The sequence below is a fragment of the Meleagris gallopavo genome, chromosome 3 (genome assembly GCF_905368555.1).
Source record: "Meleagris gallopavo chromosome 3, MGAL_WU_HG_1.1, whole genome shotgun sequence".
Lineage (NCBI taxonomy): Eukaryota > Metazoa > Chordata > Aves > Galliformes > Phasianidae > Meleagris > Meleagris gallopavo.
In genome coordinates, this window is record NC_139406.1 from 55,715,675 (window position 1) to 55,787,763 (window position 72,089).

Sequence of the window (72,089 nt, forward strand, 5' to 3'; positions counted from 1 at the left end):
TGAGCAGCTATAATCTGAAGGTGTCTTTGATGACAGAAATAAAAATATAGCAAAGGATTGGTAACCTGTGCTCTTGCTCTAAATAAACTTTAAATCACACTGGCGAAGTATTGCACAAAGCATGGATGGTAAAAGTTTGGCAGTAGGGGTTTTTTTGTGCCTTTTTTTTTTTTTTTTCCCCAAATAATCTTTATAGTGATGTATGTTTCTTCCATGGTTGTATTCACGTTAACCTACTCCACTTAAAATTCATATCACGAACCACCTTTCAAAATTTACATGCTGGATACATATTTAAATTTTCCATTAAATGCTTTTTGTTTTGTTTTTCTACTTAAAGGTAGAAACAAAGAGAGAGGAAACAGTAGACTAAAATAATTTGTTTGGATAAGCAGTTTCTTAGGCAGTTTATTCACTGTTGTTCCTCTATCTTCAGCATGATTAAATCAAGAAAAAGAGCCATATGTCATTCTTTCATTTCAAAAAACAGAATACATGCAAGCCAACCAGGTAGAGTGTGTATCTGCACCTTTTTCTGTCTTATTTGAAGATGACTACCAAAATCTTCCATCAAATCTCTGCCACCTCACAACTATTTCCAGAAAATCTTTAATATCTAAATGCCCTAGGTTGACTGTCAATTACAAGTTTTTACTTCAACTAATTCCATAGGAAAACCAAGCTTGAGAAGAACATAATTCAGGAAATAAAATTATGGAGCCTATTACATTAAAAGAGATTTCTTTCTCACAAATAATTTATCCACTTTCTTCTCTTATTTCAGTCAACCTTCAGAGAAAGGGAAGCACCAGGTTTAGAGCACCCATTCATATGAACAAATGATTTTTTTTAAAAAAGGAACAATAAAACATGAATACACGTGTTTCAGAAGGACTGGAACCCCAACAAATAACAAAGCACTTGAAATAATTATTATTGCTCTGTAATGGTTATCATAGGGGAAGACATTTCAATGAAGACCCATAGGAAACCTCTGGGTTTGGGTTTTTTTGTTTGTTTTTGTTTTTATAAAGGACCTAGATAAAAATAATTAAAACAACCCACTCCAGTTCCCTTGATATAAGCAGATTACATAGCTCAGTGTACATATATGTATATGGGAGCAAATGCAAATGAAGCCACCACTAAAAATATGGCAGAGGATTCAATTCCTCCTCTGACCTGAGCTCTTACATGCAATTGTCTGCTTTTGAATGGCTACTCCTCAGACCGTGAAAAACACCTGCTGTTTCCATAGATGTTAATCTTTCTATGGCCTAACAGCAGCTCTGTTCCAACAGCTCTTGCAGAAGATCGGAGGATTTAAGATGCTATACAGCCATCCATTTTCCTGGGCAGCCATAACTTCTTGTTTTTTGAAAGCCTATTGCAAATATACCCCAGAAGGATGGCTTAAACCAGGCATAGTAAAGCTGGCAGAAAAAAAAATTATATATTTTTTTCCTTATGTATGCAATTCAGCTCATGAAATGATAGAAATTCCTGAATCAGAAATACAACTAAGAAGCCAAGATAATGTAACCTACAGAGTCCGTTTATGGGCCCAAGACCTCCTCCTCTACAGAGGAGTAGCATTTGGCACCTCTGGCCTAGGGAGGAAGTTGCTGTTTCTTAACATAATATGTGAAAAGAGTTTGCAGATTTGCAAAGAGTGCTTGTCAAGGACATCTCATAGTGGATTATCATTTTGTAACCAGAAGGGCTGCAGAGCTGATGCCTCATCCCAGAAGGAGCTGTCAGCTACTCACAGGTAAATGTGTGCCATAAGCAAAAATTATCGTGTTTTTCCCTCCTGATACTGAGTTCTGTCCCTCGCCTACCAAATCCTTGCAAGAAATCCACATTTGTCACCACCCATAACTTCTGGCAATACTGTTTATGCTGTAATTTAAGTACCCAAAGAAGCAGGTTGTGTAATAAATGACTATCTTGGATGTAATCACATTTATTTTGTCTGCTTCCAAGAATAAGAAAACAATGCTGCACATACTCAAGATATAATTATACGTAAAAGTACTTAGCATTTAAACAACCAAGGCTCTGCACCTGATACAGCACATATGGGATGATGGGCCCTATTTCAGGCCAACAAGTGCAATGTTATTAGCATGCACACTGCATAGCAAAAAGGGCAACAGCCCTCATTGGGGCAGGAAGAAACTATTGTAATCTAAATAATTTGCAAAAGAAGATTGCATTTCATAGCTGAACTCAAAGTAGAGATAAAAATAGGCCACTGTGTCTAGAGCTGACAGATAGTGCTTAGGTTAAGATAAGTTTCACAATCCTCTTCATTTATTACTGCTACCCAAGAGTCAAATCCTTCTCTCCATCCAGTGGTCTCCAGTTCTTCCCCTAGTTATAAAGCTGTTTACGTTCCACAAGATATATAAGTGAAACATTTTGACTTATATAATTACAACAGCTCATCAAGCTCACTGATGGCATCAGTTAATTGCATAACTGCTGCCAATAACAACACAGAGAGGAACAAAACCCAGTTCTAAACAAAAAATTAAGTCAGATTAAAGAACAAAAAACTACCTATGGAATCATAATGTGCTCCTGGGCATTTTTATGAGCAAACTTCATCTCAAATTCAATAACTTCTGCATCTATCCACTGAATACCACTACTATTCAAGTGGATGAAATGTTACAGTAAAGTTCAGAGGGAAGCAATAAACCACAACATTAAAAATCAAGACAATATTATATTAGCTCTTCTGTGTGCAAAAGAGCTATCTCCTATCCAGGTGTTAAGTGGATTAACTTATATTGCTCTATAAGATGAAATCAGGTTTGCCTGGTGGGATTAAATTTCCATTCTATTTATTATATCTCAGAGTTCCCATTAACTCTGAAGCATTTAAGCTATTTAAGGAACTTAGGTCTAAATAGAAAAATCAGCAAGCCTTAAAATAGTGGTTTGATTGCTCAGGTTGTGAATGTTGATGTTCAAACATCTCAGCTGCTTAATTTGAAAGACCAGTTTGAAACCAGGTATCCATTTCCACAAAGGTACTGGGACCACCAGCCTGGCTTTCTTAGAAAGCTACTCCATCTCCTTTGCTACAGGAGCTTTATTTTGTAAAGATAATTCACTGAGATAGATATAACCTCCACTATCTGTTCCTCAAGCAAGTGTTCAGACTACTTCGTTCTAGTCTCTACCTCAATATTTAGTGTCCTGTATATGGTAGAGAGCAATGCATCAAAAGATGATGCGTTTCCAGTATCAGCTCCTCTGATCTAAAGGCTTTCAAACATGGTGACTATAATTTCTGACCAGGATCTCTTCAGCCTTCTGTTAATTCTCCTGGAGGGTCTCATGTTGGCATCGTTACTTCAACAGTTATCATTTTCTTTTAAGGTAAGCATACAGGAAAGTTGGTATCATGCTCAAAGTAGTTACCTATACCGTAATATCTAAGCAATTTAGTTAAGGTAAACAAATTAATCTCATGATCCAAACACATTCCAGTGAAAATATTTTATGCTACATTAACAGTCAACTTATTAAACTTCAGAAACATTTCAGGGCAGTTCAGCTCAGGAAGAGGACAGCAAAGCTTCTTGGTCAAGTCTTGCTACATAACTATGTGCATGCAAGAAAAATCCTTCATTTCAGGAAAACATATTGCTGTATTTTTAAGTCTTGCCAAGCACAAACAGGAATTAGCCTCTTAGCTCCTGTACCAGAAAAAAGCAGAAAAACTTCATTCTCTCTGCTAGCAAAACTAGCAATACAAACACATACAAAATATATCCTACTCTTGCATTCAGTAACCTTCTGAAGCATGACAAGCTTTTGCAGGATTATACCAGTTTTCCTCATCAGGCACACAGATGGTGCTCATTTACTGTAATCAAGAATTGAATTACAGAGGACTGTGTTCTGTGCTGTCAGCCTGCAAAGACCAAACAGAAGGAACAACTGAGATGGGGGAGGGCAAACAGGACCCACTGTTGCACAGCTGTTATACTTAACATAAAATGAGTCAGCATAGGAAAGGCAGTGACATCAAGGGCTGTATGATTAATAAGATAGCACAAAACTACCTCAAATTTAAGCCTACTTAGTGCTGTCCAGCTTCATCTTCCCTTTATATCTACAACTTTGTATGCATTAAATAAGTTATGAGACCACTGCAAAGGCATCAATGAAACAAGAATACCTGTGTGACGTTAGCAAAACATCATAGGAGTTGCACCAGAAACAAACTATTCAAAGAAGGAAAACAAATTTAGTAGGAAAAAAACTGAGACTGCAGACTTCTTCTCTTCAAGAAGAGAACATTACCATAGAAATAGAAATTTGCAATCATAAATAACCATTCTAAGTCACTTAGGTAAGAATGAAGTGAAAACTAACACATTTGAGCACATAATCCTTCAAATACAAGACAAGAACAAATTCACTTATCTACATACGGAAAGTGTATCGTCATACTACGGGACGGTTTGTTCTGTGTGAAAAACAAGTCCAAACACCAGACTCAGTCATAAGATAATGATGAAGTGCCACATTTACAAAAGCTATTTTGCTCCTGTACAAAAGAATGCAAGAAGTAGTTGTGTGTAACAGCCTAACACTTTCTTTTTTTCCTTTTTTTTTACTCTCCACTGCGGCACAATACAGCAGCCTTCCCAGAAAGCTACAAATCTGACCCAAAGACAAATGCAGCATACCAGTTTGGTAACTAAGGCTCTGGTTACTCACCCACTTAGTAGTTGCATGCATGCTTCTCAAGCACAGGATTATTATTTCTGTGGGGAGGTATCAGCTCCATTACAGATAACACATACAGCCTATGTCTCTTTAACAACTTCCCCATAATACACGAGTTTCATGCAAGCATTTTCTAAAATCTCTCATACATCAAATCTATGGTGCACTTAAGTGTTTTTTTCTTTTGGTTGTTTTTTTTGTTTGTTTGTTTTTTTCCTGTTCCATTGTGACTTGAGGAAGAAAACAGACTTGACAATACATTTAAGTCCCACTAGAAAGAGAGATTCTAGATTTCTAGATGATTTTGCTCGAAATGATCTTAAGTAGGAGCATTTACTGCTAAAGAAAGGTAAGCAGGTATATGAAAATGTCATCACAAAAATAAATTACAGTATCCTTGCTGCTACTATCTGCATGCACAACTTCAAAGACTCTTAGCTCTTCATGGAAACCCATTAAGCCCTGGGAAAAATACATGAGGAAACTAAGGAATGTCTTTCTCTCACAGAGCTGCATCATCATTGCAGACGCAAAGGTCTAGTCTTAATCCCACAGCTCAGGAGAGGTCACTACAAGGATCTACCTTTGGGAAAAAGATCATGGAAATATGCTTTATAAGGGATGAAAACAGGAGTAATTCTTATGCTGTGGGCAACCCAGCAGTGCAGCAATACACAGCTGGTCCCTCAGAGGCCCAAGGTGCACTGGCATAGTGCTCACTGTGGTGAGCCTGGGGATCCCTAGCAGTACCACACACTGCTCAGAGTGTCCTATCAAAGATCTGGGCCCTTCTGATGAGTGTTCTGCTGTTCAACAGAAAGCAGTGACTGCTTGATACCCTGTCCGAGAATGGCGGCTTCATGGCCTGCTAACTAGGAACCTGCCTCTGCTAACTGGATTAAAACCAGCTATTTTCATAACAATTTGCATCAGAACACAAATTAATTTTGTATGGCCTTTTTGGCTTATTTTAAATCCTATTCTGCAACAGCAGTTATTCCATAACTTTTCTAAGCATTGGATTAATTAAGAAGTGTCATTAAGTTACACTAGACAGGAGGTCCCAATAATACTGTAACCTTCATTTTTTCTTCCTTGTGCAAAAAAATCTATGCTGAGAAAAACACCATCTGTCCCCTTAGTATTTACCAGACACATCCCCGTTCTGCCATTTCAACATTTTTGGGAAAAGGACACATTTTTTCCATTGTAATGTTTACTGTAAGCAAATTCCCAAATGTCTAGAGAAGTTTAATAATGACAGCGAGGATGGTGAGGCACTGGAACAGGTTACCTAGCATTGTGTCTGATGCCCTGTCCCTAGAAACTTTCACGGCAAGGTTTGATAAGGCCCTGGGCAACCTGACCCAGCTGTTTATGTTCCTGTTCATTGCAGGGGAGCTAGATTAGATGGCCCTCAGAGGTCCCTTCCAACTCTAAGGATTCTATGATTCTATGACCCCACTGCAAATGCCTAAAACTTTATTTGGCAGTTACTGAATCCAAAATATCATAGTTAGGAGATACTGAAATACACAAATTGCTACACAGTTCGGCAGTGTAGTCCCCAAAATACCCAGAAGGAGAAAAGTCGGTGCAAAAGGGTTTAAACTTTGATCATCAGTAAGAAGTCTCTCTGAAAGCGAAACAGAAATTATTATACATGGTGTTTCAGGTGTATAAGGTGTTAGTTAAATTAGTTGAAGTCTGATACCAGGAATTCAACCAGCACATTAGGGCCTCAGAAAGATGGTTTTGTACCTACAGAGCCCATCTAGCACATCCTGCCCCACAGGATATGTATATGAGATGAGGTTCTCTCAGCCCAAAGGCAAAAAGACAGGAGTATTATTATCAAGTCATGAGCAAGTCTCAGAAGCAACATTTTACAAGGTCTGGTTCTATTTCACTCCTACCCCAGGCAACTCATATAGGAAATAACTTGCCTGTCACTTCATAAAATGACATGTTTCATCTGCAATTTTTAACAGCTTCTCAAAATAGAAAAAGATGAAAAATAGTTCTAAAGGAAGAAGAAACAACTCTCACCCCCAGAAAAGTTGTATGGAACTACTACAGGAAAAAACATGGCTTCTGGCTTGCCTGGTGTTTTTGCCCTGGGGAGGGAACAGGTTTCCCTGCAGTCAAGTGGAAAAAAAAAAAAAAAAGGAAGCTGCACATCTAAGTACAGAAGGAAGTAAATTGGCAGCAATTACGTATACTCAGAATGGGCCATGTAAATCCCTCTAGTTCTTTTCCAGCCTCCTAGAAAGCAAAAAGCCTAAGTGAGGACAGCAAGCAATTCTTCACCATCCTAGGAGTCAGCATTTGCCTCAAGACAGGGTATGGAACTATGGTGAAATGCCTTTAGAAGAACATGAGCACTACAGTGATGCCTCAGCACATATTCTCAAGGGAGTTTGTTGGTTATTCTCTTTCCAAAGGAAAGCAAGAATCAATTTTGTCTACAGAGGTGGGAAAAAAGTCACTGATACCAATTCTTTACAACTTATGCCAAACAATTTTTGAACAGTTGCAGTGCAGCTTCAGCAGTCATCCTCAATTTACTGATCTCTTCTGGAATCCACTAACCTGATGAATATTCCCAGTTCAGTTATTTCTGTAGGATTCAGGTCAGGCACAAAGCAGAAGCAAATAGCTTGAGATGGCACACCACAGGCATTTCAAATGAAATACAGCCTGAGATACTGAGCAAAATAGATGGCACAGAACAATTTATTTTAACTAAGATTTTTTTATTTTTTTTTTTTGCATACGTTATTAATAGCCGCTGCTATAAGTGGTGGCAGAGGCCATTTCAGAATGTTTCTTGAGAATTGGTTTACGTTTCACTGTTACCAACATATGGCCAAAATGGAACTGATGAGAAACAAAATACAAAGAGTATTTTTAATAACTTTATTTCATAATTTTCCTTTAATTTGAGGATACGTTGTATAATTCTACTCGGCTATGGAACCCAACGCACACCAATTAGTTTTCAAGTACCGCGCTGCTAATGCCATGGATTCTGCACCATGTGAGCCACAACCACTAAGAATACAAAATACTTCTTTTACAAGCACTGTATGAAAAAAGGTCTTCAAGAACACGGTCTTCAGAAACAAATGTCAGAAAATGATTATTATCATGCCATCTTGGGGTAGGAGAGAGAAATGTATTAAAAACCTACTGGTTTCATCTTATGTATTAACTCTATCTGGTGGTGTAGGATTAGACCATTGTACAAATCCGCTTTTTTAGCCCAAATCATGATTTGTCATATCTGCCTAGACTATAACACTTCAGCAATAAAAGAGCAAAAATTCAAGCTACTCTATTTCATTACTGTAGAAAAATCTTTATATCTTCAAAATGCACAAACCTCTGTGAGACAAAGAAACCTAAATCGCTTTGCTGTTTCCTATTAAGCAAGCCGCCAATTTTAAATGCTTTTGTTTTCTTGCCAGGTTAACAGGAAAAATGTTACTTTAGACAGAAAGAGTAACTTTCCAAGATGAGAAATGAGCAGGCCTCACACTTCAAAAATAAAGGGAGCGAGGGAAAGATAGTGATGGCATCTGAGGCTGCACTGAAGAAGATCCTGTAAAGATGACTGTAGACAGCAGGTCTGCCTAATTGTTTCAAACAGCCTCTCAATTAAGAGCTTTTTTGTACAAACAGCCTCTCAATTAAGAGCTTTTTTGTACAAAGCATTGGGTGGCTAGGAACTGAGGCTGCATTTGGAAATGGAATTCATACACAAATTTGATAGAACAGCCAACTCAGCATTTGCAAATTAAATAAAAGTAGGTGAGAAAAAAAAGGTCTTTATATGACCAAAAAGACATCAGACAAAGTAACAACCTTGCCACACTTCCAGAACAAGGAAGAAACAGGAAGAAAAGATAATAGCTAAAACAAAAATCCAAATGAAGAGTACGCAAGATAAAGGCAAGCCAGAAGATCAGCTCCATCCCATTCCAAGAGACTAGGATGCCTGTCATGCAACTGTATATGACTGATGTATGATTTCTCACGCAATGAACCAGGCAATAGAAAATTTAGACTGTGTGTTGACAACACGGACACAAGATGGAGAACAGAGTATGAAAAGGATCTCAGGGCTTTGATGGGTTAATCCACCACTTATCCTCGATACAGAGCTGCACCTCACAGCTCTCATCAAAACTGGCAACTACTATATCTGGCTAGGAAACGATAAAAAGGAAGATTCAAGCAATCTTCAGCCAAGCTCCTTTCATCTCCAGAAAGGGCACAGAGGCATAACAGGACCAACAGGCTGTTACCAACAAGTTACAACACCTAGTCCCCACAAAACCACCAAAGCTTGCTCCAGCTCAGCTTTGGCCCAAGCTAAAGGCTATTCAGATGGACTAATTAAGGTAGGGAAATGGAAATCTCCACAGAAACAGAATAAAAAGAATTTATCCTATAAAAGGAATTCATCAATTTAAGACACCCGTATTTCAGTTTCTTAATTATCAACTGATGTTGATTATGATGTAAAGCTTTATGATTAGACATCCTACTCATTCCTTTTTAACCTTCCTCACATGGCCTTTTGAAATGTCTCCAATCATTTTTTGGTAATTATTTAAAATATCGAAGAAAAAATTAAAAATAGTAAATTAACCAACCTACTCTGTAATTCTCCATCAAATCTTAAAGCTTGAATTGAATGCAGTTCAAAGAACAAACAGACCAAAAAAATCAAACAGCAGTGGTCTCATACATGTGTATCTGGATAGGAAATAAATATTCGATTCATGTGTGGTAGCTGGGGAAGTCAAATCCAAAGCAGCTGAGATTAAAGCATCCTATGAGCTCTTAGCCAAAAAACGTTGCAACACTGAAAAATCTTAAAAGTGAAAAGAACATTTTTAGAAAATTATTTTTTCCATTTGGTATTCGAGTCAAATATTTTTTATCTATCTAACCAATCACTAAAGTATCTTGCCCTGCATTTGTATACATCCACAATCAAACTATTAGCTGTGAACCCCATGCAGGCTGACTAACTAGCCATCTAAACAAAACAGAGATGTCATATTTTGCACCACTTTCTTTTCATTAAAGCTATCTAAAGCACACTGACCTTCAGTTCTGCATCTTTAGTACCTTCTCCTGCAACAAAAGATTCTAAAAATGTAACAGTTCTGTAATATCTGAATCAATATGCTATAACTTGCACTGCCACAACCACCAACCAGGCTTCTTCAACAATGTTACGGCTGAGCCAGATGTGTGAGGCTTTATTAAAACAGCGGATGACTGCATTCAAAAAGTTTCGTAATTTTTAAGCTTTGTCTCTACACAGAATCCAGCCAAAGCAAAGTGAAGAGCCTTTGAAAAAAAGATCACGCATTACAGAATGGCCAGGGTTGGAAGGGACCTCAAGGATCATGAAGCTCCAACCCCCTGCCACATGCAGGGCCGCCAACCTCCACATTTAATACCAGACCAGGCTGCCCAGGGCCCCATCCAGCCTGGCTTGAACACCTCCAGGGACAGGGTATCCACAGCCTCTCTGGGCAGCCTGTTCCAGCACCTCACCACTCTCTCTGTGAAGAATTTCCCCCGGCATCCAACCTAAATCTCCCCTCCCTCAACTTCCCATGTCCTGCAGTTATCAACCCTTTCAAAGAGACTCCCCTCCTGTTTGTAAAGGACACCAAGATGACTCATGAAAAATGGAATGGCTCTTTGTTGCAGATTTAGTTTTCCCTCAGAGAGACTAATTGTGCTCATCTAGGAAAATCTGTGATATTAGCAGGTTAGAAAAATGTGGTGCCAGTGCCAACATTTATATGAAGAGCTTTTAAAAGTTCTCTTCAATAAAGATTAAGTTCCCAGAGCACTGAAATTTTCTTGGATACAATCAAAGAAATGAAACAACTAACAGTTATTCTATTTCTGCTGTTGTGCTCCTTATCATAGAGTAACTTAACTTTCAAGCAACAGTAAGGCTAAGCAGAAGGTCACAAAAAACATCCTTAAATAAAGATACTAACTGCTTCTAGCATGCTACTCACATTCAGTACAGCTTTCCAGATGCAATACTCATACCTTAAGGAAAGAAGCTGTAGGAGATCTGTTAGATCACAACTCAAACTGGTGATTGAGCACCTGGTGAAGGTGAAGTGAGCACAGGCAAATTGTTTGCAACTGTGCTCTTCAGGTGACCAGAAAGGGTGAACCCAAGGTGGAGCCACCCTGGGCTCATATAGGTTCATATAAGAGACAGCCACTAGAAAGAGGACATTTCCTGGACCTAGGTTGCTTCCTGAGAAGGACTGCTGTGCAACCAGAGGGCCCCTTCACTGGTTGGGTGAGTTTGACACTTATTTCTGCAAATGACTATTGGCCTACCTGTAAATACTTTGTCAGGCATTGCCAATTCAGTGATTGAAGGTTTTTTGGTGTTTTTTTTTTTTTTTTTAATATTGATTTTGGAATTTAAGGGGAAGTGAAAATGATCAAGTTATACAATGTGTGATATCAACTGATCATCTGCTGTTCTGAACTTTGATACAACACCTGGTTCTAAGACCAGGCACAGTGACCCTGCAGAAGCTGGCAAAGGCTGCAGTGAAAGCCTCTGGACAAAGAAGAACCATCAGGATTCTTTCAGTCTCTTGTCATTTACCAGGCTAAAAGTAGCATAGCAAATTCACAGAAAACCAACACATTACCCAACATGTCAGAGTACTGTAAACTGTAAATCTTTATTTGTTCACAAAGATGCACAGAGACATTTTTGTAATTCTGATGAGCTGTTAAAGCAAGGTTCAGTGCAGCAGCAGGGTCCGTAGAGTGGCCAGGAAGCCAATCCTCCTGCTCAACACTTGTTTCTAGCCCAAAATCCAGCTGCTTCTTCATACAGACTACATATCTAATGGCTTGCAGGAGCAATAAACATGTACTAAGCATAGTAAGGCATTTTCCATGGCTCAGCCCCAGATGTCAGTACTGTTCTTCCACTTTTCCCTTCTCTCTTCTACTTTGAATGGTGCCAGGTTCAAGTTCTTTATATAGTTACAGTTGTTGCATACTGTAAATCTGGACCAGAAGTTTAGAGAGAATCTTCTGAGAAGACGTAACGTAAACAGCAGAAATTTTAACACCTTACTTTAGGAGTAAGCTAGCCATCTGGTCCATAAAAGCTCAATTTTGGTAATCTCTAAGCCTCCACTCACCAGAGCAAGAGAAGGAAGCTGCTGGCACATCATTCTCTTTCCAAAACCAAGCTGTACTCACACTGTCACCACAGAGCCCTGAAGCACTAAATCTGCCACCATGGCATCTACCTACAAATCATGTGCTAGATTTTGGGAGCAGACTGAATAAGTGAGCTGCTAATAGGTGAATAGTACTGAACAGTCTATCTAACAGCACTAAAAGCTAAAGCTAACCAGAACTTTTCAGACTAAAAACTGACACAGTATAAAGTTTTATAACTTAGTTGAAATTTAAAGGCTTCTAAAGTTTAAAAGCTACAGGACAACTCTGTCTTCTGACTGTGAATCCAAGGCCTTCCAGAGCCTACAGTTATAGGCCTGTCATAGGATGGAAGGTGGAGAGCCTTACGGATGGGTAGGTTCTGGTACCCACAAATTGCTGCTATGCCAAGGCTCTCCAGGACCTGCAAGATGCAGTAAGTGCTCTTGACTCCTGCAGAATTCCCAGCTCTGGCACAGGAATTTCACAGTCCTGGTCCAGATTAGCGAGCCAAGCTCCTAGGCTTCCTACCATACAATTGACACCACAGACTCAGTGAAATCACAACTCTTGGGCCACGCAAATCAGGGCTGGAAGTGTCAGAGATCACAGGTTTCACAGGTACTAGAGTATCCATGCTTCACCATGTAAGTGAAACTCCACTTTTTAAATTATTATCTCCCAACAACAAATTTCTCAGGAAAATGAGGAAAAGTGCCAAGCATTGCACAGCTTGGAAACTGAGAGAGAGTGCGTAATTAAGATAAAAATCATAGAATGGCTTCAGTCGGAGAGGATGTTAAAGATTGTCTACTTCCTGCCCCCTGCCACAGGTAGGGTTGCCAACCACTAGATCAGGGCTGCCCAGGATCCCATCCAACCTGGCCTTGAACACCGCCAGAGATAGGGCATCCACCTCCTCTCTGGGCAGCCTGTGCCACTGAGTAAAAAATTTCTTCCTAGTATCTAAACTATGCTGCAATGAGGTCTCCCAAGAACTCTCTCTTCTCCAAACTAAACAAGCCCAACTCCCTCAACCTTCCTTTATAGGAGAGGTGCTCCAGTCCTCTTATCTTTGTGGCCCTCCTCTGGACTTGTTCCAACAGCTCTGCATCCTCCCTGTACCTTGGGAGCATAATGTACTCCAGATGAGGCCTCATGAGGACAGAGTAGAGGGAGACAATCACCTCTCTCTCCTCGCTGGGCGCTATCTTTTGAAGTGGCCCAGGACACTGTTGGCCTTCCAGGCTGCAGGAGCGCACTGCTGGCTCATGTCCAGCTTTCCGTTCACCAGGACCCCCAAAGTCCTTCTCTGCAAGGCTGTTTTCAAGGTCTTTGGAGTTTGTACTTGCATCTGGGACTGTCTCAACCTACATGCAATACTTAGCACTCGGCCTTGTTAAACTTCATTAGAGTTTCACATGCTCACTTTCTGAGGGCATCCAGGTCCCTTTGGATGGCATCCCTCCCTTCTATTGTCTCAACTACTCCACTCATTTATATATACGTAGTAATATTAGCAAAGCAAAAGAGAATAGGTTTTTATAATAGACAAACAATAGTTAGTTGCTTGATGACAACCACACACTCCACAAACTTCTGCTTTTGCAAGCATGGATATATACCTTCCCCATCCACACTCCATCATTTTGTGCCCAACATTACAGCTGTAAACACAGAACTAACTTTTATAGCACCTTCAAAAGAAGTCTTGGGTTCTACTTATATCAGCAAGAAGTGTGACACAAGGATTTATTTATGGAGTGAGAGTTGGCACTAATAATCCAGTCCTTCACCCTGCATGCATACCAAGAGCCTCATTTCAAATTAACTCTTACCTGGTCCAGATGACTGAAAACTTGCCAAGTATTCAGTGCTCACACAACATACATCCTGCAGTTTAGCTTTATCAGAGAGCCACGTTCATGCCCCAAACACTCCTACTGTGTGGTGCCAACTGAAGTGTAAAACCAGGGAAGACTCTGATTTTCAAGAGCACTGACCCATACTCTTTCAGCAGCTTTCTGGACAACCAGTATTCCTCATCACTGTGGGAACATGCAGCACTGAAATAAGATCCACCCAGATAACCCTCAAACTGAAATCAGTTGAACTTTATTCAGACCTTATCTATCCTCATGATGCTAACTTCAGTTATCAATGCCTATTTCTTACATACATAAGCAATCATTAATCATAATCAGTAATCATTAATCTATATAACTCACTTTTAATCCAAGAAATCATTACAAATAGTCATCTCTCTCTCACCCTTGGTTGGTGGTCAAATTTTAGTTACCTGCAATGAAAATCCAGACTGAGAAAGAAATTTGTTTTCCACTTAAGTATCCTATGCTTCTTCAGAAACCTGTACCACGCAGATTTAAGACACATTCTCTTATTTCTTGCCATTTTAAAAGCAAATCATGAAACACTAAGCAGTTAATACTCACAAGCGCCTGCAGCCAAGTTCCTGCATAAGCAAAACTATTTTTGCATTCCAAATCAATAATCTTTAATTCACTGACGCTTCCATCATCTGCACTACGTGCTAGAAAATTTAAAAAAAAAAAAAAAAAACAAACAAAAAACTTGGCAGGCAAATAATTTTACTTAATGTCAAACGAAATACGATGGATTTTAGAATGACACCAAAAATCTAGTTATTGAAAATATTTGTATATGCTAACAAAAACACTCCCATGAGATTCCAAGTTCAACTGTTACTGAACATTTTTATTAAAGAGCAAAAATCACTTGATCTTCAATCTATACTTTTAACATCGATGTTATATGGCTCCACTAATAATTTTTACCGCATCAATTTTCATTAGATGAATTTCTTCCTCTCATCTCCCAGCTCATCTTGTACACTTTTGTCTCAGAAAAGGAAAAAAACTCCACTCAAAACTGCCCCCACATATTTGCATTTATTTACGATATTAACACTATTTTGAGATTCAGTATTTATTTTAGTACTGTTAATCATCAGTTTTCATGCTGTCACATTCCTTACAGAACACCAAATCAAAACTCTTAATTTCTCTGGAGATAATATAAAGGAATTCATATTCACTTTTCCCAGAAAGTCAAAACACTGGTAACCCACACAAAGAACAAAACATTTTTTCTAGGTTAATTGACATGGAATGAAAATAATATTCTTTATTATGAGAATAAATACATAAAACAAATGCAATATATTAGCCATATTTACTCAGATATATTCAGAATATAACAAGATAGACATATTCATCAGAACTAGTCGAACAAATTTTTACTAAGCCAACAACACTGGAGGAAAGCTGGAAAGCTTACACACTAGTAGAAGGCGAAGAACATGGATTTCACTATTTTCTTGATATAAAAAGACAAACACTTTAGATAGAAGCACGATCTGTAATGCACTGATGGAAGTGTTTAGCTCCGTGCAGTGGCCGTTTGAGGTTGTTCTGACTGCAATTGCTTCCCAAGGTACTCCCTGAAATAAAAATAAAAAAAAGTAGTTTGAGAAACATTCTGGAAAGAATGGAGTAATATGGTAGTGGGAATTACAAAGAGAAGAAGTTTTTACATTTAGTGTTATTTACATTTAGAGAGGCAGTTATTTACCCCTAAACTGCCCGAATTGCCCCCCGAGACAGCCCACGTACAAGCTCTAATACCACAAATAGCATACATTTCACACACTATATTTTGAGCTTCAAAACAAGTCTACTAATAGTAGCTTCAGTTAACTATTTAATATATGGGTACCTAAGCTTAAGATATCTATCATCTAACCCTCTGAAAATAAGGCATGAGGTGAACATCACCAGAACTCTCAAGAAAAAGACCTAATGTTCATGCTTAGGCCTGGCAACTGTTACAAAGCACCCACTAAGCCCACAGATTTTTCTTGCTAAATATGCACATTAAAGGTCATTGCAAAGTATTTCAAAAGGATCTCTTCGTGTAAACCAGCTGCGTAAGTGCAAGTAGTACTGGTAGAAATATTGACAGTTTAACCCATAGGTGAGCAAAATCTTCACAGTGGAGCTTCATTTTCCAGCTGGAAGAAAGAGAAGAGATCCAAGCCAGGCCTGCTGCACTCAAGCACTTCACCTTGTTTTGAAATCCATTAAATCAATTATTTTGTATTTGTAATCTCAACAATCGAACAAACTCCAACCACTCCTCTCAGCAACAATCTATAAATCCTATGGAAAACACTGAACAATTTCCTTTAAGTCTTCCCATCTTTCACTTTTAACCTACACAGGATAAGCAATAGAAGCAGTTCAGAGAACTGTTATTCAAAATCAAGTTCACAAAAAATTTAAATCCAGAAGAAAAAAAGATCAGTTCTTACTGAACATTCTAAAAACTACTTTCTAGTCTAATGTCTTCCTGAACTGCTATTCCCTACGCATAATAATTTCCACTGCAGAATAGAGTTTGGCAGTTTTAAGACTATATGGCTAGGAAAGCAAAATTCCAACGAAGTACAATCCTAGCTTCAAATTCAGCTAGTAATAAAAGAATAACAATTTGTATGCCTGAGTCATGAATTATGATTTAGCACCTTCCCTTCAAAGTTTTATCGGGTGTTTCTGCAGAATCACAGTATTTTAATATGACTTTTTATTGTACTATGTAGTTTTCCATCCTTGAAATAGAGACTCCTGATGGCAAAGAAGGAAATCATGATAGAATGGTTCAGGTTGGAAGGGATCACTGCACTCAAAACTGTAACACTGAAGTAATTGAAATTTGACAGCCAACAAAAACTACAACCAGCAACTATGGAAGGGCTTCAAAAATCAAATTTCCATCTGCTCTCTCCCCCCTCCCTGGTACATAACTATGTGCACATACAAGTTTTAGAACATCTTTGCTCACACTCAAACCCTGAAAACAATGATGCACAGCTCACCTCACAGCACAAGCCTGCCAAGTTACTTATTCTCAAAACACACATGCTGCACCACTTAGAACATGAATTTCCTATGAAATTATTCAGAAGCATAAAAAAAAAAAATCAAGCTAATAATCCTTCACAATACAAATGGCATGGTTTATACTGTCTCAAAATTATAGTTGATGCATACTAAAACCCACCCACAGTACACTGTATTCAGCAATAAAATCTCTGCTGAAAAGACAGAAGCATGGTTTAAGCATTCAGATGTATTCACCTCCCACCTGCTGTTACAAACAGCAGTTACTCTTCAAGTTGATTATCATTTCTGAAATGTGTTTTATTGGTTAACCTAGGAAAAGTTCTTGAGTGGGCTACACCTGGTAATAGGTAGACTGATAAGACAGTAAAGATTTAGGCAGCTGTGACACTTTCCTGTGAAGCCTTAGGAGGCTGACCAGTTACTCTGCCGGGCCTTTGATCACCTCCCACACACCCTCCACTAAAACTCAAGCTACTCTAGCTTCAGCAGCCACCTGTTTTCCCTGTTAAAATAAATACTAAAATACATGAAGATTCAAGGTGCTTTTTTAAACGTTCATATTTGATCACATCATGAAATCAAGCATTATTTTAAGCTTCAGTCTTCATCCAAGTTGAGCATGTGTCTCCATCATCATGCTGTTACCTACAAAGCATCTAAGATCTGATTTATCCCACACTGTTATTCATCCAAATTTTAAAATACAGGCTGAGGTTTCAGAATTAATCTTTACACCACAGAATTGAAGTTATCCTTAATAATGCAAGCATTCCACACGCTGTAAGATCATGCGGGATGAAAGGTGAATAGATCTCATCAGCCAGGTAAAAAATAGCTTCACAAAATATTTAAAAGAAACACTTGGCACAGACTAGATGTACATACCACAGTGGAAAGCAACTAGGAATAGAAGTGCTTTCTAAAATAAGCTGTAAACTCAAAATAGGACCACATCTCCCTATTTTAAACACAGTTCGTTATTTCTCTTTTCCTAATTGCAGAAAAAGACCAACTTTACAGAAGCATAATGGTCAGTCTTTGAGATGGTTCAACACAGAAGCAAAAGTAGAAACGGTATGACATACAAACATGGCTACCACTGGTACAGGCTCACACATGCCTGATCAGCTCATTATATAGACTAAGGCAAAACACATTCTGCTAAAATTTGACATGGACAAGTTTTGGGACTTGCATACTTACTGTCTTTCACTACACAAATTTCACAAGTAATAGTTTTTCCTTTCTAATCAGGCCAAGCTGATCTTAACCAATATGCTGACATGCTGAAGGTATACAGAACTATACTTTATATACACATTATTCCAGTTGACACAAATTCAATCAATAACTCTTCCCATTTGAAAGCCAGCTTTTGTCTCAAGTAGGCATCATATTATTGCAGGGAATACTTCAAGCTAGTCAAAGTAGAAAAGATTTTCTAATTACATGTACAGCACCTGTCCAGCCATTATTTAACATTGATGTGTCCTTCAAATCATTTAAAGGGATGAAAGAAAATGAAATTCTGCATACCAGTAACATTGAACATGTTTAGATAGCATGTAATGCTTTACTCTTTGACCACTGTCCAGAAAGGGAAAGAAAATTACCACACATCTACTGGTGCTTCTTCAAGTTAGTATCCAGAAAACTCTGTGCTCTTAGGAAAAGGCACAAGAATTTGATCCAACATGTAAACCATCAAATTCACTAAGTACAGGGTAAGGAGATAACTGAACTTGCACAAGATCCTACTCCAATATTTTATTCTAATTTTCAGATTTAGTAAATGTATCACCTGATTATGGAAAACATAATTCATTGTATGGATGACAGCCTTCCTTATGATGTGAATTCAAGATTAACGTGCATTTTCAGATTGTATTGAATTATTTCAAGAGCATTGCAGGAAGCTCACTTTGACTCAGCAGTTTCCTTTCAGAGAGGTCTTTCTTGTTTTTCAGAAGAAAGCTGCCAGAGTTTCACAATGGTCACAGTGATACAGAAGACTGGCGAGTTTCTATTACTCAAAAATTTTTAGATTTCCTGAGGAATTCAATTCAACAATATTCCTTCCTATTAGGGAAACAAGATAAAGTCATTTTTCATTTATGTAATTTGTTATGAGCTAACACTCACTCAGAGACAGTAGGTGAATTAAAAAGAACTAGACTAAATCATGCAATTTGGTTAGAAGTGGCTCTGTATTGTGATTCACTTGGCACAATGAGCTATAAGCAAAATGCTTTCAATATTTAAGAGCTTCAACCTCAAATATTTAAGAGCTTCAACACCTCAAAACTGCCACAGATCACTTAACTGCATTTCACAATCAAAACTTATGAGGACATCACATCTTTAACACTAATCAGAAGTGAAACTATCAGAAATTTCTTTGGTGACATGTTTTTTCTTGTTGTTCAGGATAGTGCTTGGAAGTGCCTGAAACTCTAGAAATAAAGTGTGTTTTACAAATGGTGCAGATCTCACACACAAAAAAAAAATTATACAGAGTGAAATCCCAGAGAGAACAAGCACAGCACAAACTACGGTCCCTAGTGATACTGAATGAAACTGTACAAGGACACATTCACATCCACATAAAAGGATGAAGCATTAAGGCTACGTATCAAATGTATCTATGATTAATTGGATTTTTGCTCAATTTGTCTCATATCTAGAAACCGTGCTCTTCAAAAAAATTTTTTTAATTAGACTTTATTTTTCAATTAGTCAAGTTCTAGTTAGTAAATAACAGCTGAGAAGAAATAGCATTGATAATGAAGACCAAGAAACTGGATAAACGTTAGATTTTAGCCTGATGTGTTAAGCATTACATTTGCCAGTTTACTATCATTACACTTCTTGGTACAAGAGCCAGTAAGGTCCAGAAGCTGAGATGCATAGACTTTGGATAACATTCAACCAAAGAAAAAAATAATAAAAAATATTGACTGTTCAATATTAACCCTGGAACAACAGCTTCTAAATAGATCACATTACAAATTCTAGGCTGTTTGGGTTTTTTTTGTTGTTGTTGTTTTAAATGTCTCTCAACATAACTAGTTATTTTAAAAGATGAAGAGCAAGTAATTGTGTCTGGTAAACGCTCTCTGAAAAAAAAGCTTATTTGAAGCTTATCTGAAATCATTGCTTTGTTCAACAGGCAGTTTATTAATTCTGTTTCCAATAGATGTTCCAATAGATGTGCATCAATCATGCATCCTAATTCCCATTGTTAATATCCCCCAACTCACTCATACTCTGCACATTGATGCCTACTCACTGAATCACTTTTTATTCTAAAAGCCTACTCATTTGAAGGTCTCTAGCTCACAGCCCACACAGGTTAAAGGATGCTGCATAAATTAGGCATCACACCTGAGCCCAGAGGTAACATTTGCAATCCCTCACTAACAGTAACTCACTACTAAGACTTAAGCAGAAAGATGCAGCAACACAGTCTAGTACTTCAGTCAATGTGAGCAATAATCAAAGATGCTGCAAATTCAGTCATTATCCTGACTCAGCCAGAGGAAAAATGAACTTGCACCCAGATCCTCCATGGTTTTAGTACTCTAATGAAAACTGAAAACCTTTGGTCTATAGAGGGTAAGCCACCATATTTTATGATACACTTACATGAAAAAAGAGCACATAATACAACTTTGCACATCTCAGCCAGCAATAATTACAAAAGACAAGTTAATCCCTTGTCATAAGAAGCACAACCATGTTACCATAATTTGTCACCCCTCCACCTTTCCTTCTGCAGAGGTAGAGAACACAATTCAGCACAAACCCGCACAGGTTCCTTAAAACAATATACTTCAGGACTGTCATTTTAGAACTTAATATTTGATACTTTTCAACTGTGGAAAGACATCGCTGCAACTAGCATTAGATTATTTTATTAACGTGAACTGATTTTGATAGTCACGTTGGGCACTGCTGTCTGAGTACTATCAAAGCCAAGGATGCTTCTCACACATATGCAAAAGGCACAGCAGAAAAAAAAAAAAGACAGTAGAAAAAATCCTACACTTATTTCCATGCCAAACTTTCTCATCTGCCAATAACAGGTTTTTAATTGTCATTAGTGCCAGGACTAACATGAGCTTAGTTCAAGTGAAATTAAAGCACAAGATAAGTTACCATTTAAAGACATTAAGTGATGTTAAAAAAGATATGTTCTGTTCCTGCTTCATCAAATGCATGATCACTTAACGTGCAAATATAAATGGAATATTTCACTTAAATTACCTCACCTGAAAAAAAAAAAAAAAAAAAACTGTCAGCAGTTGCTGCCTTTGCCAAGCTAGTCTTGCCATTCAACAGAACTTCTGACAGTCTGATTTCCTCCCCATTTATCCCTGACTTAAAATCCCCTACAGAAAAGACAGCTGAGCAACCTGTAATGAACTACTCAAATTACTTAGAAATTAATTGTCTCCAAGTTGACTTAATAGCAGTTTAAGGATACATGGCTGTTTTAAACAGATCGTCACTTCAGCTGCTCCATGGCAGTCCTTCACTCCGGTTACAGAAGTTCTCCTCACTCTTATGCTCCAGTGGCACAGTACTCACACTGAGCCTCAGCCTGGCAGAGAAAGCCTGTATTTGCTTGTCCTCTGCTAGGCTCCAGGATGTAGGAAGAGCCTCATTGCCTCTGTCATGCAGGTACAACAGACAGCAATGCAGAGTTTCACCACACTAATTAAACTCAAGGAAAAACTCTTGCCTCAGGTGAAATAGGCGGAATTCCAAAATACATGGAAGCAAGGGAAAAACATTTCTCCATCTCTGAAGATCAAAGTAAGCAAAATGTTGACTTTGCCAAGTAATTCGTGTTACACCTAAAGGGACCGGTTTCTCTTCTCTCCACACAACTACAAAACTGAAGAAGAGCTCATACTTATCAAAAGCCAGATCTACACAAAGACAGATTTAGCTTCTTACATGTAGCTTGTGCTAAAGAAATGATACATCACTCACCTGAAGTCCATTACAAGAGAACACTTCTTCTGCAATTATGAGGATTGATAAGGACAGTGAGTCCCAAAGACTCTCCTTCCAATAAGTATTAATAGAAAAATCCCTACAGAGGTAACAATGCAAGTCTGAAAAATGCACTAACTTTTTATTGACACCTCTGTAGATCTGAAACTAGATTTAACTGCAATTTCTCTCAAGTCTAAAGGTCCAGAAGCTGTGAAAGAAAAGCAGGGGCTGATATGTTCACACTATAGAAAGAACCAAGACAAACCCAGAAGAGCAGATTTGATATATTTAAAACTAGTAGACATAAGCTGGAAGTGAGAAAAGTCAGGCTAGGCACACAGAAAAACTTACTGCCAGTAAGGAATTTGCTGGAGAAAAGAAGATTACTATTTTTAACAGATTTCCAAGGCATTAAAACAAACAGCAAATAAGACCTTTCCCCTTATTTAAGAAAAATTCTAGGCCTTTATTATGTAACACAGAATTTATAATATCAAGAACATGTAATGGTTTTTTTCTTTGTGTTGTTTTGATATCACCAAACTAAGAAGCAAGGTGGAGTGCAGTACAAAATCCTGTCCCCTGCTTAGGTCGTGCCTCACCATACATTTAGTATCTAACTGCACACATACAGAAAATAAATATTATTTATCAAAGTCCTACCTATAGGTAGAGAGTGTTCACTCTGCATAATTTAAATTTATGTTTCTCTGTTAGATAAGGCTACCATGGTATGAAAGAGGAAGCAAGACCATGTGAATGTAGTAATAAGTACGCAAATTAGAAAACCAAGTACTCTAGAAAGAAAGGGGTAAAATCACCATTATTTAATAAGAAAATATGCATTGTGGGGAAGGGAATCAGGAGGCTTTTGTCACTCTTCATAGCCTGTTTTCTACAGAGAATAGATCACTTAAAGAATCTGCCAGAATATGCTTGGTAAACCCTCTTCCCACACCACTTTCACACTCTTTGAACCATCACTAATCAGCCTTCTGAAAACCAAACTGTAAAATCAGCAAAAGCAAACAAACAAACAAAAAGAAAGTATAGGTACTTCAAAGAACCAACATTTTAGTTTTAAACATAAAAAATAGATACAGTTATCATACCTAATCTATATGACAGGTTATACTGAAGCTATGTGAACACTTAAGTCTTTCACAATGACAGCCCTTCAGAACTTAATCTATGAAAGTCCCATTCTCTCTCTGTTGCAAAGGCAGTATGATCCACCAGCCATTTCTATGGCAGAGTTCAAGATTTTTTGGAGCTTTATTAGAGAACTAATCAAAAAACAATGAAAGGAAAAGCCTCACTTCAAACGCCATTCTGGGCAAGTGATGAAAGAGAAAGGAGCGAGTGATTTTCAACTTCATCTAAACAAGCAACCCACAAGTTTTTGCTGCTCCAGAAGACTCAAGAAAAATTTAAATAATACTCCTCAAAGTAGAAACAGGAAAATACTAGTGTAGTGTGGCAGAAAACATTAGAGCAATGAACAGTGCAAGAGACTAGTCAGACACGCAGTTTGCAAAACAACTGCTACTGTAGTATTTGAAATACCAACTCATAACTACCTCAAGCTACCATTTCATTCAGCCAAGACTAATAAGTTTGTTAGGACATTAATACTTGTTGTTACTACTTTCATGACTTCACAGTTTTACAAATCTGAATTGCAGCTCATAATAAGTATTAAACAGTTCAAGTAAGTGTGTTACTGAATTACTTCAGTTCCATAAGGTCAAGCTAATCAATTCAACTGCCATAATAACATAGAGAACATAGCTACAATCTTAAACACTAGCATTAGCATCATAGAACCACAGAATACCCTGAGTTGAAATGGACTCACAAAGATTAAGTCCTTCTCTTAGCTCCACATTAGATGTGGATTTTTGGGTTGTCCTGTGTCAAAGAGCATCATCCTAACACTTCCTAAAATCAGGCAGCCTGGGGCTGTGACCTCCCTGGAAAGCCTGTTCCAGTGTCCAACCACTCTCTCAGTGAAGAACATATTACTCTACTATTTAATGAATGCAGTTTTACCACATGAAGATTTGATTCTGGCTCTATACAAAGACACTAAGAACTTCCTAGCCCAACTGTTAAAAGAAGCTTTACATACCAGTTGTGAACCATGAGCTTCTGCACAGCCAGCAGCGCATTATAACGAACTTGTTGGTCTTCGTGATGCATATGGTTCATTACTAGCTGTTTACCACCAAGTTGTTCAATCACTCTGAAAGAGAGAAAAGTAAGTTTTTTTCCCCACATTACCTCAGCTTCTGGGTAAGTAGCCCATCCAACTATTTGATATTCAAGGCATTCAAATTTAATCAGCTATCATAAGTATTTTATTGAAGTACTTATTTCCTAGCACAACGTAGCAATCAGACAGATCAGTACAATGAGAAAGGTGTTACAAGGATGTGATGACAACAGGACCAGCACAATAGAGAAGTGCTATAAAGGAAGGGAAGAAGATTGAACCTGGAGTCTTCTGATACAGGTAAGCACAGAGGAAAGCTCCACCAAGAAGGGATCTCCAGAAAGAGATCCTTCACCAGTGGCAGTCAGCTCTTAAATGAAGTCTAAGAGAGCTGCAGCCAAGCTCCACTCCTTTTGGTCACACAGCTGAATTGCCTTCACCTGTGCTCCCAGGGCTGACTAAGTCCTTTCCTCAGGTGCTCAATCAGTGGTTCAGGCCGTGACTCATACACATACAGGCCAGTTCCCATACACACATAGGCCAGTTCCCATACACACATCTTATCTGACATGTTACTAATGCAAATTTCTCATGCTACCTCCTGAATAAGTTGCTTTTTTTAATTTATTAAAAAATTCACAACATCAGAAGAACGTTTGCTATCCACTACATACTTCCCTAATTTTTAACCATCAAGTAATGGCCCTTTTCACAGAAAGGGTCATTTACTTTACCCAACTTGCTTAAGAACTCAATATTGCCTCGAGAAGACAGTATTTTTTATTTCATCATATCAAGTGAAAGGCTAGAGAGAACTTGAACTCTGAGTCTGTGCTATATGCAAAAGGTGAACTCATTAAATTCCAGGTTCTAATTAACTCCTGAAACCTTCAAAGGCTTAAGGATGATCCATTTAAGAGATGAGGAACAAAAGATCTGTAAGATATCTGAATTCTTCTTCTAAACCAATGAAGAGCATCCCTTCTCAGAGCAAGTCATATAAGCAAAAAAAAAAAAAAAAAGCATGAAACACCAGCCAAGCATGGGAGTAGTAAATGGCTGTAGATGAAAAACCATAGCCATTAAGTTTTTTTAATCCTTTAGTCCTATAATTTCTTACATCATAGTTAAGAATAAACCAGATTACAACGAATTTCCTTAAAAGAAACATATTGAGGAATTTTAGTTTGTCCTTCAAAAACAGAAAACTTAATTTAGTCAGGGCTGTGCTCAAAAAAAACCCTCAACAAATGATGTATTAGAAATCATAAAAATAAATAATGCAAGTTAGAATTGAAGACACTTGTTACTCAACAGCAATCATTCCCTTTAAAGGACAAAGCTCTTCTGAACAGGTTTAACAGCCAAGGAGGACCAGGTATAGCAACTTAGCAGAGGTGCAGTCCCACCAGTACTTTTTCCCAGCTAGAGGCAGAGAAAATAATAGCAATCACAGAAGGGCTTGGGTTGGAAAGGACATTAAAGATCATCCAGTTCCAACTCCCATGAGCATGGTTACCATGGCCAGATCAGGCTGTCCAGGATTCCATCCAACCTGGCCTTGAACACCACTAGGGATGAGGCTTCCACAACTTCTCTAGGCAATCTATTCCAAAGTCTGAGTAAATAATTTCTTGTAGCCCTCAACTGTTTTATTCCAGTTGTGTGATTTGTCTCACTGTGTGTCCACGACAGCAATTAGTCATAGTTTTCTTGTATCAGTTTCCAACTCCTACTTATTTCCCATAGTACACGCATTGGTGTAGAGGCTCTTAAACTGGGCTATCAGCTATGTTACCTTCTTGGAGGAGACCTCCCAGATTCCCCTGGAAATAACATGAAGATTTCTCCTGCTGTTTTCTTAAGTGTCAGCATTCCCTGACTCTACTCTATCACTCAGAAATACATCTCCTTACCCCATCAAATCTAGCTTAAAGCTCAGCTAATCAGTTCAGACAGCTTGCTGCCCAGAACATTCTCATCCCTCCCGATCAGTTGTGTTTCACCCGATGTCAACATGTCTATCAAAGATGCATCCAAGATCATAGAACCAAACCCTGAGTGCAACACCATTCATACAACCATTCACTGAACTGGTCCATTCCTCCTCCTGCCCAGATCCTAGTCACCAACCAGGAGAATACCACCCTAGTTCTGGGGTTTCTTCGATTTCAGGACTCCCCCCTGCACACATTAATGACTCCCCAGTCCACTGGGGAACACACTTGAAGAAGAGGTAATTGCCTTAGATACAGATTCTGTTTGTCCATTTATTTGACTTCATAGTTTCAGTCCATCAACTGCACAGCCATACTAAACCAATCTTAATACCATATTTGAGTGCACATGGGCAAGTTGTTTAAGGATTACAGTAACCATCTAATAAAACTGATTCAAAGGGCATGAAGCAGAAGTATTCTCTATTAATCCTTCAGCTTTGCTTCCTTGAAGGCAGCAGCATGAGTTTCCAGATAAGAAGATACATTGCCTCCACTTGAAATACTACTTGTCATAAATCCCTTTGGAAAACACAGGAACTATTTGTAAAATGTACAGCACTGCTAAGTACAAGCACTATACTGAACACCTCTGATCTTTCTTAGTAGACTTGTAAGAGACAGTTAATTTGCTCCAATCTAAAAATACCTTCAGTTCAAATTTCTTACAAGATTTATGAGGCTTGGGAGTCTCCCTAAAGTGAATAAGTCTTTCAAGCAAACAAAGTTATGGTCTGCTATCTTGACATTAGTAGAACCATGTCCAGCAGTAACAAAAGACATATTCATGACATTTCTAGTGAGCCTCAAAAGACACATCCAACCTTCCAGTTAAACTCTATGCAGAAACCAGAAGTAAACTGCTTCTTTGCTGCAGAAATTGTCACATGTCCCTTTGCGTGACTGACTGGCAAGCACGACTCCTACAAAAGCAAAAAGCCCCTTTTTGCTTCAGTCATCTCTTTTCTTTATAGATACAGTTATTCAGCTAGTAACTTATTTGCTTGTAGTTTTTACCATTAAACAAAGGAAAATAAACGTCTGTGCATTCTGATGTTTAAAATACCATTTTCAATAAAAATATGTATTTGAGTAGCAAAAAGAAAACATGAAGAGTGATAACAATCTGTACTAACACTACTGAAATTACAATATGAACTGTGATAAAAGTTTTAAACAGAATTACTTAATCATAATTGAAATAGGCTATCACCATTTTAAGTTAAATAGTTATAAATGGCAAAAATGATACAGTGATTAAATTATTACTAGCTATTTTAATTTTTTCCTATGCATGTCTTCTGCTTTAGACTGAAAAAGTTATTTAAGACTGCTTTAAACATAAGTTCCTTTCAATTATTAAGGGACACTAGAATATTGAGGCAGAGATCTAGTTTGGATTTTCCAATCTGCAATGCCTTCCCAGTAAATTACCCTCAATCAACACCTGTGATCCCTAGGTAGCATATTTTAGTATAAGAGAAAAAGAAATGCAGTCAAGTATATACTATGGTCCAGTGTCAAGAAACATACCCAAATACACCAATGCATACTAGCATTTTTCTTACCGTTTCCCGCGGGGATAGTGCCGTACATATTCTCCCATATCATGAGCAGCTACAGCAAGCACTTGCGGGTCATCAGAAACTTCCAGAAGTTTTGTCAGGATTCTAGGAAAGGATAAGAAACAAAGAAGTCCCAGGTTTTTGTTGTTGTTGTTATTTTATGTGTTTATATAGCTCCCCTTGGTTTTTATTTCTGTTATGTTATCAGCTTAGAACTAAGTTTGCAACCACACAAACAACAGACATTCTAAAAGTCACACAAACAGCAATTCTTTTTGTCCAAATATGCAACTGCATCTAAAACAAAGATGACTCTGCCTTCATTAACGAAATTACTAAAAGCATTCATTCAATTCTCTCTAGTAAGCCATGCCTACAAACAAATACCTATAGCAATATTTACAAATGTCTCCATATTTGTGTATGCTGTGTTCAAGACCATCAGTTTAGAATTCCAGGTAAGCTGTATTTAACAAGTGTATAGACTTGGATAGAGGTAGGACTCAAAAACAAAGCAAACAAGGCAGCCACTGCTGCTTCTGTTACTTGGTAGATTCCAGTCATGCCTGCATGGTGTTCCCCAGCTCCTGCACTCAAGATCCTGCACTATGGATTTAGGAACCTACAAGACTCCACTGACTCCATTGCTAATGGCAAAGCAAAGGGCTGCATCAAGAATGCTATCCATCAGCCCTTCCCCACCTCTGTTCCTCCCTTCATCTTACAGCAGCAGCCTTCTTCAGCTCAGCACAGAAATTTACATAGAAAACTGTCATGCAATGGCATTTAAAAATTAAAAGGCATCCCAGAGGTTGAGAGGAAAGCAGCCTTCAATAAGAGTTATGCAGTCTATACAGTTGTGAACTCACAGTTCAAGATCAACAAATTTATTTCAAGAACATTCATTACTTAGTGAACTGTTGTGGTCTAAAAAGTAGTTCTGTGAAGATAAAAAATTATACTTTGTAATCAACTCCCTTTTCATATATCAGCTATTTTGTTAATATGAACAGAAACACAGGGCCAGAAGAAGTAAAAAACAATTTCTCAACTTATTCTATTGTTTTCATTTGCTAGGGATAGCTTAATTGCTTTTAGTGCTGGATAGCCAGCAATAAAACACTGTTCACTGCCCTGTAACGAGAAGGAGGGAAAAAAATGACACAGATATGAAGGCTAGGCAATGATAATAAGTTTTAAAACGTTAAACATACAGAACATTGGAAAATTAGACTCATCTATGCTTAATGAGATGACAAATCTGTTAATAACTTTCCGTAATTAGAACAAGTTGAAATAAAAAATTTCAATTGGAATAATTTTACCTTTTATCTTGAAATACTACAGATACTTCCTAAAGACTGGAAAGTGACAGATGAAGAACTTTGTCCAAATTGTTCAGTCTTAAAGTACCAGATGAATGAGCAGAAGCTTGAAGTATTACACTAATCAAAAGATGGTAAAGGATCTGCACAAAATTTTTAAGCAAAAAAGTCCATCACTTGCATAAGTAGTCAATCATGATGGAAGGCAGAAAGAACAGCAGGTTCAACAATAACTAAAGTATATTAGAGCTAGAAGACAAGCAGAGTGACAGATACAGGAAAATAAAACGATAGGCTTGAAGTGAAGAAAGGGTTATTCGTCAAATTCATCAAACACCCAAGAAATTCTTAGGTACAAGAATCTCTTTGCCATGCGCTTTGTGGGGTAGTGTTGTTTGTTGAGGTTATTTTTTGGTTTGGTTTTAAGGAACTACTTTGTTCCTTGTAGATCATTGTCTTTGTGGGAGTACAAGCACAACACATTTGCCAAGCTGTCTCAAAACCTGGAGAGATAAACACAGCAAAATACTGCAGTCGCTACAGGAAATTAGTCTCAATATCATCTTCACATTGCAGCTGGCAGCATCTAATTTGTGTGTGTGTGCGCGCTCTCAGAGAGGAGCTTATCAGACTGATTTCAGGACAGACTGAAGTGCATCTAAAGCTCAGACCCAGCTTGCTCATCATGCCCTCCAACGTAACATACACTTCAATTGATCTCCTGCTTTCTGCTAGGTCCTGCACTTACTAGTAAATACTAAGTAGGAAGAACACCACATATTATTAATGACAACACAATTAGATAACCAACAACTCCCATAGCAATTTAAAAGCCAGATTTCTTTTGAGTGCACACTTCCAGAAGTCAGCAATTACTTGACTCCAACAGAAAAAGATAAGCTTAAGATTCAACTTTATCTAACAATTTTCTATAAGACTCACTCAAGACGAAAAGAATTGGAATGTAACTGTAGAATTAATAAGGTTAGAAAAGACCACCAAGATCATCTAGTCTAACCATCAACCCACTAGCACTATGCCCACTAATCTAGTATATCATACAATAAGTTTAATTTTCCTGGAAACAGTATCACAGCTTTGAACACCTAGTTATTCAAGTGAAATGTTCACTCAAACCAGTGACAACACACAACAGAAAATTAAGGTATATAGCTGCTTTCCAAATGAAAGCGTTACAAGATTCAACTGTACGCGTTTAAATTTAAGAGAAAATATTTCTAGCTTAACTATTATCAAAACATTTTGATCAGTAAAAACAAATAAATAATTCAGCATTTGAAGATAAGTTTTTAAAAGTATCATATAGTATACATATTAAAAAAAAAAAGACCAAAAATGACCAACCATTCCAATGACAGCAGGATGCTCTGACTTGCACTCATTCTAGACACACGTGTTGAAATAAAGTGGATAAAAGTTCACTTAACTACTGAATTAAAGAATTACATGATTCAATAACTGAAAACTTACTTGAGTAGTTCATAATTCTTCTCATTTAATCTTACAGCATTCTCCCGCCAGAACTTCTCAGACTTATGTACAGGACTCCACTCCAGCCTTCCTGACTTGAGCTCAGAACTGTACTCATCGAAGGAGCTGCAGCACAAAAGACCTGAATGAAATATTGGCTATGCTTCCATGGAGTCTGAATTGTGGCCCAAAGCCCGCCTCCTGAAAGTTGGAGCACAATTTGTTATAACACATTTGACTCATCTAGATGATTGCTCCATGCAGAGCGTTAGAACTGCTCCTTGATTCAGGAGCACTGTGGCAGTTCAGCACTGCCACAAAAAAAAAAAAAAAAGCATGAAATGTGAGAAAAAAAATTGTCTTCAAACATACCCATCCACCCATCTCAAAGCAGGATTCCTGGAGAGGAGAAAAAAAAATCTCACACAACCCTATGCTTTTTGGGAATTCTCTAGCTTTAGGGAATTCTCACATTCTGCAATTCTACATTTAATTTCTCCAATCAAGGATCCCCGTCTTTGCCTTTCATACAATAAAACCTTTGACACAAACTACGGTACAATTCAATTTATGCAAAGGAACAAGAACTATGTCAGCATTATCAAAATCTTGAGTTAATGTGGATAGCAAAACATATGCTAATTAAGTAGTCTTTAGCATAAACTGGGAACTCCTATAAACTCCTCATGGAGCTATTTCTGCAAGGTTTACCAGTTATGAAGATTACATATCTAGAAGTGAAGATTTTGTTCAGCCAATAAATACCTACTTGAATAGGACACTTACATAACCAGAATCTCTGTACATACCTTATCAGCCATCATTTAAGAGTTGTAATTACCATATGTAACTATACAGCTTTAAAAAAAGAAAATAAAGGTTTTTAACCAACACTTGTTGGATTTTGCTTTTGAAAAATCTTCATACTTAAAAACATACCTGAGATCCTGCACACTCTCCCCAAGCTTGTCCAGTAGAAACTTGATATCTTCACTTATGTCTTCATCATCATATTTCTGTTGATCCAAGTTCTCCAGCTGCTTTAAAACTTTACACTGAATCATGGCAAGAGCATACTCTTGGCGAGTTTCTCTCTCAGTAGATTTCTCCAGCAAGTTCTAGAGAAATAAAATGTTGATTTTTATTTCTTGTTTTTAAGAATAGACAATTTTGGAAGACTAATATCACTAAGAAATTCTTATTGGCATATTTTAATAAGTGACCATTAGGCAGAATTGAGCACTTTCTGAAATACTGTCTCCAAAGAAGTACAACTACCAAATAATAGCTGCTCTACATCTATATTTAGCAGTGCAAGCTGCCTAAGACCAACCATGCTATGTAGGAGTTTTCATATTTGTTACTATTGCAAATCAAGAGGAATGTAAATGAATAAATAAATAAAAATAAATTCAGGGCTCTTGCTTGCAAGGTAAAAGTAATGCAAACATGCATGCTGAACAGCACAAACAGCACTGCATTCAATCTTGGGTCACTTTGACCCCTGTTCTCCTAGATGGCATGCTACCTTAAACGTAGAGGAGCATTAATTTACCTGCTTTGATCATTTCCTATGTCAAATAGGACTGAGTAGAAGACTATTCAAAGAAAAAGGAAAAGGACACAACAAAATATCCCAAATCCTGGAGCCTCTGCCATAAACAACTGCCTTCATCTGGGATTATCATTTTAGCTTTCCATATAGCAACAGTATAAAGCAAGAAAGCCATCAAAAAACTGTAGCCATCTAACTCAAGAGCTAGTATCTAGATTAGATAGCTTCTTTTGAATTTGGGAACATTCCAACTAGCTAGTTTTATACAAAGATAAGCTTATTGCTGGAATTACAACCGCAGAATGTAATAGTCAAGTTCTAATGTTATTTATTCATGACATTTCTAGCCAACCAGCTTCAGATTACTGTTAGCAACCTACAGTGGCTAGTTTCTGGTACAACTATATGAAGTCCATAGAAAAAAAATAAGCCCTTATGAAAAGGACAAACATTCGTATAAATAAGTTTAATATCAACCTGAAATAAGTCACGCAATCACACAGAAGGAATTGGACTGCACTCCTGTTCATGTCACAGAACCTCTACACTTACATTATTACTAAATAAGATAGAACACTGCAAAAGGAATTTTTTAACATCCAATTTAAAATAAGTCCAATTACAGCTTTTAAAGTGAATTCTACTCAGCCATTAATGTGGGAAAAAAACCACATTTCTATTTCAGTAAGTGAAGATAATTTACAGAAAAAAAATGCTGAATTGCCTACTTAGAGTTATAAGTGCTGACAAAAGAACAAATAACAGATCTCAAAAGATCACAAATCTTAAGAAGTTCAAGGAACAGGTAGGAAAAAGTGTCCCAAAAAAACCTCCTAGTTATTTATGAGACAGACATACATAGAAAGCTACTCAAAATACTATGACTTAAGTCATACCAAAGAGAGGTTTACAAGCTTTTCATAGTGAAATCTAAGTTAATTTGGAGTAACTAAGCAGTGAGGGACAAAGGATGACCCAGGGAACTACAGGCCAGTGAGCATCATCTCTGCACCTGGGAAGATCAAGGAGCAGATCCTCCCTCATATGTATTAAAGCACATTTCACATATGCGATGAAGAGGTGATCAGAGACAGACAGCATGGCTTCACCAAGGGCAGATCTTGCCTGACTAATCTGGTGGCCTTCTATGATGGAGCGATAGTGCCAGTGGACAGGGGAAGGGCAACGGATGTCATCTACCTTTGACATGGTCCCTCACTACAACCTTCTCTCTAAATTGGAGAAGGTATGGATCTGAAAGACAGACTGTTTGATGGATTAACAACTAGTCAACTGGTCATAACCAAAGGCTTGTGATCATTGGTTCTGTCTCGGTGGAGGCTGGTCACAGGTGGTGTCCCCCAAGGTCAGTCTTGGGACTAGTTCTCTTCACCATCTTTATCAGTGACACAAACAATAGAATAGAGTACGCCCTCAGCAAGTTTGCAGACCACACCAAGCTAAGCAGTGCAGTCAATACACTGGAGGGAAGGGAAGCTATCCAGAGAGACCTGGACTGGCTGGAGAAGTGGGCCCATGAAAACCTAATGAGGTTCAAGAAGGCCAAGTGCAGGGTGCTGCACTTGGGTCGGGGCAATCCCAGGTATTTATACAGACTAGGAGAAGAACCTCCTGAGAGCAGCCCCACAAAGAAGAACTTGGGGGTCCTGGTGGACAAGAAGCTGGACATGAGCCAGCAGTGTGCACTTTCAGCCCAGAAGGCCAACTGAGTTCTGGGCTGCATTAAAAGAGGATGCCACTAATGCCTACACTAGCAGAATTTTTGTCAACTTTATTTTAGAATGACACTAAATAGTAAACATCCATTACCTCTAATAGCAGATCTACTACCTGAAGCAAAGCTCAACTCACACAAAAAGAGGGATAATTAAGCAGTCAGTCCAAGACACCTAACAAAAAACAGCTGCGCATCAGAAGCATCTGAGATCTAATCAACTGAGAGATGAGTACAGTGCAACTGCAATCTGACACTCACCCGAAATGCTGCAAGGATGATTCTAGTTACTTTCTCTTTGACTGATTCCTGAAGAATATCTGACAGCACCGGAACAATATTATACCGACGTAGATATTCACACATTTGAGGGCTAAATGCCAGCAGCCACACACAGAAAATCATCTGATACTGAAGCTGGAAGCCACATTTGTTGCTCAAGACGCCCATGATACTGAAAAATTAACAGCATATATTTGATCTTTAAATAACGATTACATACATTGAGCTTTTATACCCAGAGACATGTAACGTTTTACAGGAACTTTTTGAAAAGAGCTGACTATACAACACTTCACAGCATCTTGCACCAGTATTTAACATTGTAAAAGCAGATTGCTCAGAAACCGCTCTTTTGAAAATATAATTATTTCTTCCTCTGCCATAAAGAAGCTTTTCCAATGTGAACCACTGTGGAACTGCATTTATCTTAAGTTCACTGCAATTCTTTCACCAGTAGCAAGTTTAGAGCATCATTTGTGATTCTAGCAGAAACAGAGCTGCTTTTTCCAGAGTTAAGAAAGAGGAATATAAAGGCAGATTCAATTTGTTCTCATAACTGTATTTATCCATGCGAGCATCTGAAATGAGCTTAAGTTAACTAGTGACTATATGTGAGATTTCAGGAGATATTTTACAGGTATAGGAAATATGAGATGGGATACACATACAGAGTACAACTGGAGAATAAAAAGTATCACAAGGCTTACAAGAAAAAGAAGTTCTGCAGAAATTTTGTTCAGCTGAGCTTTTAAAACAAGCAGTTTACAAGTTGTTGTGGTTTAACCCAGCAGGCAGTCATTCACTCACTCCTGCCCAGTGGGATGGGGGAACAGGATTAAGTGTAAAGGTAAAACTCACAGGCTGACAGAAAGACAATTTAGTAGTACAGAAAGTGAAGGGAAAATAATTATAATAGATAAATAGATAAAGGTACATAAAAAGCAAGCAGTGTACAATGAGATTGCTCAAAATCCTCTGATTGATGTCAGTCCCCAAGCATCAGATCAGCAGCTCCCCCAGCCAACCCTCTCAGTTTTACTCTTCAGCATGATGCCTTTTGGTCTCGGATATATCCCTTTGGGCAGTTTGGCTCAACTGGCTCATTCTGATCCCTCCCAGCTCCTCACTGGCAGGGCAGCATGAGAGGCAGGAAAATCTGACTTAGTGCAAGTATTGCTTGGCAAAAGCTAAAATATCTATGTTATCAGCATTACTCCCCTCTCCCAGTCCAAAGCAATGAACTATGTCAAATAGTAGGAATAATTTTAACTCTCTCCCAGTTAAAACTGGGATACAAGCCAATTCCAAATAAAGGCTAATCAAGTTAAAAAGTGTATATGCAGAAGCTGTCATCAAAATTGAGACAAATTCAAATTTGTTGAAATACAGACTTATTGTAACACTTAAACAGTTTATTACTGTACCAGTTTCCTTAGAGAAAAAGTTTGTTCCAATGGAGCTATCTTGACACACACGAGCATCCTTTGAACTTTCATTTTAGAATAGCTCAGTTGCAAAGTAGCTACAAAGCCATCTAGTTCAGCTGTCTGACTTTGAAGGTTAATCAAAAGTTAAAGCACATCATTAAGGGCATTGTCCAAATGCCTCTGGAACTCTGACAGACATGGGGCATCAAGCACCCTCTAGGAAGACTGTTCCCATGTTTTACCACCCTCATAGCACAGAAACATTTCTTAATGCCCAGTCTGATTCCCCCTGATGCAGCTTTGTGCCATTCCCATGCTGACACTGGTTCCCAGGAGCAGAGCCTGGCACCTCCCTCTGCTTCCCCTCCTCTGAAAACTGCAGAGAGCAGTGAGGTCACCTCTTAGCCTCCTCCTCTACAGCCTGAACAACACAATTTCCTCAGCCTCTCCTCTCACAGAATACACCCTCCAGCCCTGTTACCAGCTTTGGTGCCTTCCTCTGGATGCTTTCACGAACATTAACATTCTGACTATACTGTGGAACAAAGAACTACAAACAATATTTAAGGTGAGGATGTACCAGCACTAAACACAATGGGAAAATCACCTCTTTTGACCAGCTCGTTGAGCTTTACTGAATCCCAAAATGCAGTTTGCCCTCCTATCTGCCTGGGAACACTGCTAGTTCATGCTGAGCTGCTGTCAGCCAGCACCTCCAGGACCTTCTGTGCTGAGCTGCTCTCCAGCCACTTGCTTCCTAGCCCATGCCTGTGTCTGACATTATTCCATCTCAGGTGCAGAACCCTTGAAATATTCCTCATTTCACCTGCTACTTTGAATATTCTCTAATTCAGAGTACAAAGTTATTTTTTCTTAAAACATAAATTGTACAGCCACTATCTCCAACAGACATACACATGGTATAAAAGTTGTGTAGACAGCTTTAAAAGATGAGTGACATCTTAGCCTCACGCAGATATTTACGAAGAGAATTTGTATTAAAGGGTCTAGCTGAGGCCATGTTAATTATTTTCTCCTTTCATTAATATTTTGAGATCAAATGACTCCAAAATGAACAGCAAAAATGAGCAGAAATTCACTTCTTCAGTCCTTGTTCTATCAAGTAAAAAACAAAGAACTAAAGTTGAAGACAAACAGCTATAATCTGCTTTAGATACTGATCTGAACAGTTCTTCATGAAAAGTAAAATAGCATCAAGGACTCACACTGGTACCTATATCTGCAAGTTTCATTACTGTCAAACAGAAAAATGAATGTTCATTTTCAAATAAATTTTGTACTCAAGCAGAGGAGCTGTCTTTTGTATGAGAGTTCCATTCCAAAACAGGTCATTGGAGAATATACTATCATAAGGTCAAGTATATCCATATTAAGTGAAAAATATGCTTACCAGTTTACCCCATCTGCTTCTACCCAGGCAAAGCGATATTCGTTAACTCTAAGCATCAGCTGCAGGCATCCAGCAACACACTGTACGTACTGGGAACTCTAAGGGAAAAGAAGAGCACATCACTTCTTACAGGAGAGGCTAAGTGTTAAAGCTTAGTTTTCCAAAGTAGGCTCTGCTAGCATACATCAATGCACTTTTCCTCAGCAACATTTCAAAGTTAAGACGACTCACTCTTACAATATTTTACAAGCTTCTATTTAAAAATAAAATAAAATGAAAACAAAAGTTGAGAAGCAAAATACAAACAGAAAAGACTTTTGAGCAGGAAAAAAGCGTTATGCAAGCAATACCATTTTATCATTACAGAAAGAGATTGTAATAGCCTATCTGAACATGCGTTCTTTTAGCACGTATGTAGGCAATGTTGTGTTTGACTATAGTGCCAAAGACATTTGACCCGCAGACTCAATTGCTACACTATTGAGTAAACTGTGGAAAACACAACAAACTTTTTAATCAAGTCTGGTTGTCTGCTGGAGGTCTTTGTAGTCAAGGGAATCCAGATTGGTTTCTTCCCACATTCAGTTCCTAACCACGTTCATCATAATGTGATGTATATTGATACAGAAAAATACCATCAGGAAGATGAGCATGCAAAATCATCATCAAACTTCAGCCTTACATTTTAATTTTTTCTCTATTCGTTAAAATCTTAGCATATTATACTGCGCTAAGGAAAGAAGAACAAGACTAACACTCTCCCATCAGGAAAAGGTTGAGAGATGCAACACTGAACTCTACTTTCAACAAGGTTCCTACACAAAGTATCACAGACCAAATGTTTAAACAGATTTTCATCATTAAAAGCATGCATTTTTTGTGCATTAATATAAGATCAACTGAAGTTCAGAAATGGGTTTTGGTCAACGTAAAGGCAGCTCCCAACGTACAGAATTGGCATTTTATTATCTCTGTTCTCAGTTTCTGGTATTATCTAATACTCAGACATGCTACAAATAAAGTATTTTTTCCTATAAACTCCCTTCTTTACTAAGTGTCTTCAAAGCCTCATGGTGGATCTGTTAAACAACAGAAGGTCAAACCTTTCCAATGTTTACTGGAGAAAAAAAAATTAGGCAACCCCACATGAAAAGAAAAGAAACAATAAAGAGAACTTGACATCTGATGAGCATCACAGAATGAGTTCATCCCTATCAAAATCTTTGTATAAAAAATGAGTCTGGATATCTAGATTTAAAAAAAAAAACATTTATTTCACTGGATCAGTAGGCATTCGCTCATGTAAATAAAGCAACTATAAACACACAAATACTCTGTCCCCCTGAAATAATCTATTAATTTGTTTGCATTAGCAACCTATGTATTACCAAACTTTTTAAGGTGATTATCATAAAAGCATTCTCTTCCAACACTGTTGTAATTGAAATTTCACAATAAATCCCAGACAGCATTCCCTATCTGAAATGTTACAATAGCATCCCTAATTTACTTAGAAATAAACTTGAACCTGCTTGAAAATCTTGCACAAGCTATATCTGAAATAGAAACACTGTAATGAAGTCAACAGCAAATTTGTCCAACTTAATTAACCTAGAGTTCTGCTGCTTTGAGACCTCACAGTGGTACATCTATTCAGTGCCAGAGCACAACCAATATAGATTCCTAGCCAAGGGAATAGCTTACATTTCTATAGTGAATGGTATGGCATGCAATAGAGCTATTAGTGTCATACAGTCACATGACAGAAACTAACACAGCCTAGCAGTATGGAACATGGAGCTACACACAAACACTGACATACTTCAACTTCCATGCTCAGGCTGTAATTTCCCCCCCACCCATGGTGATATATAGCAGTCTTTCATCTTTACTATTTTAAAATTCTGGCCAGGTGGTAATTGAAAAGGCTTTTCTCTATAGGAGGCTAACACTTCAAAGCTGTAAGTATTTTTCTAAAAGAAACAAATTCCAGGTTCATATTTAAGTCTTCTGAAAGACAATGAAGACTTTCAGGCTGCAAGAAGGGAAAAAAAAAATAAAAATACCACATTGAATTCTACTTCACATTCAAGAGCCACAACAAACTGTGTCACAACTAAGTCAAAAATCAAGTGTTACAATCTTTTGCATTTGCTATATTGCCAAAGTTTATCTCTAAGCCCAACACTCATTATAGCTACGTGCAATTCAGTATAAATGAATACTGATGAGAAAATGATAATCTACTCTCTCCTGAATTCAGGCTATTCAAATATGAACAGCATTATAGCTTCAAAAGCACTCTTTGTAATTTCATGCTACAGAGATTTGAGGGACAATGTTTGCTATAATATCCGATATGCCTTTTCAAGTTCTGCACATTATAAGAGTCATAAGCTTCATACTTTGTCTTCTTCTAGTGAGACAGTTCATTGCTAAACAACGTTGTGCAAATGTGAAATTAATTGCCCATCTCTTCTTCAAGTTCTAAGTGAGGTTAGATACATCCGCTGTTTTTAACAACCCAATCCAACTTGTAAAATATACACTTCCAGTGCCAGTATTTTCTGTGAAAACAATGTTTTCCAAAATAATTTTATTCCTTGGCGCCATCACCTGGCACTCTGTAATACAGTTCCAATTCCATTTTCCGTTGTTGACTCCAGAACTTCTGCACCTTAATCTGAGGAGCGGATATCGTTCGCCTAAAATACCAAATTAACAAATCTTTAAGAAATACTCACATCACTTGTGGAGACTGCTCCTGCTTCCACAGAACCCCCTGTACCACGTAGCTTCTAGCAAAAAAAAATACAGAAGTTGAAAATAAGAGCTATCCTTCATCCTTACAAAAGGGTTGGTCCCAACACTGTTTTGATTCTCCCATCCCTCTAGTTATAAAAAGCTAAGACCATTAGATAATTTTTCCGTTCTATATATTACAATAGTATAATGCAGTTATTTTACAAACACCCCATCATGACTTGTTTTTTTAGTTTAAGTATAGATTTACAGAATACTGTTCCATCTTCATTCTAGGGTTTAAACACTGTTTCCTTGAATCTTTCTAGCAAAATTTCAACTTTACCTGGAAGATTTTTTCTTCTAGATAAAAAAAAAAAAAAATAGAACTCTTAATAAACCTACAATTTGAAAAATACACTTAAAAATATATTTATGTTTTTCTATTCTCTGTACTCCACTTCTGTTACAAAACTACCTTAGAGAATGACAAATCGCTAGGCTTTGATACAGTGAAGAACCAGGTAAATCTCCAAAAATGAATTCAAAAGAGAAAAATTCATATCTGAAGGACAAGCCAGCGGTAAGCAGTTCATATTAAGCTAAGGCCATACAAATACTGTCCAAACAAGTCAAAATTTATTTAGCTTCAAGTGGAAAATTTTTTTTTTTTAATTTAAAAATACTCAGTATAGTAAACTGGAAAAAGGTTTCCATGTTCACTTTCTCCTGCCATGGGATTATTCATCCTAGTAACAAGCTATGAGAAGCAAAACAACATAAACAGACAAACAGAAAAATCTCATGCTTTCTTCTTAGTGTCCAGAAGAGAATGAACATTAACCAATAAAAACCATGAAAGTTTATTTTTAATTCAAAATCTTAAGTTGAGGTTTCAAGAACTGGTGTTTCCAAAGTCATTCTAACATTTAAGCAGAAGTAGGTTTTTACCTGTGAACTGAGCTGAGTTTTAATCCAGTTAAAATAGTAATTCAAGTCACTGCCTTCCATAAGTTCTCTCCCCCAAGCAGCCAGTTTGGCAATAATTCTTGCTGCCTGAAAGAGAATACAATAAAAAATATTTCCAGACAACAGTTTCCGGATTTAGTGTTAGAGGACAACTGGAAATCAAGTTTAAACAAAAGATAACCCCCTAAAGAAATCTGTTTCCTATGTAAGAGGATCTCTATTCCAAGTAACTTTATTTTGTATCTGCTTCATAGTAAGTGTATATTTTCAGAATGTTATCAGATAGCTGTAGCTGATAAAACTCACAAAAAGCTACAAAAAATGGGTTCATCAACAGGCTAATGTTGTAGGATACTACTACAGTCAGAAATCCATCAGCCCTATGACACAATGGTCTAAAACATACATGAGTGTTCTTATTTCTGCACTGGCACATGCCATAATTACTTAATGGCTGCAAGCTATTCAAGCTGGCTTTTTTTCCCCTTAAGCTGAAGCAAGTCATTTTCAAGATGGAAGAAACTTCCAGCCCAGAAAAAGAAGACCAAAAGGAAACATGAAAATTAATAATGAACTTGAGGCAAAAATGTTGCCAAGCTCAGTGTTTTCATGAAATCTGTGGTGCAAGAACACATGCAACAAACCAGAAGACTGCACTCCTATATTAGCCTTTCCAAATAATTTCAAACTAACTCTACACTGCAGAAATATTTGAGCCTATTTCAAAGATCACAGTGATCATGGAATATTTATATATTAAGAAGCAGTCTAAATAAGAAGTTACTGAGGCAAGGGTCAGTTTATCTGAATGCAGCTCCATGATGCAGTGAAAAGACCATTTCATGCACCTTTTCACTGTACTGTATACAGATATATACAACACCACTGCTCCTTGCTGGAGGGAGTACAAATGAGAGCACAACGATCTCTGTCCTGAAACATGTCAAATCCACTTCTGAACACAGTCAAGTAACATGAAAAACCCTTCTGTTCTGAAACATGAGATACTAGACCTCCAGTTCACCATGCTTCTGAGACCCTTGTATCCAAAATTCATAGTTTTGTGTTCTTTCATTGTTGTTTTGTCTCCCCTCCTACCTCTCCCCTTCATCTACTGAACTGCCGTTCAGTATGCAAAATGGCAAATTACCATTTTTCTCACTTTCACCCCTCTGATACCTCCCCATCTCACTGGGTAAGAGTGGACAAGTAATTGCATAGGGGTCTTCCTGCCAGCCAGGGTAAACCCACCACAACAGCAAAACCACTGTTTCTTCACCAGTACGTTTACAAACCATTGTAAGCAGACTTCAAGCACATCATTATAACTTGCAGTGAGATAAAGATATTCCCACCACTGGATTAGAACTTAAATTCTAACATTCATACAGCACAGCAACCATTAACTGACAGTTGTCACAAAGGTTGTCATACTGTTCCTAACTCTAAAGCCCTTTCTTTTCTGAGTACTGAAAACCTGCTCTAGTCCCCCAGAAAAAGACAACATCAACAAACAATACAGCTTTTCCTTCCAAAAAGCAGTCAAGTGCAGCTTATACTAAGAATGACATAATTAGATTGCAAGAGGAAACTCTGCAGTCTAAGCAGCCAATTAAGTTTCAGACACCAAAATCTCCAAAAGAAAATCAGAAACAGCATTTTACTGTACCAGCTACAAGATTTATTGAAAGCTTACCATATGAACAGTGAAAAGATCCTGTCGATTCAACATTGGCAGAAAGTAGGACCATGCAGTGTTTTTACCACGTTTAGCATAATCAAAGAAGATACAAACACGCTGATGATTTTCCTGTAGAAATTAAGAGAGTCAGAAAAAAAAAAAAAAAAAAAAAAGAGAGAGAGACCTGCAAAAACATTCAATATAAGACAAATATTTTTGCTCTTCATTATATTAACAAGCCAATATACATTACCAGAGCAGATCCTGGACTGTAATAGCCCATGGAAAATTTTCAGTTCAATAGTTACTTGCAGATACAGTCTATTTCAGCACTAACAAAGTTCAAAATTTAGGGAGTATAGAATTGAACTTGGAAACCCTACCTGTTTCTCAGTGCTCCAATACTTGAATCAGTAAAAAAAAAAAATATACCAGAATAAGAGAGTGAAAGACTAGTTAAACAATGCCATTTTCATAGAGGAACACTACTCCTCTTCAATAAAGTTTATACAAAGTTTTCCAACTGTTTTTACTTCCATACAAAAGCTGCTTCAGTTATCACATTAGGCAACCTGAGCACCAAGAAGACAACAAACACTACAAGTCTATTCTGGAGAGCTTCTAGGCTAAACCACAAGATATCACCTGAAACAGGACATTGTGCACAGCTGCTTCTAGCATTTTGTCTAATAACAGCTGTGCAAAGCACCTATGACTTTAAAGAAGATCAGAGAAGACATGAAAATCTAAAGGAGAAAGGGGAGCTATATTTTCTAGTTGTTTTAAACATTCTTTCAGAAAATGCAATATTTGATTTCTGTTCTTCTTCAGCATTTCCACAAGCTTTCTATCTTGTGGATAAGATGCTGTTATTCTAAAGAGATGCTTCCTCTTTGAAGTCAAGCTACTACAAACAAGTATAAAAGTCTCTATCAAGGAAGATAAACCTGCTCAAAACACTATAATAAGGCAACTTGCATGAGTACAGCATGTCAGTCTCCACTACCCCAAGAAATTTATCAAACCCCACTAATTGAAGGTTTTTCCTTCATGGATACAGCACCCTAGTAACAACATTACAGATGAAAAATTAGCTAGGCAAGCCCTCTTACTGAAGTGCCATGCATACAGCACAACATGACCTGAATGTATGCATGATCCAAATACTGGCATCTTACCAAGAGTTGCAGCCAACTCTTCCTTGAACGTAGCAAAGTTACTGCACTGGGCTGCATGTTTCCATCTTCCTCACTTACTGCGGTAGGACTAGGTATCACTGGTTATCTGATACTCATAACTCTTACAACGACATGTTATTCAAGTGCTTAGTATTCTATCAAGCGCGTATCAACAGCCACACAAAAATATCTTACTGTCTGCTGTTCAAACCACGGAATGAAAAATCCCAAGGTCTCAGGAATAGTGTCTTAATGAACAGCCTCAGCTCCATGATGATCAGTTTAATGAAAAAATGAGTTTACTCAAATAAATCACTTAACATTCACACTTATGCTACGTGAAGTCCAGCTAAAATTATCAAAAATAAGTTAGTTTTACAACAGCTATGAAGGAGACAGGATTGAAAGAAGGAAAGCACAAGAACTTCAACATGTTCTCAGACAAAAAAAATAAGTCTCCAGTTTTAACTATGCAAAATTTCAGGCATACTGTCCTAGTATATAACATATGTTGAAATCCAAAGCTGCAAGAACTACGTCTTCTTGCAAAGGCTGGCCAAAATGATACCTTCATGGGAAAAGCTTCAACAACTTCATGTTCATTGTCATATTCTATCTACACACTGGGAAATGACTGAGGTCACAAATTGTTCCTGAGTATCCAAGTTTTGTAACAAATAGGATTGAGAATTGACAGATAAACATATAGGCATATTTATTTTTAAAATATGAACACATATATGCAAGACTAAATCACCCATGCAACTTTAGCTTTGACATTTAACTTCTTTCTGAAGACAGAACCTGCAAGTTTCATAGAATATGAGATCTATATAAGCTTGAAGGAGACTTCAGTAAGCATTCTTTCATTTAAAGACTTAAAAATAAGACAGGTTATTGACCTACTTGTAGCATATCATCAACCATAGTCAAAATGTACTGAACAGTCTGTTCCTTGGAGATATGAGTCATCAAGTTTATAAATGTTTTAGCACACTAGAAAATAAGAGACATTAATATTAGTAATATCATCATCATTCCTTTTGATAACGTAAAATTGTGAATTAATGAAATCCCATAAAGTCTTACATAGGCACTGAGCATCCCAACATCTTAATTGCAATAGAGATACCATTTGACATTACATTACAAGAAAATTTTCTGTCACACGGAACACAGAACTCTGAACTGCTGCACTGTAATTAGTGTGGCATATGACATTCACTATATATGTTTCTGTCACTATGCAAATTATTACCTATTACATAGTTGTCAAACACTACAACTTGAGAAAAAAAAAACACACAGAATACTCTAAAATTAAGGTAGAAAAAAAAAAGCCAGAAAGCTGTATGTCTTCAGCACATCTCCCAGTTTTCACCCTCTCTTCTGCCTGCCTATTTAATAATAATATACCAGGTGATTGAATGAATGCTAAGTGTACATCTAGAAAAAAAATTTTTATACAGGTTTTATACTTCTTCCATAACATCTTAACTGTACTGTCAACTTTGCTTAAAAATCACAGAATCACAAGGTCGGAAACGACCTGCAAGATCATTAAGTCCAACCGTCATAAAGTTTCCTTCCATCCACCTCCCCTAAAAAGGTATTATTAAAAGAAAGGGAAGTTACTTGATTGCCTTCGGTTTGCAACAGCTCCTGTTTCTCTTCTGGATTTCTTTTCTGTTCGAATCTTTGAATAAATTCGCAGTCTTCACCTGAGATCATCTGCCCTCTGAAAAGCAAAACACAGAACCATTAGTATCACATAAGCAGATTATTTCAAAACATCCTTCTTCCAACTTGGTATCTCAATAGTACTGCTTTACCAATCCTACATTCTACAGCAGAAAATAAAGAGGTCCTTTCTGCAACTAGGATCGCATACAATGAACAGTCTCTCAAAATCTTTCCCTGCACATTTGTCTCTGTTCAACAGCATTCTCTAAATCAAGTTTTCAGAGGAGGAATGCAATGGTCACTGAAAATAGTTAAAAGAACTGAAATACACAATAAGCCAAAATTATAATACAAAATATGAATAACAGTAACCCAAGCTGAAATAAGTGCTGAAAAATGAAGTTAATTGTTATTTTAAGTTTGCCATAAGCATTGAAGAGAACTTTAAGTAGAGAGAAGTTAATTTATAAAAATTTAAAAATACAGTAGGAATCAAGACATTTCAGCTTCTCACAGCTATTTAAAGGTTTATCTGGGTTCAAGCTCATCCAAACACATAGTAAGAGGGCTTGAAATAGACAACTGCCGTGGGGCTACCGTAGGCTAGCTGATCTGTCTGATCTTTTCTTTAATCAAAACAAATAATGACAAATAAGTTAACACTGATGATGGCACTAACCCCTTGAATACTATCGCAGTAAACTGTTGACTCAGCTGTAGAGCTAGCACAGTATCGTGCCTTTTGTTGTTTGCTACAATGCAAGACTTACCATCACACCAAACAGAACTGTACGTACTGGTACTCCTCAGGTAAGAAGTTTGATTTTAAATCAAACAGTCTTGGAGTTTTTTTATTATTACTTATTTATTTTTTAAATTGACTAGTAGGTGACTAGCTTGACTAGTTAATAACAGAACTGATTCAGGAAAGAAGAAAACTGTACACGTTACCATCATCTGCATAAAAATCAGAGGGTATGTTAAGTATTAGACGTTGCTTTGTTCCAGTATTTCCAAGATTCATCTCTTCACATTTCCACTGACTCAGCTGCCTCTTCCACTTTTCAAAGCCACACAGCACAGATTCTTTTAATTCATCTTTTCCATATTCCAGGTTGGTTTCCAGATGCTCCTCAACTAAATGTTCCATTAAAATCTTGGTAAACTCACAGAAAATTTTCACTTTTTTTTTTTGTTTCATCTGAATTTATACGCTACAGAAACATAAATAAGACCTACACCATGTTCTCAATTTTATTTTTCCTTTAATGATGATAGCCTCATTACAAAAACAACTTCTACCTACTTAATTTTCAAGCAAATAACATAAGCAACTCAGTACATCACCTGCTATTCTTGCATTTCTTGTTGCTTTTTTAAGGAATATTCTAATTTACACTGAGCAAAGGCAATTAAGACTTACTAGATAGAAGACTCACAGTAGTTTCTACTAAAATTAAAGTAATTATAGAGGAAAAAAAATAATTACAGTGATGAGTGTTCTGCCTTTTAGATTAAGTTATTTCTTTTCTCTCCTATTAAAAATAGTTGGAGCAGTTGAAAAAGGACCAACCCTTTACCATAAATATTGGCCATAACCACAAACTAGCAGCCACTAACGATTGCTGGCCAATCTAGGGACACCTAGATAATAATAATATAAAGTAACCAGATTAACAATCTCTTTATAAGAATATTGCCACTTAGGAAGCACTTCAGAGATAACTCAAGGTGAATTCTTCATTTTTTGCTTTAATGATTGAAAAAGCCTTACCCTGAGAAGTGTTGTTGTTTACAGGCAGGTTGTTAGAAAAGGTCTGCCAAACTTCAAGGAAGAAAGCTTTCAAATTTTTGCTTTCATCTCACGTTAGACTGCAAGGTTGGGGGGAAGTAGATATGGCGATACGTAAGAGGGAGAAGCAATATTTGCGAGACCACTGCTTTTAAAAGCTCTCGGTCAACATGATTCACAAACTTATGATTCCCTTTTTTTTTTTTCCTTCCCCCTAATTATTACAGATTCTCTCCAGCAGCTTTTCTTCCTTTTTTTCTTTGAATGATGCTGGATTCCTGTCCATCCGCTACAAATGCGTGGCTCATTTTCTTAACTACCTACCACAAAGTCAAGGAACGATCTCATCTGGTTATCTACATTACTTCACACGCACCAAAAGGGCATTCACTTCAATTGCTGGACAATAATATAGCGACATAGAAAACCTACAGTGCAGCAAGATGCAATTTCCGAAGAGTTCACTTCTCCAAGAAATCATTTACTACCTTTAACAAGCAAAACTGCATTTCCTTCAAGACAAGGTACCCTATAAAGACAGTATTACCCTGAGGCAAATGCTGAAAACAACCACACAGGGCACAACAGTGGCGTACCGTATTTTCAATCAGACTACAGCATCAACATTTCTACCCTCCTCAGAGTTTCAAAAATCAAAAGGCACAGAACTAACTGCCCTCAACCACACTTAGTTTCCAAAACAATTCATCTTCAATTGTTTCTTGTTTATTTTTTCTCCCAAAGATGCCTGATCTGTGTTTACTTCCAGCTTGGTTTTCTGAGTTTCAGAAATAAAATTAAAAAAAAAAAATTCCTCAGCCTAATTTTGGAAAATTCAGCAGCAGCAAACATAAATATAATATTTAGGTATGATGACTGTACATATCACGTGTGTGATAACAGTATACACAGAAAACATCAAAAATCAGCAGCTACATTAGTTTAGTTTGACATCTAGTTTACAGTTATAACCTTCAGATGAAATGAACAATATGCTGGTTAATCTTTAGCTTGAACTGATTCCAAAAAAGAAATCAGGCTAGTGCAGCCTAGCTGTTAGCAACTCATATTACTTCTGCACTGAGGAACTTTCTGCACTGCAGGAAAGAACTTCAGAATCCCTTCATTCATGACCCTGACTCCATTGCTATTGTGAGTGGTGCTGCCTTTAAATCATCTTTATGTAACTGATGCTGCCAGATTTGAAGATTTTGAAAACAAAAACAAACAAAAATACATTTCTTGTGAGGTTCTTTACTTCCAGCTACATAAATGGTGTCCACATCTCATGGAACACAAATCAGGTCACGCTTAAGTTGATGTGTTAACTTAAGAAAAACATACATTTACATGGACACTTAAACCACTAACTGTACAGACCATCAGAACAGCAGCTCAGAAGCAAACAAAGAAAAGAGTCCTTGAAAACCACCAGCACACCAGCTTCCTCCTACTCCACAGGACAGAACAAACTACTCTGACCTGCTTCTAGCAGGTCATCAGAAGCCAGCAGATTCCAGTCAAAGTGAGCTTCATTCTAGAAATACCAGCCAATACAGCTGCAACATCTGACCTCTCAAAAAATATCCCTTAAAGCATCAGCCAGCCTCAAAGACGCTGTCATGCCCTAACCTGGCTGAAGTAGAAGGGACGTGTTCAAAACCAGAAATAATTGTTTCCTCTTTAGAAGTTCCAAAACTTTATATAACATTTCCAATAACTAATGAGAAGGAAACTCCTCAGCCAAAGAACTAGTTATCCTCACAATGCTCTTTAGTCCCTCTAGCGTCACTCATGCTAATTCCCTGGACCTACCTTAGTCAGCCAGCCAGGCTGTTATCAGTAAATATAAAGCACAAAGATTATATTTATATCTAAGAGCAATAATAAACAAGACACAACCTCATTGACTTATAGAGGACATCAAGCACTGAGCAGTCTCACAATACAACCACTAGCCAGACAGCCAGATGCGGTACATTACCCTCCCAGTACATCAGAAACAAAATAATTAGCACGTTCTTCTTTTGTAGAGTCCATAGCAAAACAAAATCAAATTCTACATTTAGGATCTGAAAAAGAACCATCAGCTCTACCTACTGGTCAAAAGAAGTTACACAGGAAATTGCCGATAAATAAACAAAACCACCCAATCTTTATACATAATCACAGAAAAGAGGATCCCAAGAACGAAGGCAAATTATAAATGGTAGACCACATTAAACACAGCCAAGCAATTAATACTATATGTATTCAAAAATGCAACTTCATACAACACAGAACCATCTCCTATATGACAAAAGTAACAGCTCAATCTTATCATGTCAATAACATGAGCCACCAGAGACTCCATGAAAAATGCTATCCCACAGTCAACGGATCAACAGCAAACAACTGTACTCTCACTGTTATCCTGAGTAACTGCAAATTAGCCCACAGAACAAATCAGTTGCCAGGCTTTCTCAGAGAACATTTTCTGTCAGATAAACAGTAACAGCAAAAGCCATTTGATTTGTTAGCAAGTGCTCGGTAACTGCCACTCTCAAGTTACAACACCAAACTTGCTTTTTTGCCTGCACAGTCACTGTAATATTACACCATGAGCTAAACCAGGAACAAATCCACCTGAAAAATAACTCAGAAAAAGGAAGTTTCCAATATAGATCAGTTCCTTAACCCAGTTTACCATACAGACGTATGAAGAAGAAAAACAACACAACCACTACAAACAGAATAAGTAAGACTGGGCTACCCAGCACAGCACTCAAGTCAGATGTCATTCATCAGTTTCTACTGCACAAGCATTTCTCAGCTTGCAGATGTACAGTTTTACATGGGAAAACACCTGCCTTTCTCTGAAGTGATGAAGTGATAATCAGAAAGCACTAGCAGCATGGTCTGTAACTCCGGAATCATCAAGATTTCTGCCACTTGAGTTACAAAGTAGCTAACACTGAAGTAATTTGCTACCATACCTGGACACTCAAGAGATGATACCGCGTCACACTTCACTAATATTCCTCACAGTCAAGAATATCAGTCAATAATAATGCAGGGATACAAGAATTATGCATTTTCCTTCAGGTTACAAAGATGAGAGAACAAGCAAAATTCCATTTCTTTACCTCATCCTCTACCTCACACACAAATCCGTTTCCACTCCCTTGTTCCTTTGTCCTTTTTGTTTCTGCCAGTTTCCACTGCTGTTACTTATTTCCATTGCTATTACTTTCAAACAGCTCTCCTCATAATGAAGTATTTGCTTCCAACCATTCCTTGATTTACTTGCTTGTTTTACTGGATTTTTTTCCAATTGTTCCACTTGTTTTCCAACTTTTCTAATGGCACTATGACAGACTGCGTTGTAATGTTTCAGCAAACCCCAAAATCCCAAGAAGTCTACCATATAAGTAATAAATCAGTCAATGATTTGTGAAAAAACTTTACTTACTGGAGGTAGGATTGCCAGTTTACTTTGTTTGCCCGAACTTCTGCAGCTTTGGCAGCAATGATATTTGTTGGGACAGCAGCATCTACGGCACCTCGGATATCCATCTTAACTGATATTTAGAATGCACCTAGAAATAAAAGTTACATTTGAGACCTTTTGTTAAAATATTAGTGAGCTGAGTATCTGCCCAATGCTTTCAAGCAACAAAACAACATCTGTTTTCAAGTGCCCAATTTCCTAAAATCATATTCAGTACTTTCTAAGAAACCAAAGCACTTACCATGACGCCTTCCCTGAATCAAACAAGGGTTTACATGCCATACACTGAACTCTAGCCACAACCAAGGCTGTTAGGATACAATCATTATTAAATTACTTCCCACCTTGTTAAACAACCAAAATCAAACAACCAAATGAAACCATCTTTTCTACACAGCTCAAGTAGCCCTACATACAACACAAGCCGCTTACAATTCAGGACTGATGATAAGGCTGACAATCCCATGCCCATACACACCAGCTCCCCACTGTATTTTATGACCGATTAGGTTCAGCTGCTTGCAATTATTAGACTAGTTAAATAAAAAAAAAAAGCATACAAGCACATAAACTACACTAGCAGAAAAAACAAACCCTATATAAAGTAAGAACCACCTTACATAGGCTAAGATAGTGACCTTCACCACTTCTGCTTTCTCCTTCCCTTATGATTTAATCTCCAGCTGACTGTGATGCCAAAACAAGAAGTGTGCTTGCAGAGGCTCAGGGCCCGGCTGGAGCAGGAATCTGTTACAGCCCAAACCGGACCAGGCCTCCCACCCATCCTGTTTGTGGGTCTTTTCATTTCCCGTTATAGAAGTTATCAAGAGCAAACTGGCACCTCCTGCTTCACCTTTAACAGGCACAGCACCTTTACATCACTGAGTGAAGAAAACAAGACGCTAACAAGAGCGAAATAAAAAAAGCAACGAAACTGATTTCCCTCTGAAACTACCTCTGTGATCAGACACCCATAAAGACGGCAACGTTCCCTGTGCCCCCTCAGCGACCTCAGCACCACAAGGCCCAGCCAGAGCCGCTCCTCGTGCCGCCAAAAGGACGGGGCTGCCTCAAGCGAAATGGGGCGGGCTGGGAGGCCGTGGGGCAGAACAAGAAGGGGCTGCCGCCCCCCGAGCTGACCGGGGCGCTCACAGCCCCGCAAAAGAATCCGTGTCCCGGCAACCCTCACCTGGGAGCCACGCACACGCATACACACCCCGGTGAGCGGCACGGCCCGGGCAGCGCCCACTTACCCCCGGCAGGCCGGCAGCAGCGCTGACAGCTGGACAAACGCCGGGGAGCGCCGCTCCGCAAAGCGCCCGCCGCCACGTGACGCCGCTCAGCTGACGGCGACGGCGGCCGCCGAGGGCCAACTCAGCTCAGTTTGCGCACGGCCGCCTGGGCACACTGCTGGCTCATATGCAGCCGACCATCCGTCAGTACATCAAGATCCCTTTCCACCAGGCAGCTTTCCAGCCACTTTTCCCCAAGCCTGTAGGGTTGTTGTGACCAGAATGCAGGACCCGACACTTGGCCCTATTGAAATTCATGCAGTTAACGTTGGCCCATTGAACCAGTCTATTCGGGTCCTTCTGGAGATATGATTCTGTCCATTTTATAAACCAAAGTGCAAAGGATTCACAAGGCAATCAGAACAACACTTGAGGCTTTTAAAATGAGATTTGCAGAATGAAGGGTCTGGAAGGCAAGGTCTCTGCAGCGCAGCTGAGCTCTCTGGGTTCGTTCAGCACAGAGCAGAGGAGCTGAGGGGAGGCCTGATGGTGCCTGCAGCTCCTCACAGAGGCAGCTGCTCTGTGTGACAGCGACAGGGCCCACGGGAACGGCATGGAGCTGTGTCAGGGGAGGGGCAGCTGGGGGTTAGGGAAAGGGTCTGCACCAGAGGGCGGTGGGCATGGAGCAGGCTGCCCAGGGCAGTGGGCACCGATGACAGCTGATGGAGTTCTGGGAGTGTTTGAACAACACTCTCAGACATAGAGTTTGAATTTGAGGTGGTCCTGTGTGAAGCCAGCTGTTGAATTCGAGGATCCTTGTGGATCCATCCCAACTGAATATTCTACGATCCTCTGAAAGCATCAAAGGCGTATAAGCTGATCCTACAAACTACCACTCAGCCCACATCTAATCTGGGACTACTTTAGATTTTCTTCCTTGAAACTTCCTCAATCAACCACAATGATACTTCTGCCCAAACCCCTGATTTCTCACCTCCTCTTGAGCACACTTCTGGCTTTAACCCCAATACCAGTAGCTGAGTACTATGAGTACTGTGTATACATATACATAGGACTATGATTCTCAGCTCTAGTCCCTACTAATATTATTGCTTCAAATGCTTTGTAGAAAAGTGTTCATGTAAGAAGAACAAATTCATGGCTTCAATTTGACGCCCAGTGTGATCTCTTGTTTAGAATGTCATTGGTCCTTTTCATAGCAGACTTTTTCTCCTAATTGCACCATCTGCAAGATTTATCACCATCCACTCAGTCTGGCTGAAAGAAGAGAGTTTGCTGTTGGCAGGCAAAATTTTATACTGCAGAAAAACGGTCATTTTCTACAGTAAAGAACTTTGAAAGGATGTTATTTGTCATGTCAAATTTGTCACAAATGGCAGATTCTAGCTTTATTGTTCATTTCACTAGCTGTTGAGAGGCTACAGTAAAGAAATATTTTCCTATAGCTTTTCTGTAACCTTGGAATGAGTCATAATGCCTGGGAGTATAAATCTACTGAATTAGCAGAAAGAGAAATGCAAAAAGAAGTAATTGCAATATTAATTCATTACAATAATTTTGTAATAGGAATTCCAGGGCATTTTTAAGGAGCTACCAAATAGTAAATAAATGACATTTAGACCAGGCAAGTTAATAGACTCTATCAGAGGAGTCAAATTATGGAACACGATGCACCCTATTAGTGAACATCAACAATGAATTATTCTTTCATATACTTGTGAAGTAATAGATTTTATGTACATATTTTTCTCCACTTGGAAAAAAGGAAATAATTTACCTAAAGTCACAACAGCTCTGTAAAGGACAGTCAGGTCTCATGTTCCTGTTGGAGTTCTTTGTGAGCCTGGAGAACATTGTCACAGTGGATTCCATCTGGCTAATACATTCCGCTTGGATTTCCAAGAGGCATTCAGTAAAATTCCTGAATTCCAGGTAATTTTAATAGGGTAAAAAAAAAAAGAAAAAAAAAAAGCCTTCTGCTGTGTTAAAAGGAAAGATTTCTGTATTGATTACTAACTCTTGAATGGTGTGTATACAGCAGAAGGTAAGAATAAACAAGCAGTTTTCGCCATGCAACAGAGTGCAAAAAGCATCTGGCTGGAGTCTGCTGCTCAGAAATATTTGAGAAAGGAGGTAGGCAGTGAAGTGAAAACCTTTCAAATGATAGTGCTACTCCTTTGGCAGGTACATAGTTTAACCTTGTACCACCTTGCCACAGGATACTGGGTTTCTACAGATTCACATGCTTTCATCCCTCATCTGCCAAAGGCCTTCGCACATCTGAACATTTCACGCAGTATAAGTCTAATGAGGCATTTTGTGTTAAGGAACTTCACTGCACTGCAAGGGTGGGCTTTGAGAAATAAAAACATTCTATAATAATTACAGGAACACGTCTCAAGCATTTCTCAGTTACTATGGTCCTTACAGACAGCAAGATGCTATCTGAACAAGCAGTAAAACCCCACTCCATGGCATCAGATTCGGAGAGCACCCCATTTTGCTTTATTCATGCTGCTTGATTCTCTGAACTGGATGCTGCTAAAGCTTATGATTGGAAAAGTGCTATGTTCCACCTTGTTCATAAGCATCCAGCCTTTAGGATTCTTTAGAATACTGCGAAACTAATCTCACTTAAATAATTTCTATCACATCCATTAAAAGCTAATACTGCTATATTTAGGCGACCTTATTGATGTGTGAAACACATAGAGAATAATTAAGTATGACCATGCAGGAATAAAAGTCACCAATTGCTTGGATCACAGAGAATATATATTTTTTAAAAATGTTAAATAGTTTAGTACTATCAAAATGGATGCAAGTGAGTCATCCGCACAGTAAGACTGCAAACAGTTGAATCGTGAGGGTATTTTTCTGTTCCCTTTTCCTTCTTGTGATAAGAACAGTGTATCATCATCTCTCATGTATTCTGCAAATTAAAGAAGTGTTTTTCACATCTGCCATTTAACCTCTCAGCATTCATTGCAGCACCAGGCTGTCTCTTGTATGTCTGTACAAGTTTCCAGCATATATAGAAGTGGCTTGGAAAGCTCATCCAGCTAAAACAGAAGTAGAAGGTAATGAGAAGTGAACATATTTCTTTAATCCACAAAATATTTTTGACAAAACATAAAGGATGGCAATAATTGTAAAGGAGTACATTTTTGAAGTGGTACCTATACACTTGAAAAGCACAGGGAGTAGTCTCACTGTGTTTCTAAAACAAGCAACTCATTTGACCTTAAAGTCATCCAGGGTTTCAGATCAGGTCTTCTGAGTGCTCACACTCCTACTTTCCCAAGGCTTAAAACCCACCCCCCCAGGGCAAGTGGAAAGAAAACAGTACATGCATTGCATGACAGGAAAGGGAAAAAAGCCACAGGTATGGGCTTCTTAGCATGAGTTCTTCAAGCATGAACCATCCATGGCTGCACTGGAGGACATCCTTTTTCTATCACATATCTCAGTGCCAGGTGCACTTGGTCAGTGGACTGTATATTAACCCTGTTATTTTTGGCAAAGGGGATTCTACAGAAGGAGAAAGGGAACAGCAGAGAAGAAATAACTAAGATTCAGGTATGCTTATGAATTGGAAGAGGGGATCTAAGTTTCCTAAGGTATGAAACATGAAGGCATTTTAAGCATCAATAACTAAGTCTATACTAACTCGAATGTAAAAGAAGAATCTTAGTTTTCTAGACAAACTGAGGCACAGGGAAATATGAAGAAATTTGGTCACATGAATGGAGAGTACAAAAGCAAAACTAAAGCAAATAGTACATAAATGTAAAATATTCCTTTCCCCAAAGCATTTCTGTACCCCACTGTATGGATGAAGAAAATGTTTCAAAAAAGAAATGAACTTAGAATAATTTATCTTTACTGCAAGAAGAGAAGGATATCAGAATGTGTTTATCTTTATGTCTTCTGGCACATTATCTGGTACGTTATGCCTTGACTCCTGAAGAAAAGGATTGCTAGTTGTCTCCCATAAGATATGATGTGTTCTTCTTTTCCACAGGTGGGTATGCTCAAGAAATTGTAAGGCACCTTGTCTAAATTTCAGGATAGAATAAATAGAGCTAATTATTATAAAATTTTAAATAATATTTAGATAATATACTTTACAACTTTTATGTAATTATTTATAATTTTAAAACGTACATAGTATAGGTATATATTTAGGTGGCTCTGAAATTAATGCTTTCTATTTATTTCCCTGGAAACTGCAACACACACAAAGAGCACAGTAATTATTTGATAGAGCAAATTTTCAGTTACAAAACACTATTTTTCAATGTAGTCACCACCATTTTCACCAGCAATGAATGAGAACCTGCATGTTCTGCTTGTAAAAATCTGCATGGCCGTCTGGAATGTGGCTTGTCTTTCATGTTGCTGTCATCCTTGCTGAAACATGCCACCCACTGCCTCGCAATGTTCACATTCACTGTTTGGTCTCCAGAAATGTTCAGCAAGCATCAATGAATAACGGGTGCAATTTTTCCTCATGGAGGAATTCAGTGACAGACTTTTGCTTAACACGCACTTCCATATCAGACACCATTGTGTCAGACTGCCCTTCTGCTGCCATCTGTCACACAGAAACAACATGTAACGGAATACTGGTGGGAAAGTTCAGCCTCTACTGCCACATCACCAACATCCACCTCTGTCATTGTGGGCTTGCAGAATAAAATAGGAGGCATTACTTTTGGAGCAGCCCTGGTATTTCAGTTACAGATAAGTAGAAGATAAAGTCATTTATTTTCTCAGTTCTTTTAATGTTGTTTTTTTTTTTTTTTTGCCAAGAAACTTCACATCTGAGGTGTTCCTTTAGACTTTCCAGGTTATGAAAACAAAAGAGCACAACGCATTTTGAAAAATGTCATTGTGCATCAAAATATGTCTTTAGATACCCATATTGCCTATAAAAAACCTAGCATGATTTGATAGTGCAATGAACCATAAATATTCCTTCCATTCTGGAGCAAATCCCAGCAATTTCTGGCGACCCACTGGTATACACCTGACTTCTTTTCCTGGAGACAAAATGCTGCAATATTTGTACTTTCAAGTGACCCTTACTTACTCTACAATTCTGATTTGTCCCCATGTTCTTCTCACAGTTTTCCCGTTCAATCAAACCCTCCCAGCAGAATTTGTGTTTGCCTTACAGTAAGATGCCACATGCATCAGGGAGGACCTGTGGGGCAGGACAGTGGGGGCTCAAGATGCTTGTCTCTCCTGTCTAATAGTGAAGAGTTAATACAGAAGGGTCTTCCGCTTTACAAACACAGAAGTGTTTTCAATGTACAATGTTTCACTGAAACTTTTTCCTGGATAATTATAGCAGGATTGGTCCACAGCTTTTTCTTTACTGCTTTGGCTCTTTTTTAGTTTATCTTCATTTCAGTGTCTATGACACTGTGGGAGATGGTTATTTTGTGAAACATTTTTTTTTTTAAACAAGAGTAAACCATGCTTCCTGTATCCAATACAGAATTATGTGGCTTCTAGGTTAGAACTTGGCTGATTTACTTTAAAATTAATCAGATCCTGGCCTAAAGGATCTGATAAAGCTAATGCACCAGAGTTTAGCAAATTTCTTACCAAGAAATCTTCTGATTGCTCTACAACCTCTTTGAAATTAAATTCTGCATGCTCAGTTAGGGTATGACACATATTCTTAGTAGGAACCACATTTTCAAAATAAAAATAAACTAACATTTTATTGTAATGACTGCATCTTCAATTTTTCCTCTAGTAAACTGGTACAATGCTATATTGTCCAAAAATTGAAAGTGAATTACTGTTTTAGAAAGAGGAACATAAAGGTCAGAGCAAAGGTACCTATTTATAGCCTTGAGTAATAAATGCAGCTGAAGTCTAAAAAGAAGATGCATTATTTGGAGATCAGGGAGAAGTGTCTCTCAGTCCCATGGGTATTCAATTCTGTATTGAAAGCTGGAGTATCTGGGGCTCTTCAGCACCTCTTTACAGCCTACAGTATTTCCTCTTCTGTCACCATCCCTCTCTGCTGCAGTCTCATGTGCTTTGTGCTGATGGCAGTTATGAACAAGTGGGTGGCACTTGAACTTGTGGAAGGAGCACTCTTCTCTGGGAACGTGCTGCAGATGAAATGAAGCCTGCCTCTGGGATAAAAGAGTAATAAAAAAGGAAGAGATCCTCTAGCTTATCTCACAGAAAAAGCTAGCTCAGAGCAGTAGCTTGTTGGTGGAAGAAGGAAATGCTGAACTACCTGATGCTGTTGATGTTAACTCTATATGGAGAACAGGGATGAAAATGCTTACTTAAATCTCAACAGTATCTCTGCCAAAGTCAGGCTTACCAAAGCTTATATAACAGCTTTCTTTCTGTGCAATGATTTCTACTGCAATTCAGCTTGTTAATCCGAGTGCTGGAAACAGTATTCTCTCATTGTTCTGTATTTTTCTCCTCAGCTGACTGGATTTCTCTGAAAGCAAAGATAGAGGAGTGACCAAGGCATTTCTTCTTAAAAAAAAAAAAGGTATTATAAGGGCAGGTAGCGTTATACTTACATTATATCTACAGTGCTAAATTACCAAAACTTTTTTAGTCTTAGCAGAAAAAGATTGTTGCTTCACATCTGTGCCTAGGAAGATCATGGAGCAGAATCCCGGAAAAGATGTTAAGGTATGTGCGAGATGTGAAGGTAATACAAGACAGCCAGCACAACTTCACCAAGGGCAGATCATGCCTGACTAATGTGGTGGCCTTCTGTGACAGAGTGACAGCGTCGATGGACAGAAGAAGTCATCTACCTGTATTTGTGCAAAGCCTTTGACATGATCTTGTACCATATCTTTATCTCTAAATTGTAGAGAAATGGATTTGAAGGCTGGACTGTTAGGTGAATAAAGATTTGGTTTTGTCATCATAGCCAGATAGTTGTCAGTGACTCTGTGTCCAGGTGGAGGCCAGTCATAAGTGATGTCCCCCAGGAGTCCATCTTAGGACAGGTGCTTTTCAACATCTTTATCAATGACACAGATTATGGGATTGAGAGTATCATCAGCAAGATGAGGGCTGTAGTTGACACAACAGAAGGGAGGGATGCCATCCAGAGGAATGTGGACACTCCGTTCAAGTTCACTCAAATGAGCACATGAGAAATTAATGAGGCTTAACAAGGTCAAGTGCAAGGTATTGCAGTTGGGTCGAGGCAATCCCAAATATGAGTAGAGACTGGGAGAAAAACTCCATCAGAACAGATCTGCAGAGAAGGACTTGTAGGTCCTGATGGGAAAAAAGCTGAATGTGAGCCAGCAGCATTCTCTTACAGCCTGTAAGGCCAACTGTATGCTGGGCAGCTTCAAAAGATGGTGGCCAGGAGGGAGGGGGAGGTGATTGTCCCCCTCTAATCTGCCCTCATGATGTCCTATCTGGAGTACTGTGTCCAAGCCTCCAGTACAAGAAAGATGTGGAGCTGTTGATGCAGATCTAGAGGAGGCCATGAAGATGATCAAAGGGCTAGAGCACCTTTTCTATGAAGATAGGTTGAAGGAGTTGGGCTTGTTTAGCTTGGAGAAGAGAAGACACCAAGGAGACCTCATTGCAGCCTTCCAGTACTTGGAGGGAGCTTATAAGCAGAAGCGGGACTGACTTTTTACATGGTCTGATAGTGATAGGGCAAGGGGAAATGACTTTAAACTAAACAAGGGCAAATTCAGCTTAGATGATATGAATTTTTTTACTCAAAGAGTGTTGAGGCACTGGCACAGGCTACCCAGAGAGGTTGTGGATTCCCCATTTCTAGAACTGTTCAAGACCAAGTTGGATGGGGCCCTGAGCATCCTGCCCATGGCAAGGGGATTGGAAGTAGATGGTCTTTAAGGTCATCTCTGACCTAAACCATTCTATGATTCTATGAGCTTTTTCAATTTGAAATGGATATAGTAAATTTTCAAAATTGTGGAGTATCCCATCCAACACTCAAAATAGAAACTCTCTTAGTCCCTGTTTATGATAAATTCTCATTTGGAAGTTTCAGCTAATATTAATACTAATAAAAATACTAACTTAAAATATAAAATTGTTAAAATTGGAAATGTCTTGAAACAATGAACAAATTAAAAAGTTGATGATTTTCAGTACACACTAATGTGTGATTTTGACTTTCTGCTGTCTGAATGATAAAAAATTTGTAAAGGTTTTGCCACACAGGGAATGCTAGCACTTCCTTAATTCTCTTTATAAACAGTAAGCAATTGCAATTAATACTTGCAATTAATTGATTAATTTGCAATTAATTAGTTAAACAGTTGCAATTAATATTTGAATGAAAAGTTCAGCACTGCTCAATGTTCCTTCTACTTCTCTGTGTTTCTCTCATTTGTTTTTCAAAAAGGAAAAAAAATGAATCCTGAGTGCATGTTGACAAACAGGAGACAAGGGCTTGGCAGTCCTCTGCAAAACTAAGAGAGTAAACTATTAATAACCTACCTGGAGCATTTGTCTTTATATTTAGTTCGTCTCTATCCGCAGACAGGGCTGCTTCTAATGTGGTGTTTTCCTTGGAGCTGGAAGGATTACCACTAGGCCATCTGTTCAGTCGGTTAGAAAAAATGTGATTGACAGGTACCACTGACCTAAAACAAGACATCTCCTTTTGGTACTGTCTGCGGAGTACAATTGTGTAGTGAATTGCTTCTTCCTGTGTGATAGAATGTGCTTCATGGTTGTTACAACCCATTTCTCTGACAGATATTTAACCACTATACACCCTTCTTCCTCCTTTTCAACTTGCTAAAACCCACAGAGCAGTAAATCTAATCTCTAAGCTGGTGCAGTGCTCAGGGGATGAGGCATTGCAGATATCTGAGGGCAGATAATCCTGTTTGTCTCCAGAATGTTGGGGACCTCAGGAAGAGCTGGCAAGCTGTGAGAGGCCCTGACATTTGCCCGCTGGTGTAAGGACGAGCCATCTCTATGTTGTTGTCATTCAGCCCAATGTCTGGGATTTGGTTTTGTTTCATCGTTAAATAAAATCGGTGCTTTTCCAAGAAAGGTCACTGCAAGATTGAATTCGAGAAGAGCATTTTATTTCTCAATGTGGAGGCAACTTCTGCTCTACTTCAGGACTCACAGCTACCATGCAGACAACTGTCAAGCAAAGGATGCCCTCCAAAATGAAAATGAAGAGGATATTAAAACAGTACAACAGCTTTTCAAGGTAAGATATTTTCAAAGGTTGCATCCAAAGGAGGAAGACAAAGGTGGTAAAAAGGCTGGGAGGCAAGTCTTGTGAGGAGAGGACAAGGACACTTGGGTCACCTAGCAAGCACAAAGCTGCACCAGGGGAGAATCAGACTGGGCACTAGGGCACTTTATCATCAGGGTGGCCATACACTGCTACAGGCTTCCTAGACAGGTGGTTGGTGCTCCATACTTGTCACTGTTGGGAAGGCAGGTATGGCCTTCAAAAACACACTTTACCTTTTTGTTAGCCCTGAGGTGGTCAAGCAGTTGGACTCAATGATCTTTGTAGGTTCCTTGCAATGGAACTATTCTAATTCAGAGATAAAATTCAGGGTTTCTGAATGTCCTGGACAATGGGGTAAATGCTCTATCTGGACAGAAGCTAAAAGAAACTGTAAATGTCATATATAACAGCTGTAGAGTATTTGTCACCAAGACATCAGTAGCTTTCTTCTGTTCAAAAGCCCCACCCTCTATCCCTCTGTTCCTCAGCATATTATAACCACAAGGACAAAGAAGCTGATGATCCGTCTTCCCTTTAAGTCTGCTTTCAAACAACAAATTAAATGCATCCATAAAAATGATTCATACCTCATGGAGTACCTTATCTGTGGTAAAAGGGTGAGGGAAAACATGCACTTTCATGGCATTTAGGTGCTGAGGAGATCTGCATTTTTACTGATGCTACCTCAGATGTTTTTAATGATCGTAAACAAAGGAAGGTATCTCAAAGAAATCAAATAGTTTAGTACTAAAATCTACTAGAATGTTAGAGAAAAGTCTCTCTAATGAACAGATAAAATATTTTCTTAATTAAAAACAACTGTTATTTATCCTCTAGATTTTGTCAAAAGCCTCAAAGCTGTCTGAGGGCTGAACCAACATAATCTATGGTGAATAGCATGCTGCTGTGTACTCAAGCAGAGCAAGGGAGGCAGATGTAAGAAACTATCTTATTAAAACTTTGATGCAGAAGTAATACACCCTGGTTCATGGTAGGGAAGAAAATGAAACAGAAAACTCAGACAGTTTTGAAATAACATAGTTGGTTGGTTTTTTTCTCAGATTAATTTAGCACCAGAGTGGAGAGAAACTAAGGTAACCAGTCAAAAGAGTAGATCTCTTTGGTGAAAGGCAAGAAGGGACAAGAAGCCATTCCCTAGGATTCTTCAAGATAGAGCAAGAACTGGCCTCCTTAGCCAACACGTCTGTTTCCTGGAGGCCATTTCACTTGAATTATACACAGGAATCTTATATTCTGATGAGAATACTCATCAAAATCCTAAGTGATAGTGCTTTTACCAAGAGGAAATATTCAGCCAGCTTTGCCACTGTCAGTTACCCATTCCTGCTCATCAACAAAGTACTTTTAAAATTTCATGTCATTCTGCCTAGTTATCTGTCTATTTAGCCTGGTGACTTCTTGGCTTTCTTGAAGGGAATGGGAGTTCTGTCGCAGACACAACTACTTCTTAGTGTAACCCTTAGTAGTCACTGCTTCTGAACCCTACATTCTCCACAGCTCATGTCCCCATTCAGGTCTTGTTTTACTGCCCTATTATTCACTGTGGGTGAACTGTTCCTTTCAGTTTGTCTCTTACATGAAATTGTAGTTTGTTGATGCATCTTTGAGACTAGAGTGGGTAGGATGGAGTCAGGGACCTAACAGAGTAGAACATATTTCACTGCTCTGCAAAAGAGTTTACAGATGGACTTAAATGACACTGCAAGGCTTAGGGTTGTTTATTGTCCATGGTTCTTTAAACACCACTGCTGCCAGCTTCCCTTCTCCCACTGGCTACCTGTCACATTTACTTTGCTTTGTGTTTATGTTGCTAAATGCTGCAGCTCCACCAGCATGGATCTCATCTCTGGAAGTAGGGACAGCCTGGGAACTGCTCTCTAACTGCTTCGTGAGCTTAGCTGTGGTGACCTGTCTTGTATGAGACTGCATGTGTAGGGAGAACGTGCCTATACAACTTCATAAATCATAGCAGCAAATGATTTAGTCTCCATATGCAACCTGAACACTGCTACTAGTAGTTACCAAGTGTCCAAAGGACTGTTAGTGGTAGAAATAACAAAACATACCTGTCTAAGAATGTGTACAGCCCTAATACTGAGAAAATAGAATAAATTGCAAGACTTACTTCATGTAGGAAAGCAATACTTTCCTTTTTTACTGGTAGGGAACCAAGGCAGAAATGGTTGGCAAGATTTCCCAGGTCTTAGGAAATGAAATTTGTAAAGCTGAAGACCAGTTTATCACTTACACTCCCAGAATAGACAAGATGATATTAAAACTTTTTTCACGGTGACATTGAAGTCAGCAGAAAGTTCAGATTCTATCTGGTTAAGTATTTCTATATGTGACACTGATCACTGTGGGCAAACTATGTCATTAGACCCATATATTTGCTTGACTGACAGGGACTCTGATCGGAGTGATTCCACAGAACTCATTAATTCTGATGTTCCCTTCAGCTTTAGATGAGGTTTTGAATGTGATGCCTCTGAATGTGAGCAGTAGCTGCTTATTATGCCTTCTAATTCAACATGGCAAAATGTTGAAACATTAAATAAATTGGACTAAAAAAAGAATCTTTTAACAAAACACTTGGATTAGATTTATTTTTTCCTGAATGTGCTTTCAAAGAGAAACTGAATTACAAGGTGAATATTTTTGAAAAATGGCAGGTAGAGTTGAGCCCTTTTAAATTCTCTTCGTGATATTTAAATTAGTTCAGTTAGTTATTTCTAAACTTCATTTGCATTGTTGAAAGTACCTTTCCCTCTGACATGGTTTATCTTGTTTTGTAAAAGCGTTAAAAAGCAAAAGCAAATAAACTATTTTACCAGACTCAGCACAAAGATGCAAAGAGTCACTTTACCCAAAGCTATCATAGGTACATTCTAATGTGCCCCCAGTGTACTTAAACAACAGCCCAGAAACACTACTGAGCAGGAATATAATGAGAGGGTACAAATAGGTCACAGTATTTTTCTAATGGTAACATTTGTCTAAAGTCCTATTAAACACATCTCAACGCCATCACTTCCTCAGAAGAGAATGAGGCTGTTCTCCGCAGAGATGCCGCATTTTCATCTGTGCCCAGGTTACATCTGAATAGGATCTTTTCACTTACATAGTGTAATTATTTTTTTTAAGCACATAGGCCACAGATTCAATTAATTTTACAAAAATGATATGCCTATGGACAACATGTGACTGAAGAAGTACAAACAGGATGGCAGTGTCAGTTGTCTGAGGGTACTAATAAGCCTAAGTGTCCCTGACCAACCTCACCTTGGGCTTCCACCCACACCCATGGGCCCAGCTGTTCTATTTAAGATCAACCCTGGGTGCTTATTCCTTGCTTGAGCTGCGTAGGAGGAGCACTCGTCTCTGGCAAAGCTTCAGTCATGTTTAATGTGGTAATGGAGTCACCTGATTGAGACCATAACCCCTGGAATAACTTCCTGTCTTGACCTTTGTTGTCCTGTGACAGTTTAGGTTTGCTAGGTGATTGAGGGACCCGGTATTAACCCTGACCAGGGGATTGAATTCCATCCTGCCATGTATTATGATGTTGCTTTATGGTCTGGATTCTTGGTTGGACCTGGCCACCATATCCATGTCTGTCCTGTTTGCCTTGCCCAGGTACTGTGGCATGGGCTGTGGCAGGGGAGGTACTTGTCCTGCTGGCTTCAGGATCTCCTTGGCTTCAAGCTAAACTTTCCAAGGGAGCAACCCTCTTGCTCTTGCAGCTCCCTGACAAACAAAATCTTTTCCAGCCTCTCTGAGGTTATCTTAGCTGTAATACCTCTCTATCTGCTGTTCCCTAAGTCTAGAACAGAGAAATGAAGGAAGGTGAAGAAAAACATTTTGGTAAATAAGGCATGTGCCAAGGAAAGGCAGAGAGCAGCTCTCAAGCCTCTCCAAACATCCACCTGTAGGCTGAAGCCTTATGAACACCCAGGTGGCACCTTGATTACAGTACTTTTGTCCTTCTACTTCCCAAGTCTCACCAGTCTGAATCACAGAATCACAGAATGGACAGGGTTGGAAGGGACCTCAAGGATCATGAAGCTCCGCCCCCCTCCGCCACATGCAGGACCACCAACCTCCCCATTTAATACCAGACCAGGCTGCCCAGGGCCCCATCCAACCTGGCCTTGAACACCTCCAGGGACGGGGCATCCACAACCTCTCTGGGCAGCCTGTTCCAGCACCTCACCACTCTTACAGTAAAGAATTTAAGCTGTGCGTAGTAACGAACTTAAGAACTGAGTTGTGTGCAAGACAAGGCTGAAACTGAAAAGGACATAAACACATTGGAGCAGCATCCGTTGGGTTTGGAGATGTCAGATATTACTCCATGAACTGCACATAATGTGGAAATTGCTCATGACCATGCATAGCTCATCTAGATTAGTCAGCAGTTGGTATGAATCATAATTTGTTTGATGGAATAGGGATCCATTCACAACTCCAGAAAGGTCAGAAGTCAAAAAAACCTACTATTTGTGAAAGACAGCATGCCATTTTCATGATTGCACTTCTGTAAAACACTCTAGTGTTTCTAGTTTTTAGTCTCCAGGTGATAAGTGCTGTATTAATTACTGTTAACAGTCCTGCTGAAGTCAGATATTGTCATGTCTTTCATAAGAGTAGCATGAGCCCTAATATCAGTAAATAGACTTACCTTCTTTAGTCAATATAATCTCTGCTGAGCAGATTTTCATTGCAACATTGCTTATTTGGTGAAGTCAGTTTTCCACACTTCGTCACGGCAGTGCTTGTATGTCATAAAGCTTGTGATTGCATCACAAGATGTTAGAAGCAAGCTGAAGAGTAATTTATACCAAGAAGAAATTATTGCTGCCCTTTTGAACAAGCATTTTGTCTAGTTAAATAGTCTGAAATACAGTTTAATCGTCACATTTTATTTAATTCTTATGTTTGAGATGAGCAGGGGGTGCTAACTATATGTCTGTGGATTGTATCACTTGGCAGCTAACACTCTTCATCTTTGCCAAAACAGTTACTTTTACATAGCAGCTGTAAAATTTGAGACATGTTTGGTGCTCTGTTTTATTCATGAGCAGCATTGCTTCAACTGGAGCCAGATTTCTGGGAGGGAAATAGGAGTATTAGAGAGTGCTGACACCACCAAATTATGATTATCTAGTCTTACTGACAACTTATTGGATGATACACTATTCTTTTAGGGGGAAAAAGGGCTATTTTGCTGGCTAGCAATAGGTAAGATAATGAGGTAAAATAATATGCCATTGTCTGTGCTGTTTAATTTTGTTTTCTTGACATGTATCTCTTATAAGAAGGGTTTATCATGTCCCTGATGTGTTTTTACTAAGAAAATGCTACTTCTACATAATTTTAGACTATCAGTCCTTCTGAGATCTGCACTATCTATCAAAATATTGGGATCCATCTCTTAAGCAGATCTGTTACGAAGATTAAGATCCCCCCAGCCTCCTGATCCTATAGAGAAGTCAGACAGAAACTGGCCATGTTTTCTATCATTTGCAAGAGAATTCCTCCAAGGAAAAGCTTGCATTAATTGCCACTTTCAAAAAGAACTCTGAGAATATTTCAGCATTACTCACTCCCAATTCTATAGCAGTTATTAGGGTCAGTCATGCTGTGAAAAAGTCTGTAGTGGTCATTTGGAGGGTGAGAGTTCTGTCTTTCAGCACATTTATCTGAGGTGGGAGTTATTCTAGCTTAACTCGCACTGTGACAAAGACATTTTTCTTTGAAGGTCAGGTAAAGCTCCTACAGTTTTCTGTATTGAGTGAGGGAACTAAAACTAATAACTGGAAATCAAAAAGTACAGGACTGATATGCTGCTGCATGTAAGTGCATTGGTGTCCCCTAAAGCGCATAGTTTCAGGTTAAGAACTTGCTATCTCACTAATAGATGAGCAGAACTGGATATATAGGAACTGGATTCAAAAAGCATACTTCTGGAGAGGTGGCCATCAGCAGAAATACCAAATAATGTTAGAGATGGGCATCTCCTTTCATTTGTGAATTGCAGACTCAGACACTGTCCTGAAATTAGGCCTGAGACAGGACAGAGGATTGCTTTCTCATTTGATAGCTCACCACTTACTGCTGTTCCCAAATTACGGGCAGTCCCACTTGAAAACCTTTCTCTGACGTGACTTTACCTAGTAGATATGTGAGATTCACTTGTCCTTCTTAATAGGTACTCGATGAGCCTGAACCAAAATCCATAGGGAATTCCAGGGCAGCCAGAGTGGAAAGTCATCCCTCTCCCCTCCACATTTAGCCACATCCAAATCAGGGAGGGCCCTTCTGGAAGCAGAGGCTGATGTAGGCCACCTCCTGCAGCCAGGCCACCAGCCTGGGAGATCAGAACTCAAAGTGAAATTCACAGTGAAAAAAGATGCACCACAAACACTTCTTCCTGTATTTGGGAGTTCCTTCTGTCCCCAGGAACAGCTCCTTGCTCAGTGCTTTGGAGTTTTCTGGATGGCATGCTTGGATGCCTGTGTACAGGGAGGGAGCCTGGCTCAGACCTATAGGTCCTTCTGAGAGCTGTGCTACAAACAGTGTACTCTGAAACACTCAGCATATAACACTCAGCTTGTGAAACAAAGAGCTTCTCACAAGGTCCTTTTAAACTGTTCTGTAATTACTAAATCTAATTGGCATAATCATTGTTTTTTACTTTATAAAAGATTTTTCTTTGGCATCGATAAACACTGCTCAGAGAATAGATATTTATTGTTCAGCTCTCTCTGTGAGCCAGCAATAGCTGTGCTGACAAAAATCAGAGGACACTCTTTTGTAAAAGTTGTCAAAATAATAATGTATTACACATTAATGGGTGGACTGCTTGCATATTAATGATGCAAGTTTTCTAGTCTTCAGGGATAATTTGTACTAATTAGCAATTTTGTGTTTTTCCAGTTTAGTGATTTACATATTTTACCTGTGAAATAACACTAAAATTCCTTTTTTAGCTATGCACCTTCAACGTGGAAAATGCCAAAGCCTGAGTTGGTTGGATATTGCTGTCAGAGGAAGAATTCAGTGGTCACAAAAGCTAAACTATTACAATACTTCTAGAATGTTATCAGCAAAGCAATCCTAGACTGGCCTGAATTACAGAGTTTGTTTTCATTAAAACATTACAACCTTCTTTAAGTGGAATAAAATACTACACTGACTAATATCTTACCTGCTTAGCTGAATGTTAATCAATCAATTCATGGTATGGGTAACTTGTAGTTAAAAATATACTCAGGATCTCTTTCTACCAGCAGGAATCAACAGTTTAGCTAAAGGATACAGAGGAAAAACAGCAGCTCTTTCTCTCTGGAAAATCTCGGAAGTAGTTTCTTCAAAAGGCAGGTAGTTCAGCATCTGTGAGGTAGGAGAAACTAATATTCACTCCGTGGTGTGTATCTCCACACCCAGATGGATGAAAATAAATGATTCCCAACTAAAAATAAAAAGTTCAATAACACAGAATAAATAAGAGAAATGGTGGTGGGTTGGGGGTTTTTGAGTTCAGAGTTCTCAGTGATTTCTGCGTGTCAGAGGAACCCCTACGGGCCAGAATAAATTGAGCCTGGGTCACAGGTGTCAGCCAATCCACCTTAATTGACACACCCTTCCAGTGCACAGGTGCAGTAGTGCCAAGAGCAGTTCTAGGTGAGCTTGATAATATCACCGGACCCTTGATTCTAGGCTCAGCTCTCCTCAAACCCTTCCTCATATGGGTTTCTCTCACCTGCTCTTTAAAACCTCGCTAACACAGACCCTACAGTCTAGGCAGCCTGCTCCATTGCTTCATGCTCCTACCATTAAAAACCCATTTTTAACCTAGAGATCCCTGTCTGCAAGTTAAATCCATTATTAGTTACTGTATGTGCAGTGAGAAGGAAGAGGAATTTATTCTGTCCCCATCTGGACACAGCACACGCTGCCTGATATGTTTGCCACAACAAGGGAGGCAAAGACACAAAATTCATGAATCACAAACATGCTTTTTCACAGTAGTTTCTTTCCACAAAAAAAAAAAAAAAAGACTAAGATAAATGTTTCTTCCAATCTGTTCAAAGCTTACCCAGTCCTAAGTTTTCTGACCCCTTTCCTGCAAAAGCAGGGTAGCTCTATGCTCATATTTAGTTACATCTCTTTATAAATCACCTTTTGTCTAGCCAAAAGCAAGATGTAAATGGAAATGAATAAATCCTATCATAAACACCTTAATTTTAAAGCCCATCTCCATGTTGCTTGGGGTTCCCTTGCCAAGCCAGAATATGCAGGGAAGAGCCCATCACACTTCTCTCAGAGTCCACACAGAGAACTGGAGCACTGTGTTATACCATATAGGGAACTGTGTGCTTCATCACAAGCATAACAATTTAACTCTGAGGCAGGCAGAATGTTGTTTTTTTTTCTAGTAGTTACATCCAAAAAATGTGCTGAAAGCTGCCACCTGTGAAATGGAAAGGATCTGTGAACATGTGCAGTGGTGGAGCCTAACTCCTGGTGGGTCTGTGCTTCTGTACTGACTGATTGTGATTTCCCATGGCCGACCCCTGCACCCGCACTGATTCCAAAGAAATATTTGGGCACTTCGATTTTGAGGTCTTGGGGCTCAATAAGGGCAAAGACATCTCTGGCTGATTCTTTCAACTTACCTGTTTCCTTTGGGGGTTATCAGGATAACTAGAGCAAAACCCATGGATCAGCCTTGGAGATAAGATAAAGTATTTGTTCTCTAACTGAAGCATTTATTATGAAAAGAAGAGGGTTATATTATTTTAAAGTATCCAATTTCTTGAAATGCAGTGCTTAATTTTGAAATAAAAAGCGTAGTCTCATTTGATGACCAAAAATGTTGGTTTAAGCACAGTTTTGGGAATGTCTTTGGGGAAAGGAATATCCTTTCAGGGACTCCTTACCAATCCTGGAGTTGAGAATCACAAATAAGCTCTGACACCCACACTCCTTGCAGCTTCTGGTACTTGGAACTTGTATTCAAATTCACACAAGTGGTGCTAAACAAGAGCAGTAAAAAGTGTTTCTGCATTTTCATCCAGATCATCTGGATGGTTTGGCATGGAATAGCAGGCTGGCTCTCTGTCAAAGACTGATAAATTGAGTCAGAGCCTTAAATGACAAGGACATTTCTTCAAACTAGAATTACTTGCTGTTCACTGAAATATCTGATTCTGAAGGATGATTGCTGTTCTTATGGCAGACCAGCCTTCCTTTCTGCACTGCCCATTGTGTTGGTACAGGCCCTGTGCAGATGAATGCATATGCTTCATTTGAGTAACGGAAGAGCATCTGCTTGAATGATTTACCTGATCAAGAGCAGCATGCACAGACTGCAAAATTGTTTCAGACTCATAGAAACCTGTGCTCTCTTGAGTATCAGACTGTGTGGTGAGGAGGCACCCTTTAAGCAGAAGGAAAGGCCAAGCTCCAGTGGATTTCTACCAGCCTTTTCAAATCATTAGGAGAAATAACATGAAGTTGTTACGGATCATAGAAGAAAGTACAGGCTGTTGCAGGCTGGACCCTTTTGTCTTTTCAGTGTTTGGACAGGTTTGAAATGAACTGCAGAAAGGAAGCTGGCAGGGACGTTTGGTCTGCCCAGGAGAAGGAGGTGGTCTTTAGAAACAGCGGTGTCACAGAGAAACTGCCACCAATCTGATCTCTTAATGAGTTGCTTTGAACAGCAGTGTATAAAGGTGTATAAAACTCCCATCTAGAGTTTCTATCCATCTGGACTTCTGTTCTCCCTCTTTTAAAATGCTTCTAGAATTCACAGCAAAGTGTATTGTGTTTTTGATTGTGATTACAGGGAATGGGGCAGACAGCCTGGGGGTGCGGAATCATGGGGTCATAGAATCCTTAGAGTTGGAATGGACTTTTAAAGTTCATCTAGTTCAACTATCCTGTAACAAACAAGGACATGCACACCTAGATCATGCTGGAGTAACATTAGTAGCCACCATCTCAAACTACTATGCAGTGAAGCAAACACAGGATTTGCTCTTTGTGCCAGCATCTACCAGGCAAGAACATTCTAGTTTGTGATACGACTTCTTTTAACCTCGTACTCTTTTGCAGTCTCTTATTGCCCTCTTTTTTTTTTTTTTTTTCTTTCTTTCTTTCTTTCTTCTTCATCAAAGGAATTACAGTTTATTTTAGCCATCGTGTCTTTTCACATTCTCCCCTACATCTGGCAAGTGAATATTTTCTCCCATTGGTCTTTTGATAGGTCTACATGATTCTCCAAATTTCTCCAGATTTTCTATGGCCCAAAATTTGATTACAAGTCAGTAGCCCAAGTTCCAGCATCTTCCTCAGGAATGTTGCCAAGGCACAGTATTACAGTGTAGTCACATTGTGCAACCAGGTTTCTAAACACACTTTGATACTACTCTGAAAAGCCAAGCTGTTCAGGAGCATTGGTACTAGAGTAATCTATCAATCTTCCTTTCTGAATCAGCTCTGGAATATAATTACAAAGTACTTTTGTAGTTTTCCAGACCTTAAAATTGCAGTCATGTCACTTTTGGATTCTTCTATAATTTAACTATATTTAGTATTTATCAATAGGAAGAAGTCTACATAACAATTAGCTTACTTACGACACAGAATATTGGGAATATTTCTGAAGGTCATGGCTGAATATGAATCTCTTGAGTGACGTTGATACCTTTTTTTTCCTTTCCTAATCATGAAGAGAGGAAAATATTTTTTGTTCCCAAATCTAGTTTGGTTGCTTTCCACTGTGGGCAGAGAAAAAAGACCCCTAATAGAAATAGTGCTTTGGCACATAACATTATTAATCCTCAACTGATGAGGTTCTCCATTCAAATCATAGGTGCACAGTGACACCTTCTGGATGTCTGATATGAGAGTTACTTGAGCCGCTGCCATCATCTGAAAATTCATAGATTTTACATGTAGAAGCTAATGTTTTATCAGATCTTTGGCACACATTCCCTAATGTCACTGGGACATGTAGCAGCACAACATTATCCTGATGGGAGAGTTTTCCTCAAAAGTCAACTCCAAAGTGTAGGGG

At 38.5% G+C, this 72,089-nt stretch overlaps 1 protein-coding gene across 4 annotated transcripts; it reads right to left on the reverse strand.

The window, feature by feature from the left end:
- Positions 1 to 14,709: 14,709 nt before the first annotated feature.
- ATP6V1H (ATPase H+ transporting V1 subunit H) lies at positions 14,710 to 51,868 on the reverse strand. 4 transcript variants are annotated; one of them, XM_010708924.4, is made up of 14 exons: positions 51,733 to 51,868; positions 50,441 to 50,567; positions 45,150 to 45,252; positions 44,421 to 44,510; positions 42,352 to 42,465; positions 40,638 to 40,742; positions 39,689 to 39,742; positions 36,945 to 37,042; positions 34,086 to 34,278; positions 31,474 to 31,652; positions 30,535 to 30,660; positions 27,722 to 27,823; positions 24,073 to 24,186; positions 14,710 to 15,475 (listed from the first exon to the last, which is right to left on the reverse strand). In XM_010708924.4, the coding sequence occupies exons 2-14, from the start codon at positions 50,542 to 50,544 to the stop codon at positions 15,415 to 15,417; spliced, it is 1,443 nt and encodes a 480-aa protein (XP_010707226.1). In that variant the 5' UTR covers positions 50,545 to 50,567; positions 51,733 to 51,868; the 3' UTR covers positions 14,710 to 15,414. The 4 variants fall into 4 exon arrangements, with proteins under 4 accessions (XP_010707226.1, XP_010707227.1, XP_019469570.1 ...); XM_010708925.4 differs by having other exon boundaries at positions 51,669 to 51,803; XM_019614025.3 differs by lacking the exon at positions 51,733 to 51,868 and adding an exon at positions 51,435 to 51,455.
- Positions 51,869 to 72,089: the final 20,221 nt, after the last annotated feature.

Coding starts and splice junctions, on each gene's coding strand:
- ATP6V1H (XM_010708924.4), bottom strand. CDS start 50,544: ATGGATATCCGAGGTGCCGTAGATGCTGCTGTCCCAACAAATATCATT. Junction 45,253..50,440: donor AACTGGCAATCCTACCTCCA/GTAAGTAAAGTT, acceptor TTTGCTTTTCAG/AGGGCAGATGATCTCAGGTG. Junction 15,476..24,072: donor AAGCTCATGGTTCACAACTG/GTATGTAAAGCT, acceptor TTTTTATTTCAG/GGAGTACCTTGGGAAGCAAT.